The 65,040-nt window shown below is 40.4% G+C and overlaps 10 protein-coding genes across 10 annotated transcripts; 3 read left to right on the top strand and 7 right to left on the bottom strand.

Annotated features, from left to right (window-relative positions):
- Positions 1 to 16,618: 16,618 nt before the first annotated feature.
- LOC6652956 (RNA polymerase II subunit 5-mediating protein homolog) lies at positions 16,619 to 17,564 on the bottom strand. Its single transcript, XM_002075319.4, has 2 exons — positions 17,508 to 17,564; positions 16,619 to 17,444 (listed from the first exon to the last, which is right to left on the bottom strand). The coding sequence occupies exons 1-2, from the start codon at positions 17,554 to 17,556 to the stop codon at positions 16,867 to 16,869; spliced, it is 627 nt and encodes a 208-aa protein (XP_002075355.1). The 5' UTR covers positions 17,557 to 17,564; the 3' UTR covers positions 16,619 to 16,866.
- Positions 17,565 to 19,375: 1,811 nt separating this feature from the next.
- LOC6652955 (integumentary mucin C.1) lies at positions 19,376 to 21,370 on the bottom strand. Its single transcript, XM_047011575.1, has 3 exons — positions 21,162 to 21,370; positions 20,177 to 21,056; positions 19,376 to 20,145 (listed from the first exon to the last, which is right to left on the bottom strand). The coding sequence occupies exons 1-3, from the start codon at positions 21,238 to 21,240 to the stop codon at positions 19,467 to 19,469; spliced, it is 1,638 nt and encodes a 545-aa protein (XP_046867531.1). The 5' UTR covers positions 21,241 to 21,370; the 3' UTR covers positions 19,376 to 19,466.
- Positions 21,371 to 22,342: 972 nt separating this feature from the next.
- Positions 22,343 to 22,848, top strand: LOC6652954. The gene is made up of 2 exons (XM_002075317.4): positions 22,343 to 22,423; positions 22,496 to 22,848. Exons 1-2 carry the CDS (start codon positions 22,384 to 22,386, stop codon positions 22,714 to 22,716), a joined length of 261 nt encoding a protein of 86 aa, XP_002075353.1. The 5' UTR covers positions 22,343 to 22,383; the 3' UTR covers positions 22,717 to 22,848.
- Positions 22,849 to 24,762: 1,914 nt separating this feature from the next.
- Positions 24,763 to 27,684, bottom strand: LOC6652953 (DEAD-box ATP-dependent RNA helicase 20). The gene is made up of 4 exons (XM_002075316.3): positions 26,431 to 27,684; positions 25,709 to 26,359; positions 25,032 to 25,648; positions 24,763 to 24,977 (listed from the first exon to the last, which is right to left on the bottom strand). Exons 1-3 carry the CDS (start codon positions 27,540 to 27,542, stop codon positions 25,363 to 25,365), a joined length of 2,049 nt encoding a protein of 682 aa, XP_002075352.1. The 5' UTR covers positions 27,543 to 27,684; the 3' UTR covers positions 24,763 to 24,977; positions 25,032 to 25,362.
- A 1,989-nt stretch (positions 27,685 to 29,673) lies between these two features.
- On the bottom strand, positions 29,674 to 30,839 carry LOC6652952 (putative mediator of RNA polymerase II transcription subunit 26). Its single transcript, XM_023181410.2, has one exon. The coding sequence runs from the start codon at positions 30,717 to 30,719 to the stop codon at positions 29,844 to 29,846; it is 876 nt and encodes a 291-aa protein (XP_023037178.2). The 5' UTR covers positions 30,720 to 30,839; the 3' UTR covers positions 29,674 to 29,843.
- Positions 30,840 to 34,384: 3,545 nt separating this feature from the next.
- Positions 34,385 to 36,855, bottom strand: LOC6652951 (LIM domain-containing protein A). Its single transcript, XM_023181385.2, has one exon. The coding sequence runs from the start codon at positions 36,672 to 36,674 to the stop codon at positions 35,199 to 35,201; it is 1,476 nt and encodes a 491-aa protein (XP_023037153.1). The 5' UTR covers positions 36,675 to 36,855; the 3' UTR covers positions 34,385 to 35,198.
- Positions 36,856 to 39,131: 2,276 nt separating this feature from the next.
- Positions 39,132 to 39,871, bottom strand: LOC6652950. Its single transcript, XM_002075313.3, has one exon. It carries the CDS (start codon positions 39,782 to 39,784, stop codon positions 39,191 to 39,193), a length of 594 nt encoding a protein of 197 aa, XP_002075349.1. The 5' UTR covers positions 39,785 to 39,871; the 3' UTR covers positions 39,132 to 39,190.
- Positions 39,872 to 46,238: 6,367 nt separating this feature from the next.
- LOC111519645 lies at positions 46,239 to 46,988 on the top strand. Its single transcript, XM_023181427.2, has 2 exons — positions 46,239 to 46,603; positions 46,663 to 46,988. Exons 1-2 carry the CDS (start codon positions 46,546 to 46,548, stop codon positions 46,962 to 46,964), a joined length of 360 nt encoding a protein of 119 aa, XP_023037195.1. The 5' UTR covers positions 46,239 to 46,545; the 3' UTR covers positions 46,965 to 46,988.
- An 853-nt stretch (positions 46,989 to 47,841) lies between these two features.
- Positions 47,842 to 49,136, top strand: LOC111519641. The gene is made up of 2 exons (XM_023181414.2): positions 47,842 to 48,173; positions 48,235 to 49,136. Exons 1-2 carry the CDS (start codon positions 47,966 to 47,968, stop codon positions 48,924 to 48,926), a joined length of 900 nt encoding a protein of 299 aa, XP_023037182.1. The 5' UTR covers positions 47,842 to 47,965; the 3' UTR covers positions 48,927 to 49,136.
- Positions 49,137 to 61,790: 12,654 nt separating this feature from the next.
- Positions 61,791 to 62,416, bottom strand: LOC6652948. The gene is made up of 2 exons (XM_002075311.4): positions 62,316 to 62,416; positions 61,791 to 62,246 (listed from the first exon to the last, which is right to left on the bottom strand). The coding sequence occupies exon 2, from the start codon at positions 62,174 to 62,176 to the stop codon at positions 61,877 to 61,879; it is 300 nt and encodes a 99-aa protein (XP_002075347.1). The 5' UTR covers positions 62,177 to 62,246; positions 62,316 to 62,416; the 3' UTR covers positions 61,791 to 61,876.
- Positions 62,417 to 65,040: the final 2,624 nt, after the last annotated feature.

Here is a 65,040-nt window from a genome sequence, read left to right as displayed (position 1 = left end):
AGAGCAACTGATTGAAACATTGAAACATGTTAAACTAATACACATATCACTTTGGACCGGGTTTAATTTTTTTCTTTTTGGTATAAAGTCGAAAACTGTTGTCAGATATATTGATAATTTAACTTACATTGGGGATATATGTATGTAGAATCATTAATTTTAAAAATGTTTTACATGTTTTTTAGACACTTCTCTTTCTCAAAATTCACTCAACTTTTGTTTTATCAACACGAGACATCTTAATCATTGTCGACAAAATGGAAAATAATGGTCAATATATTTCAAATATATTCATATTTAAATATTTTCAATCATTTAATCAATGTTGTAGTTGTAAATTGTTCTTGATGTAATGGCTTATTCAAGAAAAACTTTACTGAAAGTCTTTGTATTGTCAATTTGGTTCAAAAAGTAAATATGAAAATATCGTCTCTAGACTGCTCTAAAATGGATTATAATGGATGCCAAAAATTGTTAGCTCTAAAAAGTCTGTTATTGACATTTTATGTCAAATTTTGCACATTCTTTTCATATTTCGTAATTTACTTCAAATTTCAGGCAAGAAATTCTTTTAAAGTCGATAAAAATCGAAATGACAAACCATTTTTTGTCTTTTCGGTAGTTAAATTGAAATTATTTGGTTTTAAAGCTAACTTTTAAGCTAAAATAACCAAGAAATTATGAATTTTACATATTTATATTCAAGAGAAAGTATTAAATAAATTTTAAAAGAAAAAAAAATGAATCCTAAAAGTATACAAAAAAGCTTTAGCAAAATTTTATAGCTATTCTTAAAGCCGTGAACCACAACAAAACAAAATTCTACATTATTCCTACTAATATATGTATGTACATAATTGCAAAATTTCATAAATATCTTGCATTTATAATGGATGCCAAAAATTGTTAGTCTTCTGACCACTCTTAATCCCAACAACCTTATATGACAACACAGCGTATACGTAATCACAACAAACAAAGTTGAATAAAGCATTAAGTCCAAAAATTTAGTTAGGATGTGATTAAACAGAAAATAAAATCGCACCTTTTCGTTGTTTTAGTTTTCTTGATTGATCCCGAATCTGCACTTAGGTTATTATAGTTCATAAGATATGTATATGTATGTATGTAGGTAGGATCTTGAGTTTTGATAAGTAGATACTAACACGAAATCCTTAAAGCCGATTTTAATTATTATTTTGGATTGGATGAAGAAAAGATTGGTTTACGATTCTTTGCTTATTCTTTTAAAACCTAAACAAATTTTTCGATTTTATAAATTTTGTATTACCCACCTAATTTGGTGGCACTGCCTAAGAAAGTATGGATCATTATCCGTCAAATGAGATACTTTGAGTAAATATTAGACACAAAATGGCCAACCTAAATACGATTTTACTAATTCTTAAACTTTTTTTATTTTTGTATTTTTGGCCTACTTTTGAGGATTTTCTTTTATGTTTATAAATATACAAATTAATTGTTAAATTCTGAAAGAGTAATTTATGAATTTGAATTAGTGCCACTTATTTGACGATTCAGTCAAGCATACAATAGATTTGTAATTTGTACTTTTATTCATTCTTTGATTTGCTTGCCCTTCTAGAGGGTATTATAAACATAGTCAGACGTCTGTAACGAAGAGAAGGAGACCTTTCCGACCCCATGAAGTGAACATTTCATTGATCTTCATTGGAATAAAATTTCGTATCTAAGCATTTTGGTTGGTCAATTTCAAATTGAAATTTAATTTACTTCATTTACTTTTTGTGTTGGCTTTTGTTAATTGCTGACGTGGCCTAAGAGTATCTACAATTCGTTGTTGCTTTGAGTGTTGGTTTTGCTGTATGTCTCCTTTTTATAGATAAATAAACCGATATCCTTGTTGTTATTGTTGTATCCGTATTCGGGGAGCAAACTTGGCAATTTTATGCTTCAATTTCCGCTTCCTGTAAGGAGTAAGCAAAATAAGTATCTATGTATGTACCTTTTGTATGTCTGTGCATACTTTTGTGCAATCATCATGGCGTGGCGTCATTGGCAATTGAGTTACACACACACACACACACAAACACAATGAGAATGAGATAGAAGGAGACTGGCAATGCGATACTAATGCGGCCCGTGTATCTGTTCCTTCTTCTTGTTTCCTTTATTTTTATTTTTTTTATTGTCAAAATGGGGGAGTGGTTCACCTGTGTGTATTTGTGTGTGTGTGTGCGCCACATAAACTTCCCCTACTTTTGCGACCATCTTTTTCCTTTTCTTTATTTTCCTTTCTTTACTTTTTTTTTGTGTGTTGTTGTGTTTAGTTTTTACAACTGACTTGGCCGTCGACTTTAGTGACATTTGACATTTGATATGCCTTAATCAACTATAAAAGCTTGTCGTAGACAAAGACGTTTCGGTGGGGCACCACCAATTTAGACGACCGCACATAAAATTGCTGCTTTTGCTGTTGCTCTTGCTGCTGTTGCAACAGCAACATGCAGCAACATGTGGCCATAAAAGAGTCGTTCTCTGTGTTGTACATACAAATAAATGTGGTGGGGGATGGGGGAGGTGGGGGCGGGTACGTATCTAGCTGATCCGCCGCAAATGCTTCTAAATAAATAATACCCACTATATTCCGCTTGAAGCTTTCAGCTTGTAGAGGACGATGCCAAGCGACGAAGGGTAGGTGAATGCTAACCCAATCAACCAGCAAGCCAGCCAGTAGTCTAGCCATCAATTTGCCAAAAAGAAAGGGAGAGTCAGGGTGGGAGAGGGAGAGGGAGAGGAAGGCAGTGGGCAGCAGTTTAACTATGAGCAACAATCATCATTTGAACAATGTTGCTTATTGTCAATACATGAATTATTTTCAACATATTGTACGAATATGAGTATGCTAGGGCTCCACCCACATTTGCCCATTAGTTCGGGCATATATATGTACATATGTGTAGGGAGGCGAAATGGTTAAAGAACGCTGCAAAATTCAATGGAATTTAATTCTTAGGTCCACACAGAGCGATAGTTTTGCTAATTCTTTCTGACTTTGACTAAGTTTAACATTTCCGTTTGCTTTCATTTCGCTTTTTGGAGGCCATTGGCCTCTTTCTTTTTGATTAGTTCTAGAACTAGGTGAATTATCAATTAAAAATGTCGTTATATAATGAATGTTTTTCCTAACAGATGATGGAGAGTAAATTATTTGCTTCATTTGCATTTGTCGAGTTGGCGACGACCGTGACAGTGGCCAATGTTTTGGTTATTTTGGGTTTGGGGTTTGGGGTTTGGGTCTGGGCTTGAGTTGAGGTTTTCCTGTTTTTTTTTTCGGTGGGTGGTGGCTGGTGGGTGGTCGGTGGGTGTTTGGTGTTGGCTTCATTGAGTTCTGGTGGTGACTTTTACAAACGATAATTAATGAAATGTGACATGCATGGATGGGGCCCTTTCAGACTGAGGAGGACTGACTTCTGGCCGCTTGGACATGTGTGTGTGTGTGTGTGTGTGTGTGTGTGTGTGTGGATATTGAGAGTGTATTGATGAGTGGCAGCAGCGACTCTGTCTCTCTCACTCTATCTCTTTTTATCGAAGTGAATGCTCTTAATAAGAAATCGTTTTAATTGAGTTTGCATGTTTATGGCTTGAGTTGTACACTTTTTCTCCCTTTCTCTCTCTGTGAGAGTGTGTGTGTGTGTGCTTGTGTACAGCTTCAGGATACCCTGCAATTACTTTAAAAGCTTCATGGATAAATGCCCATTGAAGCTTCTGCCTGGGGCAATGATGTTGGCCACATATTGTCATGTACAATGGCATCATTTGTGGGTTGGGTTTTGACAACGACAACAACATCAAATGTAACCGCATGCTGCTTCGGTTACCGCCGCCTGATGAGGGTCAATTGTCCATTACTCTATGTCTGTGTGTGTGCGTCTGTGTCTGTGTGAGTGTGTGTTTATGGGGGGCTTCCTTCATCGTTCAGCCCGGCCAAAACGGTAGGTGACTGCACACATGTGGCGCCCCAATCTCTTCCTCTGGTTTTGGCTGTCTAGCAACTTTTGACATGCCATTCCATATACAAGTTTATAGGTGGCCTTCCCTGGGATTGAAGTATCCATTAAGAGAACCTTCCGTATAACTTCTGTTGCTGCTGCTGCTGCTGCTGTGCATCTGTGGCATAATTATTTCTTGATTATGTAAATCATGTATAAAGACCGTATACCTAAATCCATCCTCCCTGCATCTGCCGCCTCAGATTCCTTTCTTCTTGGCAAAAAGTCTATGAAAATGGTGGGAGGAGTGATATTTAGTGGAATGTTATAAACCAACAATTGCTGAGACAATTAGTTAAAACTTGGTAAAGCAATTTATAACTTGATAATGAGAAAACCCTAAAAAGGGTCGGGACTGACACACACACACACACAAGAGATAGACAAACACTTGAAAACGATTTCGAATGTTCGAAAATACTCTCTTCTTCTTCTTTTTAGAGGGTAAAAGAAGATGGAACGCAAAGGAAAGAGTTTAGCGCAGACTTTTGGTGTCAGCATTTATATTTATCCATTGAGACAAGGACACAAGGCAAGCAAAAGGAGCAACACTGGGTTCCGCTTCTACTTTCTTTTTCTGCCTCCAGTGCAGCTTCTGCTCCTGTTTGTGCAACAAAGCAAATTGCTGTAATCCATTTTCCCCAGGCTACATCATCTGCTGTTGCTGCTCTTGCTGCTCTTGCTGCTTGCCAAGTTGTTGCTACCGCCTTGCAATGTTTTGTTTGTTATCAAATGAAATGGATTTTTATTAGATTTATGCTTGTAAAGAAGATTTAAATTTATTTCGCTCTTGTTTTTTCTCAACTTCTTTTTTATGTCTCCATGTTAAAGATTAATGAGCATTTTGCCCCAAAGAAATAAGAACAAAGACTCTAAATATGTAAGCAAAAGATACGATAAAAAGATAATAAATGCATTTGGGTTTCTGTCATAAGTGCCCAAGCAATGTGATTTAAACCCTTCTAAGCACTCGATTCTTAAAGTCAATCTTCGTTTAATGTACATCTATATTTATGTCAGACACAGCCACAGTAACAAGGTTGTAAAGCAAACATTTTCAATTCGTATTCAGAATGGACTTTCGAGTAAAAGTTTCTACCAATTTTTGTTTCTCCCTCTTCTTTTGGGCTTGCAGACATGGCAAGAAACTGGCACAATGGGTGGGGCGAGGGGATGCCATGTCAAAGCTATAAAATGTGCAACTAATACGATTACAAGAGCTGAGGCCATCTCCATGACTAGGTGGACTGTTGACAGAAGGACACACATGTTAAGCAAGTTAAAGTTTGCTGTTCACCAGTCACATGCCATTCCTCAACCAAGACCATGGATAACTCCCTCTCTCTCTCTCTCCTTCTCTCTCTTTCTCATGTTTTTTGGTGTGTTTTGTTTTTTTTTTATTCTTTAAAGCCAAGTCAAATATATTTTAAATTATGATAAATTGACTTTCGGGTAAGAAACTTAACTTGAGTCAACGACAACGACGCAAGTAGAACCAGAAGGCAGACGCTTTGGAACTTCACTCAAAGTTCAAATTGTTGCTGAGTCCGGGTGTCCGGGTGTTCGGGTGTTCAGTGGGTCTATGTGGGTGGGTGGGGCATTCGGTTCGTTGTCATCTTATTATGCAGAGACGGGCAAAGCGTGACAATGAGACAATGTCGTCGTCCTCATTGCTAGGCAAGAGTGCATTACAGTGCGGCAAGCGTGTGGTAGTTGAATTTATTGTACTCCACTCGACGCCGACGACGACGCGACGCCGACGACAACGACTCTGGATCCTTCCTCTGTCCAAGAGCAATTTGCAGTTTTACGCTTACTTAAATTGTGTCTAAAATGACAAGGGGCATTCGGGGGTTGTTTCGTTTGTTCGCTATACATATATATATTTTTTTGTTTTATTTTTTTTCTTCTGTTTTTAAGGATGAGCCTAAAAGGGTTACAAGTACTAACAGAGAGATAGAGAGTCCACCCCATAGAGCCGTGCCATGGTGTCGATGGGAAAGGGCAACTTCCGCGTGTCGGCGTAAAATTTTTTATTGTTATGGAGTTCGGTTGAGTTAAGTTGGAAGCGTTCTGTTCGGTTATGCCATGTTTATGTTATCTCCTTCATCTGTGGGACACAATCGATATTAATATTGGGCATACAAATTGAAAATTATGGCCGCAAGGGTTCAAGGAGAATGTAGACAAACGGGGAGAACGAAGTGGATTACGAGCAATCAGTAAAACGAAACAAAAACGAAACGTGATCGTGCAACGTGATCCAAAAAATTCGCGTACATTTGCCATAATTCAGCTTATTAGACAGCCAAGGCCAAAAACCCTTCTAATACCATAAATTGGATGCTGGGAAAATGTACCACGCAAGATTTTCAAGTATTTTTTACTAGCACACTCATTTGAATAGAGTTTTGAAAGTGACAAAACGAAAAATTCAAACTCAAAATGCTCAAACCTGGAATTTTGGGGCAAAATTCAAGCTTTGCATCACTCACACTCTGCTCGAGCACACTTTGATGTCCCATTCATTTGCATTTGGCAATCATTTTCGAAATTAAACTGAATGCATTAACTAAAAAGGGAAATAACCACAGATCCAAGATTCTATCTCCTATCATGCAGAGACCGAAGAGGCAGAAAGAGAAAAAAGAAAACAACACCACACATATCCAATGTATGCCCAAAAACAATCGGAAGTCCTCATTCCATTCTAACCATCCCTATAGGAAGCCAACCCCCATATGTGGCCAAACCATATGAGCCTTGTGGTGGGCAACCACCCAACTTGAATGTGTGTGCGAGTGTGTGTGTGTGTGGGGGTTATTTGAGACCAAGTCTGCGGCCTGTTACGTAATGTGATAAGAATGTGTGCCATCCCCAATTTACCATCCCAACGTCCCATTTCCACTCCCATTCCTCCAGTCAATGACCCATTCCTCTTGCATTAGTTTGCTTTTACTTTCTGAAAGCATTTGCATAATTTTATTTGTTTTTATTTTACCAATTTTCAATTGAATTTTGACATTAGTTGCTCTTGTTTTGGACCCAAAGACCAACGACCTTATGAAATTTGTCATGCCTTTGCCCTCCCCCCCCTAACGAAAGAAAAATCCCAAAAGCAGAAAATATCTAACAAATTGCCGAGATTTGCTTTTAGCTTTTTGGCTTTATGGTTTTACCTGACCAGACCGACCGACCGACCGACCGACTGACTGACTGACCAGCCGAGGAAATGGAATGCGAGCAAAATGAATCATTTCATGCGTAGATTAAGAGTCTCAGTCCTCTTCGTTCTTCTAGTCTTTGTTGGACTGCCTTTTGTGGGATTCTGCTAATTGCAGGAACTTTGCTGTCATCTCCTTGCCGGGCATTAAAAAATAAAATGGAATCCTCTGCCAAGAAAGCGAAGGAGCGGAATGGAAGGCAAAGATTGTGCGGCATCGTGTAATGTATATAAAATGCGCAACATTGAAGCGACGCCCAAAGGAATTTCCTGACATTTTTTAATTTTACACTTGACTGAATGGTCGACGGGAGCCAAACAGCTCCTTCCGCCCTGCGCCGTAGCCATCAAACTCACAGGATTACATCAGATTATGCGAGTGTGCGCTGTAGGTGTATCACATCAACAAAAAAGTAAGGAAAAAACATTTGACATGCACATGTAGAAAACGTTATATTTCATATATATCAAATACAATTTGTTGGATTTTTTCTCCTCCTGTTTCCGCTTTTTTTATATGTTTCGTCCTGTGCAACGATGACAACGAAAATCAAAGAAAACTAACGAGTTCAAGGATCGATATTCCATCGATTTCATGTACATATATAAGATAGATAAAACCATTACAAATCCAACTTTTGTCGAAAATGCATTTCAATTGCATCCATCTAGCGGCTCGTTGAGGTGTGAGACGATTTTCAGAAATCTCTTGACCAATTTAATAACAACCTCTAAACACTAATATAAGTTTTTTAACTCAGATATATGACAAAGCGCTCGACAGTTCAACACTTTCAATTCAATCAATTCGATTAATTGATAACAATCTTACTGTTCGTTAGCCTTGGTAATACTTATATCAAAATTCTGCTTAATAGTTTGACCAACCGAGAAGAGTCTTTCTGATGACGCTCAGATCGCTGGAACAACAAATAATTTACAAGCAACCCTAAAGAGTAGGGGAAATTGTGGTTTGAAGTTCGTCCACTAACTCAGAACATTAAAATCTGCACTATATGGAATATTAATACCCTTGCAAAAAGGGTATATTAATTTTGGTCGGAAGTGTGCAACGCATAGAAGGAAGCATCTCCGACCATATAAAGTATAGATATTCTTGATCATCTCGACAAGACGAGCTCATATAGCCATGTCCGTCCGTCTGTCCGTCCATCCATCCGTCTGGATCAACGCAAACTCCTCCTAGACCGTTGGAGCTATAGAGCTAAAATTTTGCATCTAGGCTTGTATATACTGCAGGGGTTGTATATCTCGGATTCAGCCGGATCGGACCACTATATAATTTAGCTCCCATACAAACGGCAATGTCACGAACAGTGACTTTTATCAATACCTTCGTTATTTTCTGAGCTATTGTTGATAGAAATTTAATATTAAAGAGATTATTATGCCTATAAACGACTATGCAAATTTGATAAAGATCAAGTAACTATATCATATAGCTCCCATAGGAACGATCGGTGGAAAACAGTGACTTTGATTAATATCTTCGTTATTTCCTATGCTAAGATTGTAGGCCGTTCTTTTGCAAACATAAGCCTTTTTAGATAAAACGTTTTTACACTTCGATGACTATAGGTAAGGAAAAAGTTACCAAAAAAGTTGCAAGGGTATACAAACTTTGACGCGGTCGAAGTTAGCCCCGGCCCTCTGGTTTTCTTACAAATTCGATAGCATTTAGTGTTTCGGGCATGTGTTACCGGGTCTGCGACTAAAATAGTCAAACTTTTTACCCCTTTATTACCATTAAGCGCCGATTGTAGGCGTCTCAGTCCCCACAAAAATAATTAAATAGATTAAAATCACATGTCCACTTCCAGGACCATTTCTTGAGATTTATTGAGATTATGCGCACCGTAGAATGACTGAAGAACTCTACAAGTTTCGCAAACAGAGCTAAAGTTTTGGAAGTTTTTCGATTTGAAAACGTTTTTCAGACGTAAGTCTGATCATGATGATGCTTTTTAATGGTTAAATTAGACAGCTTGAACTTACATACTTATGATAGCGAATGCAAAACTCGTCAACGCTTATAGAAGAAAATAGGGAAATTTCATCAAGAGAAGACTGCATTAAAATCCAATCACTTCTGTAATTTCACTTGTCATTTCTGATATTTGAGGATATAGTCAAGTATGCATAGTTCACATCAAAGTTGACAGACAAGAGAGTGGTTTTCAAAAATGTTAATTTTTTTTCTTTTTTATTGATTTGAATTTGTTTTGTATTTAAAAAAAACGTCTTTTAAACATGTTCATAGTGCACAAAAAATGTTTTTAATGTTTTTAAGTTCCGTGCGAGCTTGACCGTGGTCGAACCAGGGTTTCACCAATTTCAGGCAGGACCTCAACCCGCTAATGCGCCAAGCTGCTTGAAGTTCTCTCAGCATTTTACTTATAAGTCCCCGAAGCTATAGTTTTAGACGCGATTTTTAAGGAAGATATAGAATAGTGCGCTGAATTGTTTCACACAGTCTCAAATGACTACAACATATCTAAAATTCATCAAATTCTGTGATTCGCATACCTGATGGCAGGTGGTTTCACAGTTATCCCTGGTAAACCTCTGAAAGAAACACTCGTTTCATACATACAATATGGTTAACTTGTTTGTTTTAGATTTTTCAAGTGCTTACTGTTGTGTTTTTCACTCATCTTGCTGGACTCGAGTTTGTATAAGCCAAGCCATATGCTAATTGAACTCAAGTGTATCCCTCTGATTCGACAACTAACTAATTATGCAGTTATCCTGGCAACCCTGATATCTCTATTTACATAACCCAGATCCCAACCCACATCCAGAGAGACACAGCTAGTCCCAGACCTGGACCTGACGATGATGGCTTTGCGTGCAAGCGACACGTGGCCCTTGTACAATACATTTTGCCTGCGTTTCAAAAGTGAAGTAAGTGTATTAAGTCATTTGCATATATTTGTTGTTTATATTGGCAAACAACAACAGCAGCAGCAGCAACAACAACAACAGCAAGAGGATATTTGCTATTAACTTTCTTTAATTTGTTTGTTTTGGCGGTTATGTCGGTTTCCAAAATCCAGCCTAGCATGGCAAATTTCTGTTGATCATAGCGGTTTTTCCGCATTTCATTTTCCCTTTTTTCTCTTCTTCTTCTTCTTGTTTTGCCTCTTAGGATTGGGATTTTCATTTTGCTATTTGTTTGTGCTTCTCGGGTCTAAAGGGTCTTATTAATTGCAATTCGCATCATTCATCCAGTGGAACTACTTGAGACAACGGCCAAAAAGGAAGCCATAAATAATGCCAAGGACTGGATTCTCTTCAGGCTTCTACTTCTGGTTCTGTTTCTGTTGGCTGCTGGTTTCTATCTGCTGCTGCCAACAAGAGGACAAGTACAAGAAATTTGTGTTCCATTTAATTGCTGGGGTGGTACGGTTAAGCAAGGATAAGCAATAGAATCTACCAGTACAGTGGAATGAAATGTTAAAGTGGAAATTTAGTTTGCATAAATTATGCGAGGAAGCCTTCAGCCCCCCATCCCCGCTCCATGCCCATGACATCCCCACCATCTTGCCCCATAGAAATGCCAAAAACTTTGCCATCATCGTGTACGTGCACAGACTGACCCCAAAGTAAGATATTCCCCGTTTACTTGATTTCTCTTTCTGTATCTGATTATCGCCATCTCGTCTGTCTGTCAGTCTGTCTGCCTGTCTGTCTGTCCCGCGTGTCGGTCTGTCGTCTGGCCGTCTCACTCTACTCCACCTTCTCCTTTCCCACATTTTCGTCTGTCTTCTGTCTGTGCGTTGTCTCGACGCCTGTCTGTTCCAATAGCCATTGAGTTGGGTTCTTCTGATGGCGCTGCTGCTGTTTGTCCAACTTTCCATTTTGCGTGGGGGCTTTTCCTTTTCGTTTGGTTTTGGTCCCTGCACATCCGCATAACGGAAGTCCCTTTCTATGCTGTACTAAATGGCATTTCCGTCGCAGTCACACACACACATAGCTCGTTTGTGATTTCACCTGCCCTTTCTACTTCCGGTTACTACTTGATATATGCATTGCTTGATTTGATTAGAATTGATTTCGTTGCTTATGAGATGGAAAAACCAGAGCAAAAGTAATTTTTATGCATTACCAGAGGACATGAGAAAATTCTTGCCGTCGCTTTATTTATCTCTTATTGCTATTCACAATCAAAATCAACTATGACATTCTCCTTTTTTTTCTCGCTGGCTCCACATCACGATTAAGACCATCATTGTAATCCTCCTCCAGTAGACGCCTCTTCAAACACATATGCTTAGCCTCGGCCAATGGTTCATCGGAGACCGGGAGTCCCTTCGTAACTTCCACACAGTCCGGACATATTATACTCTCGCAAAGTTTAGACCGCTCTAACTTCGATGTGGACCTCACTTTCGATGTGGACTTCCACTTCTCCGTGGGTCGTATTCGCTATCATTTACAATTTGGGTTTCTCGTTTGATTCCCTAGATACAACTAAAATAATTAAATAACTGAAGGCTTAGTTCAGGAGCATTGAAATGATTGATTTTGCTTATACTGCCTACTTTAACTTGTCGAAAGGAATCAATGATTCCATTTTATACCCTTGAGAAATATGTACAATTATCACTCAGTTTTGGAACTATTGGTATACAACTTTTGATATTAGCTTCTTTCTAAGATAACTACACACTATATTATATACGTGTGAGAGAGGTGGCCAGCGTGTGTTTTGTTTTTCTAAGAGAGATGGACTGACACTTATGGACCTTCAACTAAGACTGTGACAGAGTTAACCACCGACAAAGATATGTTACAGAAAGAGAGAATTTAAGTATAGTAATGTCCTTAATCAGTGTCCTTATAAGCTAAGTGGCAAGTCAGAAGTACAGTGTAAACGAGACAAAAAGAGTTTTTCCAAATTATTTCATGTATAATCCATTTGACCTGGCTGATATCTGATGTCCAATTTATAGAGAGACTATATAAACTTTGACATAGCTAAAGTTAAATTCTTTGATATTTACTTAATATGATTGTTGTAATTTTGTATTAAGCTTACGATTGCTTTTGCCATTTGGTTTTAAAATCTCTGCCACCTACTAACATATTTTCCATCTAAAGAGAGAGAGAGAGAGAGAGAGAAAGTTGTTAATTGCCAACTTTGTGCCTTCCCCCTATCCGAATCCCTTTATTTTTCTTCCACACACAGCAACATCATAAACAAAAACCAATTTCCGTCCATGGCCATGGCTTTAGGGCAAAGCAATAAAACTTTAGCTTCAACATCAGCTCCAACTTCAATGCTTCAACCTACACAACACAAGAAGTTGAGTTTTTGGCCTGTTTTTGCAGCGGCGGCAGCAAAGTATGCAATAACAAAAACGGCAAAAGAACTTTGCACAGAGAGCAGCAACAGCAACAGCAGCAGCAGCAAGAGCAACTTGGCAACCCTGGCCATTCTAAAAAGTAGGCAACACAAACCAGTACAAAAACCAAAACAATCTTGACCAGGCAAAGTTTTTTATATGTAGGTTTCATTTTTCTTATAGACATTTTCGTTTTGCTTAACCCTAAAGCAGACCGCATCCTGCATAGCAGCCACATCCACATCCACATCTACATCGGCATCCCCACAGTCTTTTTTGGCAATTGAACAGGACAACAAAACTCGAGAAGGACTTGGGGTAAAAACTAAGTCTCAGGCGAAAGTAAAAACACCGCATAGACTGACAGTCCACTGTCAAAACTTTTTTGATTATCTTAATTGCGATTACCAAACGAACTCTCATCCCCATTCTGCCACTTTCTTTCTAACCCCAATAGACAGACTCACACACACACACACACACACGTACACGTACACGTACACGTACACGTACACGTACACGTACACATACTTATATATACATTTATATCTGTATAATCGGAAACAAAAAGCGTCTGGCATTGGGCAGACGGTGGATGGTTTATCTTCCGTTGAAATTAACAAGATTGACCCCCAAATAAAAGAAATTGGGCTATCAAAGCAGAAAAAATAAGAAAAAAAATACAACGAAATAAAGAAAGTCGAAAACAAGTATCCAAAAACTTTTTTCGTCCCCCCCAACCTAAAAATCATCATCAACCACTGCCGTGTGTGTGTGTGTGAGTTTGTGTGTGTATCAGTTGAGTGCAATTACAATTCCATTTTGGAAACAAAAATAATAGTTTTGTGCAAATTTCTGATTATATTGGGGACCTGAAAATGCTCTCTAGGGTCAAGAGCCCAAAAAGAAAAGAATACATCACTTTAAAGACGCCTTAAAGTATGCTATCAAATATATAATTGCTGCTCATTGATTTCAATCCACAGAAACTGCAGAGCAAAAATTTTGCACAATTTATGTTCATTTTGTGCGTAATCAATTGCAACAACATTTTATGCAAACATTGAGTCAACACAATTTTCATTCGTTTCACTCACAGGTGAGTGAAAATGGCACGGCAACGATTACGGTTGCGGGGAGGGGTGCAAAGCGAGCGGGGGGAAATTTGCGTGGCATCAGCATAACATTTTTAGCGATTGCCAAATGAAAATAAACAAGCAAAAGAAATTATTATTATTACTCGTCCATATGGTGTATGTTTGTTTAACACGTGAATAAAGGTTTATCTCGGCTCATCTTCTTTTTGCTGGCTTAAATTTGATAAAATTTGATCCAAATTTGATTGCACTGTCATGGCAACCCATTTAAAAGGATTGTAACAATTAAAATAAAACTGTGTTTCAGTTTGACGTCAACAGAAAACACATTCACGGAAAATATAAACAAAAACTTTTCCATTAAAGTGCCAACGAAATTGCATTTAACTTATTAAACTTTTAAAGTCACAACTGAAGTAAGATAGACACTTTTCTTTGTTCTCCATCTGAATAAGTGTTTATTTGAATGTGCCAGTAGTAATTTTTCCATTATTACTCTACATTCTAAACCACGAATATTAATCATTATTTTTGACTCTCTGTAAGTTTATTCCTAAAAAAACATCTTACTTTTATTTTTGTCATTATCCAAAAAATAAGCAAAAATTAAATTACTTCTCATTTCTTTCATCGTAAATAAGATTATTTGTTGGATTAGAAACCTCAAAAGCGTTTTACTTAAAAATAATATATTTAGAAGGCTACAATTTTCATAAATAAAAATGAAATGAAGAAAATTTATAATAATATTTTGAAAACTGATAGAAATTAATATAAAATAAAAAGGCGGTTGTTTTTCGGACCCTTTTTAACTTCTAAAGCTAATCCAAAAAAGCAAAATCCTGTGAAATCAAAGTTTTAGCTGACGATAGATTCAGCAAAGAAGTAATTTTTGTCCTGATCACATTCAGAATTTTAGGATCACAAATTCTGAGTCGATATAGCCATGTTCCCCTGTCCACCTGTCCACCTGTCCACCTATGCGACTCAACGTCCCGCCGCTTCATTTGGAATTTGGTATTTAAGCTATTTTTTATTAATTTGTTGGATCGGGCCACTAAAAAACTTATAGTTTTGCTATGGAACCCATCGATGGAGAAGTTTATTGAAAAAAAAATATACTGTCATAATATATATATGGGAAGATTCAGTATCAATACTTTAGGGTGTAGGGTCGGACCATTCACACATCCTGACTTTAAACACATATCGTTTGAGATAGGCACTTAAATAAAGGGTTAATTCATTGTGTAACTATTTATTAATGGCTCATTAATATGTGATTTTTCTCTAGAAAGCCAATTAATAGAGCGCGTGTCGAGCTCAAAATGGCTAAGACCTTTTTTATTACCGTTAGTATAGAAGCAATATGATGTAGTATTATATTCGGTCTGATTGTGATTTACCTATCCGAAGTTCATATACCGATTTTCATTCAACAATAGTTATGATATTGATGCGCCATATTTAATATTTATCATTTCAAACTGCCAATGACACACGATAAGTTAAAGCATTTTAGATATTATGAGTAATACGCCTAAGTTTGTTATTAAACCAGAGGGCCGGGGCTAACTTCGACCGCGTCAAAGTATGTATACCCTTGCAACTTTTTTGGTAACTCTTTCCTTACCTATAGCCATCAAAGTCGAAAAACGTTTTATCTAAAAAGTGTAATGTTTCCAAAAGAACGGCCTACAATCTTGGCATAGCAAATAACGACGATATTGATTAAAGTCACTGTTTTCCACAGATCGTTCCTATGGGAGCTATATGATATAGTTACTCGATCTTTTTTAAATTCGGCAAAGTCATTAACAGATATATTAAACTAACCAATATTTAATTTGAAAGCAATTGCGCCAAAAGTAACGAAGTTATTGACCAAAGTCACTGTTTTCGACCGATCGGTCCTATGGGAGCTATATGATATAGTCACCCGATCTTGATCAAATTTGGCGCAGTCGTTTGTTATTGTAACAAATTCATAAATATTTAATTTCACGACAATAGCTCAGAAAATAAGAAAGTTATTGAGAAAAGTCACTGTTCGTGACCTTGACGTTTGTATGGGAGCTATACGATATAGTGATCCGATCCGGCTGATCGGCTGATCCTAGCTCTTACGGTCTAGGAGGAGATCGCGTCGATCCAGACGGACGGACGGACGGACGGACGGACGGACATGGCTATTTGAACTCGTCTCGTCGTGCTGATCCAGAATATATATGCTTTATATGGTCGGAGATGCTTCCATCTATGCGTTACACACCAAAATTAATATACCCTTTTTGCAAGGGTATAAAAATACGATCTCGACTGCGCTTGGTTGCCCCACCTTCCCCTACACGTGTTTGTACATGCCCAATTATGGCACTCCAAGTCAGTGTCTTATGTTTTCATCTCTGTCTACGAAAATGACAAGATAAACCACTTTGTAATGGTGACAAAAATATATGTACATATGTATATACATACGTATGTACCTATATAGATAGATAGACTGTTTACATATTTTTGCTATTCACTCTTTATGCAAATAATAGGCACAATGTGTCATTTGGATACTGTAACAACCTTTGCTTTTCCCCTGCCCCTTGTGGCTGTTCTCTTTGTAGATGACAGGATGATGCGCGGATGAGTCTCGTGTCCCACAGAAACCGCCATGTTGCGTACTTTTTGTTTTTGTCGTCCATTTCGTTAGTCTATGATGGATCACATGTATATATGTACATATGTATGTATGTATGTATATCGAAGGGGAGGGGTATAAAATATATATAAAATATTGGCTGTCTACGAGAAAGAGAACCAAAAACGAAAACCGTCACCGAAACCTGGGATTTCAATTTATATGCAAATGATATGCAGACGACAAGACAAAATGTTGCCACATTCTATGTAGAAGTAAGTTTAATATATAAGTACATACATATGAATACATTAGGTACATACATACATACATATGTATTGCTTTTGGTTTTAATCATATTTATTAAAAATGTAATTACATCAGATACTTTCCTATATATATATATTTATATATATATATGTACATGGCCAATTTCTTCTCAGTTTCCGTATCAGTTTCTTTTTCGGGGTTATTTTTTGTTTTTTCTTTTTTGGTTTCTTTTGGGGGAATTTCAGGTAAAGTAGCGTATACCCTCGGCATCGTCGTCTCGAACGTCATAACTGCTGCCATAATTGCCATAGCTCTTTGGACACGACTTCTGTGTGACCTCCTCCTGGTATTGCTCCACTTCATCTTCGTCCTCGGTGTCGTTGTCGTCTTCCTGCTCGGCTGAATAAGCAGCTGCTGTGGTCTGGTCCTTCTCATAGCCATAACAGCAACTTGTCGCCGTGGTTGACTTTTGTTTCTTAGTTTTTTTGTTCGTCTTTTTGCTTAGCTTTTCATCCAACAGCTCTAGCTCTTTGTCCTTTTTATCCTCAAAGAAATTGAGCTCTTTTTGCTTTTTCTCCTCCCACCACTGCTTGAACTTCTCCCACTCGTTCAGTTTCTTTTCCTCTTTGGCCTCCTCCTTGGCACCAAATAAATTGAGAAAATCCAGCTTCTTGAGCAGCTCCTTATCCTTTTTGGCCTCAAACCAGTTGAGCTCCTTCTCTTTCTTTGCATCAAAAGCCTCTTTCTCGGCCTCCAGTTTCTCCATCAGATTCTCCAGTTTGGGTAGTTTCACCAGCCAACCCTGGGCAAAGCTAATAGCTGCAAGGAAACCATCATTCAGCATAACTTTAACTAACTAGTTAGTCGTTGGCTTCAACTCACCCATACAGGCCAGCAGCAGCCACATCAATTGTTGTCCAAATCTTTGCATGTTCTCAATGTCTCTGACATTTTTGGACACTGCGTTGTGACTACTTATAACCCGAAATAAGACACTCTCGACTCTCTAGAGGGCACGTGCTAGATAAGCCACATGTGCAAGATGCGTCCAGACCCCAGCCCCCATACAAGTGTATGAACTTCCACAGATTGTGTGAATTTCAGATATTGCATTAATTTAGTATTTTATGAATGCAGCCATTATTGATAAGGCTGGGCAAAGTTTAAGAATGACAGAGACTGTATTGCGAACTGTTTGTAATTCAATCCTATTTCAAATGGAAAATTATAAATTCCTACCAAATCTAAAGACATTTCCATTATTACCTATTCTGAATCAGACTGATTTGTAGACAATTGGCATTTTGTTTTTGCAACTGTGACACGTTAACATGTCCATTGGATGCCATTGGTCTGCTTCTCGTCTAAAAGTAGACGCACACAGTTCAACGCCCTAGCCCTTTGCCACCTCCTCTTTCTGCTCCTGCTCCTTCTTGACCCAGTCCCCAGCTGTCACTTTGATTAGTAAGTGAATTATTTTTCCTAAGAGCAGCCAGTGAGGGTAATAATTTCTCCTCTGAGTGGGTGGGAGGGGGATGGAAAAGAAAGCGGCGAAAACTTTTGTCCGGCCGGCAGCATTTGTGCGGAGATTTTAATGACCAGAATGGGTGAATGGGTGGGTGGAAGGGTGTCTGAGGGGTCAGGATAGTTTCGGTGGTGGTTCAACTTTAATTGCATGCGTTGCAAGGCGGTGCTAATTGACTTGGCTGCTGGCCATTATCGGGTTCGGTCAATTGGCAAGGAGGGGAGAAATGTAGGACGATAGTGAGACGATGAGGTTGAAGGTGGTGGGGATGAGGGTGGGGGGTGGTAACAGCATGTTGTGATGTGTTGAAAGTGGAAGTTAAATTGTATTTGTTTAGTGCGCCTCATGGACATGTGGCCATATGGGTATGCGGCCATGTCTAGGCCAGTGAAATTCCCAAATCTTGGAATCAGAACTCACAGGCAAAATATGTATGTATGTTCTCTTTGAGTGAGTGTCTGTGTGTGTGTCTGTGTGTGCAGGTGTGGGTATGGGTGTGTGTATGTGTGTGTGTGTTTGGCTATTTGTGTTGAACAAACAGTTTGCTAAATTAATTGCACACCAAATTGTTTATTTGCCTGTTTGTATGTAGTTTTTGCCTTCTATTTAGTTTGTTCCGACGCCCGAAAGGAGTAAAGGTAAAAGGTTGTTATAAGGATACGGGTAAAGGTAGGTGGCCACAAATGTTGATTCGTCCTTTAATTGTGCTCCTTTCATTCAATCATTAAATCTTATCTCAATTACAAACAAAAATGAAAGTAATTGGTTTTATAATTGATTTGGCTCAATTTATACTAAAATAAATTGATTGTCCTTAAATGGAAATTTTAAGAGAAAAACATTAACTTAATAAGACTTTTGTTATTTATTTTTTTGGGAGTGCTCCATAGAACATATTTTCTGTCATCTTAGTTAATTATGATTTGAATGAACCTAGTTACCTAACTCAGATCTGGCAAAGCTGGATTATAAAATATATCGATAACACTATTTTAATGAATTAAGATTTTTAAAATCTTTAGATAGATAAAGAGAATATTTTAAAGTTTCAGTTTTAAATTAATAACTGTTGATAGGTCCAAGGTAAACTCTTGATACTATTTTTTAGGGATTTCAAAACGATTCTCACTTTACCGATTACTTAAAATAATAAGTAAATATCGCTTACTTTATCGATTAAAATCGTTTAACCGATAGCTTGAGAAATTGCAAAAATTTTAAGTTCTGCTTTATATTGGGCACACCGCCTTTATTTTGCTTACATCTAAAACTAACTATAGAATATGTGTTTTTGATTTAGTCTTACGGTTTCCCTTCTACTGTGGTATCCGTTGATTATGAATGTTGCCTAGATTCAGGGGCAAGCCAGGCAGAGGTTCAAGAACGCCATTGGCGGCTAATTCAACAATTTGATCATACTCATCGCTTGAATCGAGAAAGTTAGATGTGGGCTCGGCCGTGGTGGTGCTGGTGGTGGTGGTGCTTGTTGTGGTACGACGGCGCCATTTTTTACCATTGCGCCCTTTGCGGCCTTTTCGGTGGCGACGATACGGCTTATTGGTCGTCGCTTTTTTGTTATAGGGATACGGTAACATCGTAGAGAGATAATACGCGTCGGTTGTTGTTGTCGGCGCCACTGTGCTGGTGGTTGTTGTTGTTGTGGTACTAGTTGACGAAGATGCTGCAGTGGTGCCAGTTGATGTTGTTGTTGGTGTTGTTGAGGTACTAGTTGATGTTGTTGCTGCTGCGGTTGTAGTGGATGTTGTTGCTGGTGTTGTTGTGGTACTAGTGGATGTTGTTGCGGGTGTTGTCGTGGTACTAGTTGATGTTGTTGCCGCTATGGTTGTAGTGGGTGTTGTTGATGTACTAGTTAATGTTGTTGCTGGTGTTGTTGAGGTAGTAGTTGGTGTGGTTGTCGCTATGGTTGCAGTTGAAGTTGTTGCGGGTGTTGTCGTGGTACTAGTTGATGTTGTTGCTGGTGTTGTTGTGGTGGTACTAGTTGATGTGTTGTTGTTGGCTTGTGTTGTTTGTGGTACTAGTGGATGTTGTTGCTGGTGTTGTTGACGTAGTAGTTGGTGTGGTTGCCGCTATGGTTGTAGTTGAAGTTGTTGCGGGTGTTGTCGTGGTACTAGTTGATGTTGTTGCGGATGTTGTCGTGGTACTAGTGGATGTTGTTGCTGGTGTTGTTGAGGTAGTAGTTGGTGTGGTTGCCGCTATGGTTGTAGTTGAAGTTGTTGCGGGTGTTGTCGTAGTACTTGTTGATGTTGTTGCGGGTGTTGTCGTGGTACTAGTCGATGTTGTTGCTGGTGTTGTCGTGGTACTAGTCGATGTTGTTGCTGGTGTTGTCGTGGTACTAGTGGATGTTGTTGCTGGTGTTGTTGAGGTAGTAGTTGGTGTGGTTGCCGCTATGGTTGTAGTTGAAGTTGTTGCGGGTGTTGTCGTGGTACTAGTTGATGTTGTTGCGGATGTTGTCGTGGTACTAGTGGATGTTGTTGCTGGTGTTGTTGAGGTAGTAGTTGGTGTGGTTGCCGCTATGGTTGTAGTTGAAGTTGTTGCGGGTGTAGTCGTAGTACTTGTTGATGTTGTTGCGGGTGTTGTCGTGGTACTAGTTGATGTTGTTGCAGGTGTTGTTGTGGTGGTTGTCGAAGTGGTGGTTGGTGCCGTGCTAGTGACTGCTGGTGTTGCTGTGGTTGTTGTTGCGTCTGTGGTGCTGGATGATGTAGTTTCCGATGTCGTTGTGTCTGTATCGGTGTCTGTTGCTGCCGCCGCAATTATCTCACTGATATTGATCGTTATTGTTTCATTTACACGCGTCGCTCCATTCGCCGACTGAAGCGTATTGTTCGAGCTGACAATTGTTGCCACAAATGTAGAGTTTTGAGCGGAACATGGTTGACAAATGGCTGCTGGGAACAAATCGAAATAGATAGATAATAATCAATTATAAATCAGACAGTTGCCACACACACACACACACGCATGCAGAGGCATGCATATATTATACTAATTACCTAATGTTGTCACCACAACTAGAGCAATTAAATAGCTACGTGACGGCATCATCATCCTTTCGGCTGGAATTTCTCGCATATTCTTAATTAGCTTTCGGTTTGCTTATTTGATGGGTTTTTGTATGGTTTTATTTTGTATGCTGCTGTTGCTGATGTTCTTTTTGTTGTCGTTGTCGTAGTTGCTGGCTCTGGGAGTTGCTGCTCTATAAATTTGGTTAATTAAACTGATTTTCAAAGTATTCATCTGGTTCATTTTTATATCGGACATGTGCGGAAACATCGAGTGAATTGTACGTGATATAGCTGAACTCGATTCGCTTATCAAATCAGCTTGTAGCACTTGTCTGCCGATAGACATCTTGATAACTGATTTGCGAAAATATATAGAACTCTTAGACATTCCCATTCGACCAATTTGACCACTCTTCAATTCTGTTCAACGATGCATTCCGGAAGCATTTGACAAATTTTCTTGATTCGGTCACGTAAACTTGGTCAGCAGGCAAAAGTGTGTAGTGGCCAATGAATTTATCAATTCAATCAGAGATGGCCATCAATCGGCCAGTCAAAATCAACTATTTAGCCAGGCAAATGAAGGTAGAAGGTAGAAGGGGAAAAAGAAAATACTCAACAACTAATTAGGTATTATGGGTAAAATAAAAGTTAAATAGACAATGTTTTATTAATGTTCGTGTGAAAAAATGCCAAACAATTTTAATTAAGTATTTACATGTGTTGTTTTTTTTTTTCGTTTTTGTTATTACGTTTTTACGTTTTTATTTTGCATTGGCATTACCCACAACATGCGAAATTTTAATTATTCAACATGAACGTGACGAAACGTAAATGTTTTAAAAATAAAAAACAATTTGTAATACTCAAACAAACTGAGCTCAGACCAAATTCAATGGCATGAGAACGAGAGGGTCTATAACCCAGAGAGCAAGTACCCAAAAAAAGGGAATATTAAGTCTTATTTAGTATCTACATGTAAATCCATCGATGTTATGGGACGATTAACTTTAGATATCTCATATATTCATACATATGCCTTTAAAATAAACGTCATGTGCTATAAACTGTCTAAACTGTCGATTGTCAGAGTTTAGAACGTGCTTTTAGAGCGTTTAACCGAATACTGTATAAGCCATATTTCGACTATATAAGCTAACATTGGATCCCATTTCGAAATCAGTTCGATTATTCAATTCGCTCTAACAACATGTTCAACAAAACCTTTTTCGTTGCTTTGCTTTTGTGCGGTTAGTAGTGCAAAGGATTTAATGAATTAATTAAAATTGATTGATTGATTTTGAAAATCTCTTCAATTACAGCCTGCTACCTGGGCACCATCTATGCTGCCCCTCAAGGCTCCTTACTTAGCGGCCTCCCCGTCGGCTCACTTACCAGTGGTCTAGCTAGTGGTTCTGGTTCGCCATTGAGCCCGGTTACTGGACTGGTCAGTGGACTGCCCGGTGCAGCTGCCGGCGGAGTAGTCAGTGGACTCACCAGTGGAGCGTTGAGTGGTGCCCTACCAGGTGGAGTACTTGGCTAAGAAAAAACAATTTCCAAACAAAAAAAAATCAAAATAGCTGAAATCATTTACTAAATTCAATTTTTGTTAACAATTTTGTAAAATGTATTAGATAGAGAGTAAAAAATAAATATTTTGGAATTACTGCATAAATATTAAAGCATTTTCTTTCCATTTCCGTATCTAATGTGGTGTACCGACTTTGAACAGATGGCAATGTCCTTTCCAGGATTCCATACCACTCTTTTTTTTGTTGTTTCATTTAATTAATCGAATATATTCTCTCTCAATGATAAAACTCTTTACTCTTTATGTGTATGCAGTTTTCTCATTCTCTTTCACTGGCTTAAATTCCCCCCCTCTTTGTTTCCATTCTCCTGTGCACATCATCCATCAATTAATTGACTGCATTACGACCCCAAACTTTTTCAGTTCCTTTCTCTCGCGCTGTTGTTCTCTTAATCAACAGATTGCTTATGCCGCTCACATATCGATTGCATCTTTGATTAGTGCACGGAGGAGAAACGAAGAGATGACAGAAGTTCATTAACTGTCACACACAAATATGTCAAATGAAGGTGGTCCATATGTCAGAACTCAGCACTCTGCAAAAACGGAGCCAGACCTAATTGAAATACAACATTGGAGTCAAGCCAAGCCAAGCCATCCAACCATTCAACCATCATCAGACCAAAACAAAAAGAACAAAAAAATGTTACATAAAAATTTCTAATCCATTTGCCCGATACTTATGCACGCCTGCACTCGAGGGATTAATAAGTGTAGCTGTTTGTATGTATGTATGGGGCACCGTCTCCAACTCCAACTCCATCACCATCACCAGCTCCTCAGCTCCTGAGCGCTCATGGAATTGTTTCAACCACCATTGAGAGTAGCAAAACGAAGGAAGGCACTGCGAAAGCCACGCGACAACACAGCCAAATCAATTTCGACTGTCAACTGTCAATCAGGCAGCAATTCAATCACGCAACGCACTGGGAGTCCTTGCCACAACCATCCTGTGCATACCGCACACAACAGCATCTTTAAGGTCGCTCACTCTTCTTCTGGCGTTGGCTTAAATTATTCAAAGTATCAACTTTGGCTACAGCCATTATTAATGCTTGGCCCTAAAGTCACAAACATTTGTACAAGAGATTTTTATGAATTACGCACGGGTTGCTGGTGTCGTTTATGAATCGGGCTGGAACCGGGTTGGGACCGTGTTGGGGGCTCAAGGGGTTGGCTTACCATATGTACATAAAGTTATTCCTACAGATTTTTATTGGCTAAGTATTATGATTACCATTTACAACTCGGCAAAGGTCTTGCATATGCATTACAACTGGTCACAGCTTGCCAAAAAAAAGGGAAAGGGGAAAGGTTCTTAGACTAGGTGTGGGAGGGTTGCGACCCCAACTCTTTGCCGAGTTTTCCGTACTGGTTTTCTTCATTCATTCTTGCTTGTTTTTTTCTTTCTTTTTCTCTCTCTCTCTCGTCGATGGCAAAATTTCGCAGTCAAAACACATGTCACGTATTTTGCTCGTAATTATGGCAAACGTGAGAAATTTCGTTAAGATTTTCTTAACACATTTTCTTGCATGTTTGTTGTAGTTATGTTTCTTGGCTGTTTTCATACCCTAGCAAAAAGGTACATTTCATTTTCGAGTCGTTACTTTCAGCGACATTCTTAAACAATATTCGATATGAAATTCTTAAACAATTTCATATGAAAAAGTTAACAAAAACAATTCCTTAAGTTTTTCTCCGTGTGGTTCTAAATTTTGACTTCGTTCGGTTTTCTTGTGTAGTGAAAAGTGTTTCATTATTCAGCTTCTTTTTGTAATTCTCTACAATTTTAGTGTATAGTATTTCGGCAAACTTGGCAATGTCAACTTTCCTTATGTTTGGATATAATTTTTGGCATTTTCATTTTTGTTTAACACTCTGGTGTGACCCCTTTTTCTTCGATTTTGTGCCCCACAGGTAGTCACGTCACGTCAGGAATTATAGAAAATATTTCCCTCACACACACACAGACAGACACACACACAAACACAAGGTGAATCACACACATTTTGCCATTTATTTGACTTTGATTTCACATAACAAAATTTATTTCTCTTAAATTTTTTGCAAATCCTGCATAAGTTTGCCAATTAATTGCTGCACTTGGGCAACAAAATTTTTAATTATATTACGGCGAGTCGATGGCTCAGTCGTCGTCGCCGCCGTCGTCGTCGCCGTTGAAGTTGATGTTTCAGCCATTGCCCAAGCGGTGACTATATGAGTATAGAAATTAGATTTGTCCAATAGAAAATTGTGAAAATACTTACAGCAGATTACGGTAAGGCATATGATTTGTTTCACGTGCATTCTGCGTCAAATTGGCAACTGAAGTGAGGCCATGGCCAACAGGGTTCATACATATATGAGGGCCAGAAAGGTTAAACGCCACGTTTTTTCTGAAGGCTCACGTAATTGAGATATAGACTCTCGCTTTCTTTTGGAATGCTGCAAAATGAACTAGAGTATATACACTAGTTTTGAATTGGTTTGTACTTGAAAAGACGATTTAGAATACGGTTAGAGGGTTGAAGGGGACTGACAAGAAATTTAGCAGACAAACTACACGAAACTTATTTTAAATTTATCCAATTGGTTGAACTACTCTCCCGTAGGGCAGGGACCACGACGCCTGACGGAACTAGAAGCACTCATTGTGCGCCGCTCCTGGCGATTCTGATTAACACGCTGGTCCATTTGGCGCAATTCTATGGGCACTTCATGCATACCAGCCTCCAAAATGGCAATCAATTGAGTGGCCAGGAAGCTGTCAGTAGTGCTAGTGATATAGCTAATGCAGTTGCCAAGGCGCCCCGATCGGGCAGTACGTTCGACTCGCAGCACATAGTCGGCTATGCCTGGCGGGAAATCGTAGTTGACCACATGACTGCAAATAAGAGCAAAGTGAGAGTGACTGCATCTGAACACTGAGTGAACAAGAACTCACTTGATATCTTCGATATCCAGGCCATGGGCGACCAGGTCGGTGGCAAGGAGTATGCGTACATAACCGCTACCTACGTCACTTAGAATCTGCGATCGCTCCTCGTGCCCGAGCAGGCTATGCAGACAGGCGTTCATCATGTTGTTGGTGCCCAGCTGTAGGGATAGCTCAGTGGCTCGTTCTTTGGTGCTGCAAAAGATTACGACCTTGTCGTACGGGGTCATTTGACACAGAAAACTCATCAATTTGCCGAACTTGTCGTGCTCATGGAGAACATAAACGAGTTGCCGCACCATTTTGGTAGACCTGGATCTGGCAATGCCTTTCGTTGGATCTGCGCGGGGGCTTATGCAGACCAAAACAGGTCGCAGAGTGAGTCTATTGGCCAAGCGATGTACCTGAGCATCCCACCTAATGGACATTATGACGGTCAGCCGATCCATCCTCATACTTTCGGCAATGCGATACAAATGCGGCTCGAGGCCCATTGCCAACAAGCGAAAGGCGCCGTCTATGATGAACAAACTTATGTCACTCAGATGAAGATCCTCGATATCGAGCAATTCGGCAATGCGGACAGGAGTTCCAATGATCCATTGCACACGTTGATCCAGTTGCGAATATGTATTCGTTGAGCCATCCACCAGAAGGAGACTAAGTAGAAAATAAACGAAAATTATGGAAAAATCTGGGCAATAGTGTGCCTCGATGCAATCTCAACTTACCAACTTGCCTGGCCATTGCTAAAGTTCTGCAACTCCTGCTCCACCTGCATGGCCGCATCTCGTGTGGGCACTAGGACTAGAACATCGGCTCCTAAACTAGATAGTCCTGGGCGTCGCCTTAGTCGGTCGCTGTGCAGCAATGAGGGCAAAAGGTAGGTCAATGTTTTGCCCATGCCAGAACGAGCTACGCCAATTAGGTCATGACCCTGTAGCAAAATTGGCCAACCTTGACCTTGAATGACCGTAGGTCGTCCATAGCGCTCCTTCAGCTCTTGGGCCCAGTTGTTTCCATACTGGACAAAGGCCTGCTCAAAAAGCCAAACTGGTCTCGGCCAGCAGAATTCGAAGCCCTCACAGTTATTGAACACCACCACAATGTGATTTGTATCGCGTAGAGCCAATACGCTGCCCTCACCAAGTGCGGTTACCTCCGGGGATTCGCGATAGTTGAATGTGAATTCCCTGGCTGGAAATGGGAACTTTTTGCGCGAGATCCCAGGAATCGATGTGCTGCGCCAGCTGTTATTGTTGTGGCCACCAGCCGATTGTCGGCCTGTTTGATGCATGGATGACCAATTACCCCGACATCGGTTCTCGGTGATAATCTTACAGATGTCGACCAGGGCGTCGTTCACCTGCACTTGCAGCCCTCCACGAACAATCAGCAGAAGGCGCTGGCGATCCAGATAGACAGCCACATTGTATTGACGTTCCACTCGCATCACAGTGCTCCCAGCCCTGCCCAGTATGGCGCCAATGTCCTGGCTGCAGATCTCAAGGAATTTGCGATAGGGTCGCTGCTCCGGGCCCGATGTTGAAGTCACCCTATATCGCTCCACTCCACTCATTTGGGATGATGCCATTGGAGGGATCATACCCACACCTAATGCCGCCGGTGGCGTGGGCAGAAGCGAACGCCGCGACGCACTCGACTGATGGTCCGACGTGGATGTGTCACGTGTGGACGTTGGTGATGTCGAATGAGTGGTCTTTTGTCGCGACTGCATAACATTGCGGAATCGGCTATTATAGAAAGAGCGGCTCTTGATTGGCTTTTGCGTCCAGTCAATGCCCAACTCGGTATCCGATTCGGAATTGCAAGCAGAAGACATCTCTGCCTTCAGGATAAAAAGTGATACTAAAACTTTTATTTAAAAAATGTTCATCTACAAAATAAACCGTTAAAATAGAATTAAATAGAAAAACTCCTTCACGTGAGAAATTTTAGTTGTGTACAAAGCAACGAATGGAAAACTATGAGCACTTCATATTCTTCAAACTGACTGTAATGAAATGGCATACTAGCATGGCATACTAGATGATATGGGATTTCCCTCTCCTTCATCTGGTCTAAGGTTACAGACAACTTTCTCCTCAATTTGCGAACAGACAATTACATGACATCGTCCTCTTCGAGCCAATCTCGGCTCGTGCACACAAAGGAACCAATCGAAAGTTATATCAACATATATCCCACGGTATTGATTGCTTTGACAAATCTCTGAGAAGGCTCTGGTAATTTTATTACAAAAAAACGAACCCAAACTCGAGTTCTTGGGTCTCAACAAAACCACAAAAAGCATTATTCAGCAGGATAAAGCGGCCAGAAGTACAACAAATGCAGCTTCTATTCCCCAATGCGAAAGTAATAGACCATCAAGAAGAACAGGAGAAACAGGATGGGGTGGGGTGGGTGGGGGAAGGTTTTAAGATGCTTTGTGAGTGTGCGTGTGTGTGTGTGTGTGTGTGTGTGTGTGTACGGAAAATTAAATTCAATTGTGTGACAAGTTAATCCTATTTCTCATCTTCCAACTTTTATTTAAGCTTCATTCTTTATGCATTACATGTGAACGAGTGTGAGTCAACAGACAGTCCTAGTCAGGAGTTGTCTGGGTTGGATGGTAGGCAGTCGTCAATCAATCAGTCTGTCAGTCAGTTACGCAGTCAGCCAGTCAGTCAGTCAGTCAGTCAGTCAGCCAGTCATCCAGTCAGCCAGTCATACGCTGTCACAAATGTTTGATATGTGGATGCTGTGAAAGCGAGCCCAAAAAGTGAAAGCGAAGGGTTGCACGTTCTGACCGTGCCCGTCTCAGTCTCAGTCTCAGTTGTAGTCCCAGACCCAATTCCCAGGGGTTCTTCTCATCTCTTTCTCTCCCGCTTTCTGCCTCTCTCAGCAACACTTCATTAAACGCATAAAGCAATAAAATGTGCTCTTGATGAAGAAAACAAAGGATAACCCCGCACCCAAGCACTGCAAGCAACCTTCAAACCCCAAGCCCCAGAACGAACTTGAAAATGCTTCCACTGTCTGACAGCTGCTCAATGTTGCTGGTTGCCATTGCCATTGCCTGTTAATGGCGGCAGACAAACCCGGAATTTCAAGTCGAATCCCCGTACGAGTGACTTCTATTGAAGCTAATGGTAACTGTCTGTCTGTTGCTGTCTCTGTTTCTGTGTCGGTGTCTATGTCTCTCATTCTTTGATTGATGCACGCGCTTCGAAATGTGTATTAAGGTTTCGCCCTTGTTTGCCTTAGAAAGTTAAAAGATTTTCAAGTTCATTTTGTTGAAATTTAAAGTTCGATATTTAAAGCATATTCAATTTATGAGTAATACAAGCAACAGCAATGCAATTGTTGTGAACAATGGAATATAGCATTATTATAACTTTCAATGACTCCGACTCCGAGGACGACGACGACGAGGACTATGTGACGCAGATTGAATCGCTCTTCCAGCTCCCAGGTTAGGCAAACATCAATAATCCTATAAAACAAAAACAAATTTCCATCTCTTTGTCACGCCTATCTCAATCTCATTCCAGTAATTTTAGCTCTTGTAGTCATAGTCATAATCATCGTCATCATCATTGTCATCTTCATCATCATCAGCAGCCGCAGAGTCATTGCCATTGTCATCGGGGGTCCTGCAGGGTTATTTTTGGTACGATGGTAGGCAGGAGATGATTTCCGCATCTACGATGCTTATAATAGAGTAGCCGAGATGTATCTTTATTACGGTAATTGCTCATTGAACAGGAAATTATTATATGCGTGCGTGTCCTATAGTCATCGAGTCTACGTTTTGCCATCGTCTGCCTGTCAGCCATATAAACAAGCTAAAAGGGATAATAATAATGATAATAATAATAGCACAATATGTGATTGATGTGAGCTGGTGATGTGGCCACTGCCGAGATGGTGTATCCGCATACCTATTCGTCTAGGAATTGCATCATGACCAATTAACCAAATCACAATAGTAATTTATTATCAAGCATACAAAATACAAAATACTGAAAAGCGACCACACACACATTCGCACGCTTCGTCCTTCCAATTCAAGGCTGTTCCTCTTCGCTCTCTCTCTCTCTCTCTCTCCCCCTCTCTTTCTCTCTCCGTATTTGTGATCTGCTTATAATGTGGGCAACACCTGACGCTGAGCAATACGTTCCGGGCTATCGCCATCGCCTTGGCCCAGCTGCCCAGTGGGCGGACTTGGACGTCGCCAGCTCCACACAAGGATGCCATCTCCTCCGCCAATATCGAAATGGACAGTCTGGCGTTGCAGAATGATGCGCACACTCAACATGAAACGTTCCATATTAATTTGAAACGGGCGAGGCACACGTACGGCCATGTTGCCGGCTTGGCCCTGTGCCGGAAATGGCTCCCGCTCTCGATCTGGGTTCTGTTCCTGTTCCACATTGTCATCCTGTTGCTGTTCCCGCTGCTCATTTAATGGTTGTTGATTGTCCTGTTGTCGCAAAGGCTGTTGGAACTGTTGCTCCCGCTGTTGCTGCAGCTGCGCTTGCTGTTCCTCTTCGAGCTCTTCTTGCTGAAGCTGGAGGTGTTCTTGATGTAGTTCTCCCTGCTGGAGCTCTACCTGTTGGAGCTGTTCCTCCTGGCGCTCTTCTTCCTGAAACTGTTGCAGCTGTTGTAACAGATCTTGATGCAGTTGCCGGTGCAGTTCTCGCTCCAGTTGTCGCTGCAGTTGTCGCTGCAGTTGTTGCTGCAAAATCTGCTGGAGCAGCTCCCGTTGAAGCCCTTCCTGCTGGCGCTGTTGCTGCTGGAGCTCTTCTTGATGAAGCTCTTCCTGCTGGAGCAATTCCTCCTGGAGCTCTTCGTGCTGGAGCAGTTCCTCCTGGAGCTCTTCCTGCTGAAGCTGTTGCAACTGATCTTGCGGCGGTTGTTGCTGCTGCTGCTCCTGCTGCTCCTGCTGCTGCTGCTGCTCCTGCTGATCCTCTAAATTGTTTGCATGGTCAAACCGATGCTGTCGAAACGGATTCATTGTCTGTCAACACTTTTCCTTACTTCTGTATTTCTTTGTTTTATATATCTGGAATTTTGGATTAACTAAAGGCAAAGTACGAAATTATATGTACCCGATAGATTTACATACACACATACAAATGAGAGACAAACCAAGGGTAAATCAAATTTAAAAAAAAAACACACAACAACAACACAAAAAGTGTGATAAGAAGATGTATTGAAATCCCGACAGAAATCATGGATGGAAATATTTAATTGAAAAAAAGAAAGTTATTGAAAAGAAATGCAATCGAATGAATGTACTAGGACTAGGATAAAAGCATCAGGAGCAAGACAAGTCACACGCCAGGGAATCAAACTGCAGGCAAATGTCTATCCGCATAGTCCGGTGTATGTGTGTGTGCGTGTATAGATCGGAGTGGGGGTTGGAAGTGGGTTGATGGGTTGGTGGGTTGGGTGGTTGACTGGACAAAAGGCATACAATATGCCATGTTGATGACATGAACAACGATGAAAGAAGTATTATAGTAGCTACAGCTACAGCTACAGCAGCAGTTGCTGATGGTGGTGCTGCTCCAAAGCCTCAGGGGACAGTGACGACAGCAGCAGGACACTTTACTTGCCATCTTCAGTTTCTGTTGCTGTTTCTGTGTCTACTTTTCGCTACTGGATGGATCCGTTGTGCATGTTGGATGGCAAAACCTCAAAATGTGAAAACCAAAATTAAATTTACATCATACATGGCAAAAAAAATAGAGAAAATGGAAAAAGCAATATGGGGAAAGTATCTAGAAAGGGCAAACTGGAGCAACACGTGAGGGTGAACAGCATTAGAGACCAGCGAAAGCCATCAGGGGTGCGTTCCATTGTAATTTTATTAGGTGAGAAATGTGGGTGTTACACTCTCCCCGTGTCCGTGTTTATGTCGTGTGTGTGTGTGTGAGGGTTTATGGCGGTAGAACAAATAAATAAGCAAAATATGGTCGGTTAACTCGCTGGGGCTCATGCCACTCGGTGGCACAGTGCGTTTGCGTTTCCGTTTCCGTTGCGTTCCATTTCGTTTCGTTTCATTTCGTTTCGCCAGGCCCCCGGGTGGCACATTAAATTAGTTTTGACACGTAAATGCGTTTAGTAGCGCGCAGAGAGTTCTGTGCCCTTATTTCATCGCCCCAACTTCCCCTTCCATTCCCTCTTTCCCCCCTCCCAACAGGACAACCTCCACATTTCGATGCTTGGGCTGTGCTTTATAGGGTATTCCAAGCATTTTGTAGCATAATTTTAGGCTGTCACACTGAAATATGCGAATAAATTACAAACGGCAAGCAAAATGCAAGAAAATTTATGACCATGATGGAATAGGGGAACCCAAATCCGCCACCCCCGGTCAAATTCCAATTAACCTAAAATTAAATGAATACAATTACTAACCTATTATTTAGTGTAGTCAAGTCAAATTCAAGTTAAAAGATAATCATGATGAAAGTGTGTAGTAATTAATTAACCCAAAACTGAAAAATTAACAACTACTTTTTGTGGATGCAAATTAATTCCATTGGTAATAACTATCTGCACCTCGCTCTGCACTCCCTTCCTTTCCTACGTATGTATTTATGTTTGTGTGTACCACAGATTATCCTGGTATTCCTTTTACAGTAACACATTTCTATCTGTCTCTCTCTCTCTCTCTCTCTACGTGGCAATGCATCAAGTAAACTGTGAACTATTAACGTTTAAACTTGGCTTTGCTTGAATCGTGCACAAACTTCAATGGCCAAGGCATGCAGTCATTCTCCCAAACATTCCCATTCCCACAAGCTACAATGATAAATGACAATACACCTCAGTCTCGGACTGACCTTATCCCATATCCCAGACCTCTACTCCGGTCCAGTCCAGTCCGTTTTGAAACTCTCCATCTCTCGCCAACAGTTATGTTATGGCATGCGGTACAAAGTGAAGTTCCCTCTGTGTATGCATTCTGGCTACTGGTACTGGTTGTAAATGCCACACACACACAGAAACTGACGAGGGCTAGTTAAAAAGTAATTTCTTTAGTGTAGTTCTCTTAATTTCACAAAAGATGCTACCTGGACTTTTGCTGTGGTTAACCCTCGATCAAAAACGAATATGCTCACTCGAAGGTCTAAAGTCTAATGTCTGAGGTGCGAGGTCTCCTCTCTTAAGCCTTAAATCAGCCAACGTTGATGAGTGATATTTATGAATCACATGAGTACACTAAATCATCACTGGACATGGGACAAACTGCTCACTGGTCGCCATGCTCGCTGGGAATGAGCTTAAGCAGAAAGGAGCGTGAGATTCGCATGTTGTGCCGGATAATTGCTAAGTTGTTGTGGCCATTTTTGTTTACACACATACACACACACACATACACAACACAAACAAGTTCAATGGACTGCCATAAATGCAAGCAAACACCAGGAGATCGATATAGAAATAGAAATGGTAAAATGTAGCTGGTACTGGATCCTAGTCACAAATCCCAAGAACATGCAGGTAGAGGATGGCCAGAGAAACAGAGAGAGAGAGAGGGAGAGAGAGAGGGAGAGAGAGAGTGTGAGATTTTGCAAAGTCCTCAGTCCAGCAACAACTTGCCACGTTAATTGCTAAGGTCCAACATAAAACGCAATTATAATGCATTATAAAAGGGAGACCAAAACGAGAGAGAGGGTGAGAGAGAGGGAAAATACAAAAATAAAGAAAACATAAGCGAATATGGCCATGACACAAGAGCGTGTCCATCAGTTCTTGACAAAGGGAAGCTCCCTTTTAGCTGACGCCAGTCTCGATTCCAATTCCACTTCTCGACCATTCGAGGCCGTGCCACGTCATTCAGTCGTTGACTCGCCATGTTAAGGCATTTGTTGGGCTTAAAGGAGGAGCCTGGAGCCGGGAGCAGAAGTTGAGTTGCGTTGCCATGCTGATTATCAACCGAATACTTTTGCCCTGGCCCTGTCCAACCATTCAGTGTTTACCCATTTCATCAACATTCACAACAGCAGAAGCAACAGCATCTCATGCCCCATTCCTCCTTTCACCCACCACACCACACCACTCAATGCACTCACATTCACCGCCCGCCGTTTCGTTGGCGCCACTTTGTCGCGACGCTTTTTATAATTGAAGCAAATTGTTAGTCGAGTTGGCATTCACTCGTCGACGACGACATCAACAACAACAGCAACGACGCCGTCGCCGTCCATCGACCATCCTCTCCTCATCCTTTCACTGTACCACTCCATACACCATTCACCATCCGCCATCCGCCTTTCTTTTGCATTCTGTCAGGCGCCTTCATTTCCTGCCTTTCCCGCCCCATTCACCACCATTGCACCCACTGTTTGCTGGGGCTTTTGTAGCATTCCAATTACAAAACAATCATGATGAGCTCTATATATTTTGTAAGAACAACAGCAACAAATGGCAACAACTGGCATTGCATCAACAATAGTTAGTTAGCTGAACAAGTGGATGGATGAAATGGTGATGGGGTGGGATAGTGTGGCGATGCGACGGAGGAACATGGACATGGAGAGCAAACTACATACACATAACACTTTGTAGTTAGATAACTAGAAAACAGCGAGTTAACAACTTCTTCACTTGATCATTAGACTATCATATGCCACAAATGATGGGATGGAATAATAATTCGCGTGCTTTGGCTTCCCACTCACGCGACACTTTTTATTAAACTACAATTTTTTATTTTACCCGAATCGTTTGCAAATAAATATAAATCATTTGGAACCCATAACAACTCAAATTTGAGATTAACACATTTTAGAAAAGGCAAAAAAAAAACTTAAATTAAATTAATCAATAATAACGTGGCAGGAATCGCTCGAAATTTACCAAAATAAATATATGTAGGTACGCGTAAATATCCGATACACATCATCTCCTTTTTCTAGAGGCAGCCCAACGAGTCAAGCGGTCGGCGAATCGAAGGACCATTTCGGTTATTTGGCTTGGTTGATGGATCGGCAGCGATACGGGAAACCGGAATATGCAAAACGGGCCACCTTTATATATATATATATATATATTTATATATATATACAAGTATATATATACTTATATCTATCGATCAATCAGAGCAAAGTCGAGCGATTGCGTTTTCAAAATTTGGTAAATATGCATATTGATATAGAAGCAGATGTGGATGCGGATACATGTGTGTAATTGGTTCCAGGCCCGCATCACACACGAAAAAACACAGTAAATCCAAAATTGGGGGGGTGGGGAGGGTGGACCACAGTATTGGCATCGGGTAGACCTCCTGCCCATTGTTAAAAGGTTCAGTTTGCTTTGGTTTTTTCTCTTTTTTGTTGGGTTTGATCGTCGTCCTCGTCCTCGTCATCATCGTTCATAATCATAATCGTTGTCATCGTTGTCGTAATCGTTAATCGGTCATCGGTCATCGTCAATATCAATTAGAATTATGCGACTGTGGGGGGGATGATAGTGGGGCCTAACGCTTGCGCCAGGACAGCGGCTCCTTCTCCAGCTCCTTGGCCCGCTGTGCTGCCTCCTGATTGCGTCGCATTATCTCCACCTGCTCCAGCTCGGATAGCAATGTATATCTATTGCCATCCTTGCGTAAATACCCGTTAGTAACGGCCGAGTGCAATGTGTGCGGCACATGACGCTTCAGATCCGCCTCCGTCCGTTGCAAGCGAATCGACAGTGTGCTAATGATCTCCGGATAGCTAACTGAGCGATTCAGCTCACGCATCAGACCCAACACCGCATTGAAGAGATCCGGCAGGGGCTGGCGACGCCAACGCGTATTCTGGCCATGTCCATGCCCATTTCCATGTCCACTTCCATTTGCACTTCCATTTCCATTTCCATTTCCATTTCCATGTCCATTTCCATGTCCAGATTTTTGCACCAAGACCTGCGACGAGCTCACGTGCGGTGTCTGCAGCAGCGGCTGAGATTGACTGGATATCGGCAGTCCCAACAATCCCTGTGAACGTGATGGCGTGAAACTGGCTGCGGCCACATTCAGCTGGAAATCGCACGGTTCGGACGGTGTGTTCAATACATGAGACGATCCGAACTGCGATGGGGCGCTGTAGGTGGGCTTGGGCAGGAGTCCCAAATGTGTTTGCTGTTGCTGATGATGTTGCTGTTGCTGATGATGTTGCTGTTGCTGATGATGTTGATGTTGATGTTGATGTTGATGTTGCGGCGTCTGCAACAAATGCTGATATTGCTGCTGCTGCTGCGAGTTGGATCCCAATCCATAATGTTGTTGCATAGCCGCAACGGAGCCGCCATTGTGGAGTTTATATGCTGAGGCTGAGGCATTCAGCGTGGAATTTGCTGCCAGTTCGACCTGAGGATTGTATAAATAGGACGAACTTGCTCCCGCTGCTGCTGAAACAGAATCCAGAGCTGTTCCCGATGGACTTGTTGAGTGATGATAACTCGATTGAGTGCGGCCCTTCATCTCACGCATGCTGGACACCACAGCCAGAGAATCACCATTATCCATACCATGGGCATACGTCTGGCCATGTGTATAGTTAAAATGATGTCCCTGCCCCTGACCCCCACCACCACCACCAGCGTTGGATCCACTGCTGCTGCTATCATAATGATGCCCCAAACTCAGACTGTTGTCACCATTGAGGGCACGTTCCATTTGGATGTGCATCTGCTGCATCTGGATTTGGTGACTGTGACTGTGACTGTGACTGTGACTGTGACTGTGAGTGTGGCTGCGATTGTGATTGTGATGATGCTCATGATCTCCGGGTACCTTGGAATGGTGGTTGCTGCTACCATTATGATTATTATTATTGTGGTTGTTGCTGTTGTGATTCATCTTGTGGGCATGACCAAATTTCTGGCCATAGCTCTGGCTCAATATGATGCCATTTTTAGCAACAATCGTATGTTTGGGAGTATCACCTAAATTTAAATGCAGATTCTCCATCTTCTACTCCCCAGCGCTCCTTCTTCTGCTTTGTCTTCTTCCCGTTATCCTTTTTGCTCTGATGAACAGCGACGGCGGGGGCGACGGCGGCGGAGTGATTCGTTCGGGACTCTTGGTATATCTGCTTAGCTCTTTTTGGTTCTTTCTTGCCTTTTTTTGGTTGTTGTTCTTATTATTCTTTTTTTTTCCTGTTTTTTGTTTTTGTTGGTTTAAATCTTTATTTTTTTTTACTATTAGAATTATTTTGTTGTATGTATGTGTGTGTGGTAAAAAGATAACGGATAGCGAAAGCGAACGCAGGCAGGCAAAATTATCGTCGTGACTTTTAGCGAGTCTTGAGAAGGCCCAAAATTACCCAACAGTTAAACACGGTACGGTTACGTTAATTTATAACAGTTTTTTGTGTGCTGCCGAAAGAGAAATTTTGCCGATCGAATTAAAGGGGTGTATGTGTATGTATCTAATACCAGAGCTAAGTGAAGTCTACAGGGCGACTGCTAAGTTATCCGTCGATTTCAATGTTTGCCCGCCCTCTTATCCGGAAAAAATAAAAACAAAAATATTTCGATATATCAACTGTGACACACACACACACACTCACACTCTCACACACACTCGAAAAGGCACAAACGAAATTGACTAAATCAAAATACACAAATTTCTATGTCAAAATTTCCTTACTTGCCCAAAGGGGGCTAAAACAACAACACTCACAAATTCAACCGATTTACAAAGTTATGCCCTAAATAAATAAGAGAACGGGCGGCCAACTTGATGCGATGAGGTGAGAAAGTCATTGGAATCTCAAGAGAGAGGGAGAGAGGCTGCCCAAGGGCACCAGAGTAAGAGTTGCTCCAAAAAGGGCGTCTGGCTAATTTGCCTAACAAGAAAAATGACTTACCAGCTGAAATCAAAACAAAACCGTCTTAACCCAACAAATGGATTCAGAAAAAAACACGCATTATTGGTTACCCAACACTGGAATCGTTGGGGTCACCTTTCACGAACAAGCGATAGCAGAGTGAAGTTAAAGCGCTAAAGCGGATGAAAATCGATAGTTAGCTATAATTATAGCTACTTTCAGCTATAGTTATGTTAAGCGAATAAGACAAGAACCTCGTAAAGAAAACCCTCCGAATTATTAAAAGGAATATTCCAATTGGTTTTCAGTTAATGAAATTGCTGTTTACAAAACTCACCTTTTAATGTAAGGGAAAGGTCGTTTGTGTCTGGAATTAGAACGCATAATTTATTTATTTATGCTTGCTACAACACTGGATCAAATTTAACTAACGATTTTCTCCTGTTCAACACTAAATTCGTTGTGTTGACCAACCCAAGAGAAATGAACACATCAAAAACATTCCAATTTAGTGAATTTTGTGTGGTTCATTTCGGATCAGTCTCCTCTAATTTCACAATTTTCAAATTACGCACCGCAAAATCTCATTTAAGTGAGCAAAGTCAAGTCACTGGCCTGTATTCACACGCACACACACACATTACTAAATGAACTGGCCCCGAGAGTAGTGGGCGTATGGTGAGGGCGTGGGTGTGGGTGTGGGCAATGGTAATGCACTTGCCATGCTCGCTTGGCCCGGCCAACGGGCGTGAAAATAACCAGACACAGAACACATGCCAGGACAAGTGCCAAGATAGCAAGCAGGTTGCCATTTGACGAGGAGACAGTGGTAAAGATGGGGCAAGAGGAGGTTTGAGAAGAGGGAGTTGTTGCAACAGTCTAAACAGGTATTATCACATATGATGCTGGGTCCAGAGCCAAGCATCGTGGCCAAACGAAGAAATGTGTGTGCCGGAATGCGTGTGTGAGAGTGTGTGTATAAGTGTTTGCAGGTGCCAGGTCAACGGTTTGTACGGCGCTTGACTAAGGACATCATAAGCGTGACTAAACCTCAAATGTAGTGACCTACGGGGGCGGCGAAAGAGAGTGCCTGTGTCCTGCATCCTGTTTTGAGCCTTTAAATACCAGTTGCTATCACGACAATCAGAGCCCTCCCTCATGTGTGCCCTGACAAATGACACCAATAATAACACTCAGTTCGACTAAGGCAAAGCAAGGGAGAAGGACTGCTGCGGTTCGCCAGCTTGCCAGCAAATCAAACATATGCGATACGCGATTGGGGTCAAACCACTAACATCTTAGTTTCCATTTCGCAATGTTGATATAACCATACAAGCTTAGTCAGACTCAAAGTCCTCATAACAAGGAGGGGGTGGGAGAAGAGTAAAGGGACATATTTAACGCCGTGTTATGCTAACTGCATGAACCTTCGGACTTAAGTCGCATAAGCTCATAGACAAATGGACCAGAAGCAACTTGAGAGTACCTTGACAACTAAATCGAATACAAAGACAATTGTAAATCCGAGTAGCGGCGAAATTGACAGAGACTATAACCACGAAAGACTCTTCTCCACCATTCAACAACTCTTAGGCTTTAAATTAAATCGATTTTTAATGATTCATCTACACATTCTGGTTGAGCTTTTCATGGGTCACTCCATTTTCCGTTGTAGTCTTCTGGGTCTCAGATCAGTTTTAGTCGCACTTGTTTCTTCTTCGGTTTCAGTGCCTGGTTGAGTGTTACTTGGCTGTATGCTATCCCTTGCCAGAGAGACCACCTCTGGCTTACTATGCCGAACGCTCTCTGAAGTCTCAGCTTGATCATCAGCCTTCTCGGGATGTGTATGCAGATCCTGTGCTCCAGCTCCTTTCGATGTGCTCTGCTCATCTCTTGAACTTTGTTTCAACTTTAATGCACTAGGTTTTGTTTCGGCAACTGCAACTGCAACTGTCAATTTATTAAATGTTTTCATATCGCGCGGCTCATTGGGATCCAAACGATTTTGTACTATGGAATAGCGAAAGTTTTTCACTCGCAAATAACCATAGATTAGGGCATCTTGAAGGCTGACGGTTATTTGTCGCTTCAGTTCCTCATCACAACGATCCATGCGCTCGGAAACAGCTTCGACAATCTCATGATGGGTCAATGGGTGATCTGCCTCGGCAATGACTTTGAGAATATTGCTAAACAGATTCGGTATAAGTTGACGGCGCGGAGCACTATTAAATCCTCTATGTATCATTTCGTATTTGAGATGAAGACTACAACAAATTTTGTACAATACTTATCAGAAAAACAAAACACTGAATGAAATCTCAAGGCAAATGTGTTTAGGGAAAATTCCAAAAATATTTAAATCAAATTTAAGTTAAGCAGATTGCGAATGCGTTTTCATTTGCCTTTTCTTTCAATACAGACCAGATTCGGAGACAGAAATATCGATTTGCAGTTAAAGTTGCTCTGCATAAGTACGGGTGTGCGTGTGTGTGTGTGTGTGTGTGTGTGTGAGGGTAATCAAGTACAAATGCGTCAAAAACATTCAGAAAAAAAACCAACTTAACTGCCAAAAACTCCCAAAAAACCCCAAATGAATGGCTACGAAAATTTGCATAAAACCAACAACGACAACCAAATAGCCGGAGCGAGAGAGTACGAAAAGTTAGGGCGAATGAGAGGGCATGATGTCGCGACATCTCATCATTGTCCTTAGTCCTTCTCTCCGTGCTCTTATTCCTTCGTATCGTTGTTTTAGTTGTTATTGTTTGAGGGTCCTGTTATGTCTGGCACGTGTCGCAATGAAAAATTTTGTGCTTGCTGGAAATTTCATTCGACAATAAACCGCAATTCTGATTGAAATCTACTTCAAGGATTTCCGCATTCAATGGACCTCAAACGGAAGCCAAAATACGCCCAAAAAATGTTTCAGGTAAATTGTTCTTCTCTCGTGCTCTCAATCTCTTTTTCTCAGCCGATTCTTTCGATTAAAGGCAACTGTCAGACCCGATTACCAACTAGATTGCTAAAAGTGAAACTTTTGTTTCATTTCCATTTCGTTTTCGTGGGTTGATAGTGTTGGAAAACTCATTCGCAAGCATATTTAATTTAATTCTCTAAATTAAAATAAAAATTTAAATGAAATGAACTCGATTGATTACGCTTGAAAAAATTGGACCGTGGAAACGAGTTGTCACAACACAACCTTTTGTGCCATTTGTGTGTGCGGAAATTTTATAATTTTTCAAATGTTATCTATAGAGAAGATACATTTAAATACTTAGTTTGTCTAATGTATAGTTGAATTACTCATTTTTGTGAAGACTTGCACACGTCGTATGAGCTATTTGATATTTTTATGACATGTTGGAGTTCTCTTGCAATGAAAAACTAGTTAGTTAGTGGTGACGTTCATGTAGTTATTTATGTATGTGCCAAACATACTTACTTTTGTGAGTGTAACTTTTACTAATCTGACGCAAGTGATTCGGCTAAGCTCCAAATGTGACTAGTAACAATTAAAACCAGCCAAAGTTGGCCTGACCAACGTAGTCCGCAAAAGCCCCGTTTTCCGTCCATGCAATTAACTTAAGCCATACTCCTTCCCTCGAGCCATCCCGAGCTCATTTATCCATTTGGGGGAGTGATGTAAGAGTTAGGACTTACAAGCAGGCAAGCAGGCAGAAGGAAAAGAAAATAATTTATTTTACGATTAGTGAGTGGACATCATTTCAGAGAGCGAAAGACAGCCGGTGGGTCGCCATTGATGCGTGTAAATACTGTAAGAAGGGTCGGTCCGGTCAGGTCTGGTCTGCTTTGTCCCGTTCATATCCGGTGTGGTCGAGTGAGTGAGTGACCAACCGAAAGTGATTCTTGTCTGGGACTGAATGGCGACGCTGGCGTCAGCATTACCGATGCAAAAACTATTTTTCAGAGCGGTGAGCTAGGTGAGAATATGGAAAAATCGATAAAAATTCAATAAAATGTAATTTTACAATTTCTTTTACCATTCATTATGATTCTTTTCTGCTCGGCCACACTTAAAGGAAAAAGAAGGGTATGGGGGTCTACAGAGCCTAGAACCATTCTCATTTAGATATTATCACTATGCGTTTTGCAACTCGAATACGAAAAAGTTTTCTATTACTTTCATTAGTTCGCAGCTGTGTGGGATGCCCACACCCCTCCTCCCCAAGCTCCATAGACACAATGGTTGTGGATGTGTATATGTATATATTGGCATCCTGGGATTGCAGTTTGAGTGTCGATTTGTTTTCCGTTGTTGTTGAGATTTATTAAATGCCACACGCAATGATGATGAAAGTTGGAAGTTTCGTGCACTCGACCACATAGTTGTCGGACACAGGCACATCCAACGAATCATTCCCCATTACCCCCATCCCTTCGTTCCCGCATCCCCGCATCCTAGACATCGTCTCACTAATCTAATTTGCAGTTATTGGCTGCCAGATTAGCACGCCACACCATGCCATACCATGCCACACCATGCCACATATGTGTGTAATGCGAATCGCGTGCGTCACAGAGGAAACAAAAAATGTATTGCCTATAATTTGGGGCACAGTATGAGAGGAAGATGAAGCTGGAAATGGAGTTGAAGTTTGTGCTGGGGATTGGTCAGTAGCGGATTTGCTCTAAAACCCTGTACAGCTGGGCCTAGGGCGGCAAATCTACGTATTCTCTGTCTGCCCAGAAAATCGAATCATTTTATTTCGTTCACTTTAGGTCTGCTGCCTGTTAGTTTCTCTTTTCCTCTTGTCATTCATATTCGAATGAACGTATGATTAAGTACAAAGCTATGACAACATTATTCCTTATTGATTCCAATATTGTGTGTGGCGCTTTTTCTATTCATTTCAATACACCCAATATCGACCTTTAATTATTGAAAGATTCTTTTATTTATTCTTCTTTATTCCGCCACTGGCCAGGATAAGTGGGAGTTGGCAGATCTTAAGATTTGGCTTTGGTTTAAAGGCTCAGTTTCAGCCTGGCTAACATTAGTCTAAGCTGTGCAAGTACAAAACATAATGAAAATGATGTCAGTTTCATAAGATTTTGCCAAGTTCTCTGTGCATATGAGTATTTGAATGTGTGTGTGTGTGTGTTCGATTCCATTGTTGTCTATACAGACATAGTACATACATGTGTGTGTTATGGGAAAAGTTTTGCCCACTCAGAGAAGGCAATTTCAGATGGCAACAGCAGCACATGGTCTTGAAAACTTGAAGAAAGGCATATTTATTATACTTTAAGAGGAATTCATTCAATGTATTACAGTGTATAGAGAGTGTGTGTGTGTGTGCGTGTGTGTAGCTGTTGAAAAAGTAGTTTGCTCTGACAATAAGACATTAAGGGAATTGTTTCGATATTTTGTTGATACATACTTTTGTTTATTGCCCACTCCTTCGAGTAAAAATGGAAATATTGTGACAACGTTTAGTAATAAAATGCCAAAACACTTATTGGATGATATCACTTTGTATAACAGTTGAAGGAGTTCAATCAATTTATGAATCACGCCATATAAACTACCTCAGTATGAGTCAGACACAGATAATGTGCTTATAAAATTCAACTTCCAACACATATTTTCCATTAAAAACATTCTGTTTGGTCCACGATGGCAATTCAATAGCAATTCCAGTTAAGTCAATTTAGTGTGAACAATACCTATTTGTGGCTCGAGATTATTTGTATCTGTGTATATGCGTTTTTCTGCACATGCATGTGATAATAGTGCTCAGCCAACTTCCACCCAACAGTTCGGTTCAATTCACTTCAGTTCAGTTCACTGTCATTTACTGGAACGAGCTTCCATTGTCAGACTGTCAGCTCAGCAACTAGCAAACAACTGACAACGCCTATCAAATTAAGCAAGACAAAATTGCATTATGGCAAAAAGTTGCAACCAGTGCACAAACGGGGGGGGGGGTTGGAGAGAAGGAGGCGTGTCATGACGACGGCACCACCAAAATTATTCATTGCACACTATGCGGTCCAGACAATTTATGCTAATCAACATCAATCGATTTGCATGCCATGCATGGCCAAAGGATAAACGTTGTCCCTTCTGCCCAACCATCGTTAGTTCCCGTCCCCATCCCTACACACTCCTCCAATCAACCAACCAAGCAACCAACCGACCCACGTTTGTCCAGCTTACTACTGTTTATTAGGCGGTTCCGATGGCTGTGGTTCAATGGCTGCCACAAGTGTATGAGGAACTCCTATTGTCTGCATGGCAGAGTCGTTCGGTTCGGTTTTGCGTTGGTGTTTTCGGAGGTTGCCCCAAAGTGGACAATCACGGCATATGGGTAATGGGTAATTGCATATGGGGTGAGGGTGGTGGGTGACTGCGACAGCAATAATTTCATTTCTGTTTATAAAAGAAATGCAAAAAAAAGAGTTAATATGTGAGGAAGTGTGAGTGTGTGGTGAAAAGGACATTTTCAAAGAACAAATGGAAATGCACCACGACTTAAGTTTGCCCTTTCTTTAAATATGTTCAACTTAATAACTAATTGTAAAACTGAATACACTCTTTTATTTTAGACAAATTGTACAGATTGAATCAAAATGAAGTAAGTAAGTCGTCTCGCCGACTTAGGTATACCATACACCAGTAAAGCAAATATTTCAACTGTATTAAACAAATGCATTTTCACATGCTTCTTACAAGCATATCTCAGTATCTCGCTCACTCAATCATACGAGCACCCTAGCGCCCCCACCAGCCAACGGCCAACTCCGGCCTTATGGAAAAACGTTTATATGCATAACTCGACTGTTTTTTATCCGATTTTTCTAATTTGGTATTTTGCTAGATATCAGTATTAAATTTAAGTGTGCCAAATTTGATTGCATAAGGTAAAAAAATACGGGAGATAATCAAGTTTTTCAAATTACGGGGGCGGAAAAGGGCGTGGCAAAATTTTTATACATACAAAATGTGTGCATTTACTAAGCGAATATACATACCAAATATGGTGTCCCTAGCTGGAATAGTTTTTGAGATAAACGCTTTTTTTAAATTGCGGGGGCGGAAAGGGGCGTGGCAAAAATTTGAAATAAACTTGATCACTCTACATACTACACGAGTCTACATACCAAATTTGGCGGCTCTAGCTCTTGCAGTCTCTGAGATCTATGTGATCATACGTACAGACGGACGGACAGACGGACATGGCTAGATCGACTCGGTTGTTGATCCTGATCAAGAATATATATACTTTGTGGGGTCGGAGATGCTTCCTTCTGCCTGTTACATACATTGTGGCGACTTTAATATACCATTTCACCCTATGGGTGTATGGTATAATAATAAACTTATCGATGGGTCCTTCCAATAATCTATAAAAGGTTTGGATTCATCCAGATGGAAAGGCAGACGGCCGGACGTGGCTATTAACAACAAAATCGTTTCGCTGATCAAGAATATATAGTTGTATTATATACATACTTCCCTTTTTGCCTTGCAGATTCCTGGCCAAAATAAATGTACACTTTTTGCCACGGTTTAAAAATGTTGAAAAATTCATTTGGTCTACCCATATTATGGTTAATCCAATTTCCCATTTACTTATTTTTAATTGAAACTCATTATGTCTGTTCATTTCAGACAAAATGTGATTAATTGTGGCTTCAAGGAAACATTTTCTTCTTTTACTTACATATGACAAATGCAATTTCAGTTGTTTCTACGAAACGTTTATGAATAATTTCATCCAAAATACGGTAAGGTGCTATTGGCAATAGAATAAGCTTAATGGAATAACTTGAAAACAAATGTACTTATTAATAAAGAATATTAAGAAATCAAACTAGACACCATGAAAGCACTTAATTAATAATTTAAAAGCTCATCTCAATTCTGAATATTCTTATAATTAAATTCAAATGTAGAATCCTAAGTCTAATCAGAATTATTACAACTAACCGACTCTCAAATATACGCTTTGATTTTTCAACACATTGCAGCTGAATATGGAGAAGACTGCCACCCCAGCTTCTTCTCATCTTTACGTAAGCCTCTCGACCTTTACAAATACCCATGCTACTCCACTTATCCACGTGGCCGTCGCTTTGCAGTTTATAGACGAAGCTTAGGCACACATGTTGTCATCAGTGCCAACATCATCATAATGATCATTATCATCATCATCATCATCATCGTTGTCGTTGTCGTCGCACTACCATCATATAGTCATGTTCGCCCAGAGACCCCATCGAGTGTGCTCATGAATTTTCGCCAGTGCAGCAAATGAAGCTCTTCTTCCACAGCCCCCCGAAACAGGGCCGAAACAGAGCAGCAACAGATGCAACATTCACAGTATTTTAGATAAAACAAAGAACATTGCATCTACATATGTACGTAGATTCTTGATTCTTGTATCTTTTTGACGTATTCGTAGTTGGAATAAATGAGACGCTTCTGACCCCATAAAGAGTAGGCAAATGTACTTGTTTAAAAGCCGAGTTAATAGGTTTATCTAACAGCTAAAGTTTGATATTTATATGAAATTCGAATACTTCAGGTCTTGTAAAAACACTCAAAATACCTATTTCAGACTCAATCTGTCGATGGATGAAGCAAAAGGGGAGCGGATAGATATGTATGCAATGGGCAGGCGATTTATTAGAATTTCTCTGAGATTTACTAGTAGGTTGAGATCTATTATTCAACTTCTCTCAAATGCCGACACGACATTGAATAGGAACACAACAGAATTAATGTACATAAGCTTAGAAATAAATAGGAATATATAATTTAAATTTCACCAAAATTCCTAAGGAAACTTGAAAGTTAAGTGCGGTTTTTTTCTTCTCTTTTTGTTTTTGTTTTCTTTTTGTTTTTCTTTTCGGGCCACAAGAATAATGCATTTCTGTTTAGTTTGATAATCTTAGCTATAATACAAATAAACAAATACAAATATATATTTTGTATATACATAGGATATTTGACGGACAGTTGATCAATAGGGTAACATGAACATGCTGAGAGATCCACCCACATTCAAGGAGGTGGCCAAAATTTTCATTGTTGGTATGCATTGAGAAGAAAACTGTTTGCTGATTACAATTTTCACGACACTTTCCACAAAGGAATCACACTTCGATCGTATCTTGCGGACAATGCCAGTTGTAGCGATGAGGAACAGCGGACGACCTGCTTGGGCCATGAGATATCCCGTTGTATTTCCGTGGCTTTTTGTGGACTGGCGGATCGTCATCTTTTAGCCAGACGTTCGGCCGCCACGCGACGACGCATTTGGCAGATGTCGCCGGAACGCATAAAGGACTATGATGTTCAGAACAAAAAGCGGGCAGCGGAAAGGAAGTTGCAACTCAATCAGAGTGTAAATCAGTTTGCTGTAAAAGCGGCTCCAGCGAGTGTTAGGCAATAAATCGAGCATATTAATCTAGGCTAAGCATTTTAACACTTTACTTATTGGGAAAATCATCATCCGTTCTTTCTCTCACTCCCTCTCTCTCTCTCTCTAATTTGCCACATTTTGACCAGCCTTTGGAATTCTGACACTATTCGCAAATTACGTTCATGGATATGGCATTATGCTAGCTCCTTTTCTAGTCTATTGGATCCATTCAATTTTTGGCAATGAACTTCAGTAAGGTGCAGACCAGGGCGGGGGGTACATCCTGGCACATCCTGCATGTGTAGAAAGCAACAGGATTGAGTCAGGTGTGTGTGTGGGAGTATGTAAAGATTTCTAAAGCCTGTGACTGGCTTTGTCCTTGCTTAATTGTCTGCAAGGACAACTGGCTGGCTTCCTCTAGAGCTCGAGCTCGAGCTCTCAGCTCTCTCTCCCTCTCCATCTGTCTTCCAACCACAAGAGTTGCATAATTTTTGCAATTGTCCCTAGAGAGCAGCCGCATGACATAACTTGAAACCAGCATCCTTCTGCTTTTCCTGCTCCTCTTCTGCTTGGGTAACTTCATTTGCGAGAGAAAACTTTTTTGAGTGTAAATAATTGTCCAAGTCGAAAAAAGAAGAAAACCACAAAAAATCGTTCCATTTCCCATTTCCAAATGTACACATGTATGTACGTTTCACCACACTGGGGGCACAGTTTTCTTTTGACTTTTGAGTGTTTCTCTGTCCAACTGTTTTGTATTATGTATTTCTAGTGCCTCGTTTTTTTTTCAAGTGTACCAATTAGTTGCATAGTCATTGCTAGACTGAATCAAGAAGGCCTTGCATATTAATGTCAACATTTTTGACAACTGTCAGTAGGTGCCAAAGCAAGTAAAGTCAAATTAATTCTCTCTCTACTGTGAACTGTTCAGTTGAATTGTATATCTCTCCGTTCAAACATCTATACATTCATATTTTTGGATTTTTCTTTTAAATAAAAATTGTTAAATTTATTTATCTCAGAGGAGAAAAATGGCTTATGTGAATCAAAATTTACGCATGGTCCGCTCTAACCTTAATCCGGCTGCAAAAGCCTTCGAGTACAAGCCAAAGGCCAAAGCTGATCCGCTCAAGAAAGTGGCCAATGTGCCGCCGAATATACGTGACCTGGCTCTCAACCCATTGGCCAAGGTATTTGTGTACAAGTTTGCCGAGGAGGGCGCCTCCGCTGCATGTCCAGGTAAGTGATGATTCGTTTTGACTGAGGAATCTCACCCTTTAATTTACTTTCATTGCCACAGCTAACTATAACAGTCGTGGCCAACGTGGCGACAAGGAATCGATGTTGGTTTACTATCAGCCAGCTCCGCATATCTATCCGATAATCAATGGGCACATCGTTAAGCTGATTCATAGCCAGACTGGTGCTCCCTTGGTGGGCACAGATGATGATGCGTCGACACCCTTGCTCGTCTATCCGCAGGATTCGGACTATCAATATGATGAGAATGTGCAAACGTTGGAGCAGTATGCCTTTGAAACCATACCATATAAGCCACCTCCCTATATTCCGACGCTTACTCCTGAGCAGCAGCAGCAGCAACAACAGCAGCAACAACAACAACAGCCACAGCCTCAGGCTCAGGCTCAGCAAAAGAAGCCACAACCACCAAAGGGTCCTGCATGGCGTCGTGCAGCTAATTACCGCAAAAAGAATAAGTATGCAACCAATCAACTAGAGAAAGAGATGACGCTGGCTTTCCAAAATAATTCACGGGGACCCAGTGTTTATCAGTCTCTTTTGAGACTGATTGCGGACATCAAGAGACCAATTTCATATACAGAGATCATAGACGCCCTTGCCGAACGTCTTCAGCGTACCGAGGTTGAGTTGAAACGCATGCTGCCTGCAGCCCTTCATCAGGCTATTTTAATGGGCTATCTACGTAAAGTGGACAATACTGTAACCGAAGATGTGCAGCAGCCCCAATAGGATGCTGGGAGAGGGATTGGGAGAGGGGGAGTCCAGGATGAAACATATTTGGTAGATCTTTTCTACTTTCACACTTGAATTGTCAATCGCATTGCTCGTATCTCTGACGTGTCTCAATAAATGCCATCAAGAGTGACGTAACGTAATGAAGTGACATGACGTTACGTAACAAATGGCATACAAATCCACTTAACTAGTGCATAGTTTAAATGCTGGAAGTTCTTTTTTTTTTATTTTTTGGTTCACCCATTCCTTTCAGCTTCATCATGATGATTGCAATCACCGCTCGTCCGCATTGCGATTCGATCCTTTTTTGCTCGATTTCTTTTTGCATTGACGAATTTATGGGGTTTTCTCTCGTACCTGGTTCCCGCATTTTTAATGCATTTGACACCCAGGACACACGATGGCAAAACAAAAACCCTCATCAAAGTGTCGTTTGTGATTTGCCCTCGGGGAGCAATGGTGGATAGATGTATTTGTGTGTGTGTGTGTGTGTGTGTGGGAGGAGAGGCGGAAGAAGATGAAGGCGTCACCTGGAAAACTGGCAAACCGGTAGACTGTTTTTTTTTTTTTAGAAAAGTTCTTTCGTTGGAAAAATAAGAAAAGTGCTTTAAGGGAGCCCCGCCCCCTCCCCATCCATTAAACACTTTGATCAGAGCAAGCGATTTAATAGGATTTTGGAGCGCATTTATGAAAACAAAAGATGTAGATGCCCGCCGGCGAGGTAGGTGAGAAATGGGCAAAGAAACGAACATAAGTTCGTTGCGGGGAAGGTCTAATTTTATTAATGTTGCCAATTTTCAATGGCTGGCAGAATCATTTAAGTACAAGTACACCACCAGCAGGTAAGTCCATCTATATACCCCCTCTGCAAGGAAAATGGGTGGGGGTGTTTCGGGCGGTTTGGGGGATTCTCGACTTGAAAGACGAGGGGTAAAACGTGGCAATAAATGTGCTGCTTACGCGTGAAATTAAATATGAAATATTTAAGAGCTGCCTCCTCCGACTTGCTTTCAGTCTGTCTGCCGCTAGAATGGGGCAACCCACACAATGAGAGAGATGCCGAGAACCAAGGATAACGGACGGAGGATGGAAGGCGTCGCAGCTAATTAATAATTTTTAGGCAATTCAGCAATATGCCGGTAAAAGCAGGTGCTGCCAGTTTAGCCACCCAAACCAAACCCACCCATCCACCCGCTCACTCAGTCGCTTAACCGTCTTCCACCACTCTTTTTCTCTTTTGTTGGCTGGGCAAAGTTTCACTTGACTTGATTAAGTTGCTTTTTAATGAAGTTCAAAGTGATTTCAGTTGCAATTAATGCCCAGCACAAGGAACTAACTTCAACAAAAGAGCCAACCATCCCCCTCCCACACACACACACACACACACAGACAACCCCTGAAAAGGTGGCCCATGATTGATGGTTAATGTAGATGAGATATGAAGAGTGTGTCCCACAGCCAAGAAGTCAATTTAATAAAAACTATTTCCTTCTACAGAGGAAGCTCTGTTACAGTCCCTTCGGTATGTCAATCACAACCTATGTTCAGCAATTGAAACGATGTCAAGCTAATTTACGAATATTATACACATTTGATTAATTGATATCCATATATGATTCTAGTTTGAAATGTTTTCCACTACAAAAATGGTGTTGAAGAAAAATTTTACGACTCTATCTTAGAGTTATGCTTCATTATACCAACTTCATTACAAATTATACAAATTCTGCCTGGTTACGGTCTGGGATGTCAATGTTAACTTTTACCTTCTTTTTATTGATAAAAAATACAAAAACAGGATTGAATTTTAGAACCTCTGCAGGATTTTCACGTTGAAAGTTGAAACTGGAGAAAGAAGCGAACTTTGGCTACGCCGAAGTTCATATACCCTTGCTGTGCGAGTCATATTAAAATTGGAACCAACGATTCAAATATATAGGATTTAAAATGAAAAAAATAAAAAAAAAATAAAAAATAAAAAAATTAATTTTTAATTTTTTTGCATACACATTCTAAATTATGAGAAATTTCTCGCTACTTTTAGAAGATATAAATTACCTTTTTCGATCACTGGTTCCAATGACAGATATATATTTTGTGGTTAGATCTAACAAATTGTCAAACTTCGCTAAATACCAACTTTCATTGAAGTTAATACGAACAGTCAGTCAGAAAGATGTACGGATTAGGCCATATCGATTCGTCTCCTCACGCTGATTAAAAATATAAACCTATAGCTTATTGTCGGGAACGACCTCTTTCTGCGTAACAAGGTTATAAAGATAGAAAAATAAAGAAGTTGCAGAAAAGGTGACGTTTTCGACCCCATAAAGTATATAGTTTCTTGATCAGCATGCTAAGCCGAGTCGTTATAGCCCATGTCTTTGCTTCGGTCTCCACGAATCAACTTTACGCGTTCAATTAGATTTTAGTTCTTTCACGTATTTAAGCCATTTGTTATCTAATTGAGATCAAACTTGACAATCTGTCGGATCGAACTACTTTAACATATATAAAGCTCCTATCGAAATGTCTATTTTATTAAGAATTATCTTCCATCGAAATGTCTATTTTATTAAGAATTATCTTATAATGTAGAAGTATAACAAAATCTAAAGTAGATAATTTTAAAATGGCTCACACTACAGGAATTCATGAACTTCGACGCAGCGAAAATTAATTTCTTTGATATATGTATATACCCTTTTAAGAAGGGTATAGAGCAAGGGTGGCCACGGAAATTTAACTTGGGAGCCGGCTCTTTACCGGCAGAGGCTGGGCAGAGAAAAAGGTCACTTTTGCGAGTCGACGCACACAAAAATTTGTGTGCCTCGAGTTTTATGACGGGTCATAAAACGACCTTTTTTGGGTCGAGCGAGCGATCGTCGTCGAACTTGTGGGCAGAGAGACGGACAAGTCCCGAATTTTACGGGGAGGGGGAAAAAGGTCGCGATCTCGAGCACTCATCGAAAACAACCCTTATTTTTACTTGTCCCTCATTCCCTCTGCCCACAAGTTGCGAGCTCGAGATCGCGACCTTTTTCCCCCTCCCCGTAAAATTCGGGACTTGTCCGTCTCTCTGCCCACAAGTTCGACGACGATCGCTCGCTCGACCCAAAAAAGGTCGTTTTATGACCCGTCATAAAACTCGAGGCACACAAATTTTTGTGTGCGTCGACTCGCAAAAGTGACCTTTTTCTCTGCCCAGCCTCTGCCGGTAAGGAGCCACGGGAGCCAAAAGAGCCACTACGTGGCCATCCTTGGTATAGAGCCATGTCTGATTGTTCGTCTGCCCGTTTGAACCTCTTAGAACTTTGGAAGCTAGAATGTTAAAATTTTACATGTTAACTTCTATATAATTCAGTGAATGTATTACTCGGATTCAGCTGGATCGGACTCCTTTATCATATGGTGCCAAGTGGCATTTCTCAATAATTTTGTTATTTTTCAAGCTAATAACTGTGCCAAAGTTGATCAGTTGACTATAACATACAGCTCACATAGAAAAAGTTGGACGAAAAATAGTTTTGGTCACAAAAATTTTGTTGGCATTAACACCCAAACAGAGCATAATAATATTCTATAATTCCGACAATTTTAATCAAATCGTATAACTTTATTTCATAGCTGAAATATAATAATACGATGAAATATACTTTCTACCTACGCAAATGAAACTTTTTTAATGAAACTCTTCTTCGTTTCGACTCCCGTAAGTAAGCTTGCAAGGGTATACAAACTTCGGCGCGACTGAAGTTACTCCGGCCGTCTGGTTTAAGTGAAAATTGATTAATTTCGAGTTTCCACTAAACGAACTAGCGAATTTATAATCGAGTTCCATATCTCTTCTCTGGGTACATGATCTGATGAACATACTTTGAAAGTAAATGCAATGTTAATTATTCCGTGGGATGACCCCACCCGACTTGCCACACCCTTTACACATAAACCCGCAGCACAAGGTTAGCTTGGCTAGCCGCGAGGAACAGGAGTATGTAGGGGGCTATTGGCAGCCCATGGAAGGGATCCAGCAATGTCTGGTCTCTGTCACAGCATGTCAATTTCAATTTGACATTCATTTTACTGTGCGTAGGCGGGGGGTGGCAGGGTGTCGGATGGGTGTGGGTGTGGGTATGATTGTGGACGTGGGTGTGTGTATGCGTAATAAGCCACATTCGTTTATTTTAAAACCGCTCCAATTGTTACACACTTGCGTTTGCAATTGAATATCCATTCAGGCAAGCTTTAGCTGCTTCTTCTTCACTCTCCCTTTTTGCACACTTTCTGTGTGTGGTCAGCAATTTGATGTTGCGTATGCACACCACGTGCCCCTCATGCCCCATCCATCGCTGAGCCCGTACCCTGTCTTGCATGCATCCACCCCTTCGGGCAACATTTTGTGGTTTTCATTGCTGTTTTCGTTGTGGCAGAAATCCTTTTCCGTTGGACACGCCGGCAACACTGTATGTATGGGGGTCGGGATGTGGGTTGGATGCGGATTCGGTATTCGGCACCGGGAACCACGCACGACTACATTGTCAAACTTTTGTGTGTCATTATTGTGGCTGTTGGCGGTTGCTCTGCGTTACTGTTACTGTTGCTGTTGCTGTTCCTGCTGTCCTTCATTGTCCTTGGCCATGTTTGTTGTTGCGGGTTATTAAAAACTTTTACCGCTCTCTCTCCCACACAGTCAGTCAGACAGTCAAGGCCCCTCCCCCCACTCGCCCCGCACACCTTAAAACAAAAAAGACCATTGAACATCAGGCATCTGGCAACCGCCAGAGTTACTCGGTTTTCGTTTTCATTGTGAATGTTAATTACTACAGCGACAACCAACTGAAGGAACTGAAGTCCCTGGCTTCTTGTTGTCTACCATTTGCCGCATTCCCCATTGGAAAACCTTTTCTGCTGCTGCTGCTGCTGCTGCTCCTGATGATGATAATGACGACGCCAGACGACGATGATGAGCTTTTTTCTTTTTTTGGCGCCACAACCACAATAATCAAACTTATTTACTTTATGTGAATTAAATTCGAGGATGCCATCATTATGAAATGTGTCAAACAAAGTGGGCAATTTTCTTATTAAATAACCCACAACAAGTCCACACAAACACATCCACGAATTCTGTTAACAACAGTGTTGGTAAACGTTACTAGACCTAGTGTTGATCCTGTCTGTCTGGTGACAACTCTACTAAAGTTTAGGTTCAACAATTCCATAATCCAATCTGTATTCTCAAGTCTGAATGTAATTGAATTTAAACTTTTCCAAGTAAAATTCTGGCAGCACCAATTTATTAATAAGCACCCATTTATGTAGGGTGTTACTTTGTTTCTTTTCTGTTTTTTGTTGGCCAAAGTATAAGCTTAAAATTCTAATTACCATGCCAGAGGGCACAGGTGAGGCCTCTCTCATTTGCCGCCACCTCTTGTCGCAACATATCCACAGCTGGAGAACTGCAACAGCCCTAAGCCATACAACTGCAATTGCAATTTTGTTCGTATGCAGAAAAAAAGGAAACGAAAGGAAGATGAGAAAAAACAGGACCAGTTTTTGCACGTCGCAGGACGCAGCTGTTTCGCGGCAAATCTTTTGTCATGTTTCTGTGGTGGAAGACGGAAGAAAAACGACGACATGGAGAAACGACAAGCAGGCGGAAACGAGGGAGAGTCGGAGAGGAAAGGCGAATCTCTGGCATAAGCTTCGCTTGTAAATATTTTGATATGTGCTGTCGTGGGACCGACTGGCTGGCAGGTAACTACACCCAACACCCACGTGTTGACTGTCCTCCATGCAGGAACAGAAAGGATAAAAATGATTACTGTAAAATGTACAACGATTGCATTTCACACATGGACGTAGTAGAAACCCCCAGGAGAAGAGCACGTTAGAGGAGAATGAAACGGAGGGATCGCTCCTGTCAGAGGGAGTCTAAAATGTTTGGCTGATGTGATGAAAAGGATGCATAGTAATGTGATCCTTCATTTTCAACCATCTCTACGTTCATGATAATGTTGCAAGTGTGCATTGCCTGCCCCTAAGCTGTCTGTCTCTTACCTTGCTCTTTTTTTTTGTTTTCCTTTCGCTATAGAGGAACATTTGTTTGTCTGTCTCTCTCTCTCTCTCTCTCGCTCTCTCTCTCTCTCTCTCTCTCTCTCTGTGAAACTTGCCAAACATTTTGGCTAGTTTGTCAACAGACTAATTCAAGTTCCATTTCCCATCCACAAAAGAGAAAAGCTGACTTTTGCTTCTTAAATCTTATGGTTGCCTTGATCTACAGAATGTATGTACATATGTATATGTACATCTTTATATGTGTATATATAAGTATATTGTTTGCTAAGCCGAGGTTAAGGCCTTCTCCTTTGCAAGAAGCTCTCCGCTCATTGTCTTTTTCCGTTTGGGGTCTCACGTATTCACGTACAAAATAATTATAGCGCAAGTACGTGTTTCGCATATCCAACCAAACTAACACAATGATGATGGTCCAGACGACGACGACGAGGAAGAATAAACTTCAGCTCCAACTTCCCCGTCTACATTCTCATCTTCCCCCCATCGTTCGTTAGGCTGACTGGCTCAAGCCCTTTTTGCCATTTTGTTGCCATATTTATTTTGTGTGCGGGAAGCTATTTTTAGGCATATGAAGATGGCGACAAAGTTGCAAGCAAAAAAACAGTAAGGAAAATGGGGAAAAGCAAACGAAAACTTGTTTAGTTTTTTTCCCCCCATTCTTGTGTCCCCCTTTTTGCTTGTTTTTTTCTCACTACTTCATTTGCCACATGTCAACAATTTTATTTTGGACAAGAAAAGTACCCAAGGCTTGTATCTGTTTAGTTAAAAATGGTTCAAAACGTGGTAAAACTCTTTCTCTACAGAGAGAGGGAGAGAGAGAGAGAGAGAGAGAGAGAGAGAGAGAACAAAGCTTTACACTCAATTGAGAGCCAAGTGCGTGATCGGTATGGGTCAAATGATCATAAAAGGCTGTCGTGAATGAATAGAGATCCGAAATTAAATCCAAAATTTTAAGCAATATAAAGAAAAATAAACCCCAACTATAAGCCATCATCCACATCACAAACCGCAAATCAGTTAACGACAGCAACGGCTGGGCTATATTAATGAAGCTCTATAAATAATTCTACTACATAAATTTTCTTAGTTAATACTTTCAAGAATATTCTATATATACATATGTACATATATATGGATATATACTTATTTCAGGTGTGAATCTCCTATACTTTTGGAAGCCATCAAAAGAGTTTTCTGAAGATGATTAGATTTCAAAAACAGAATTTTTATACCCATAGGGTGAAATGGTATACCAAAGTCGGCTAGACGACTTACTTAAGCAAAAACGTTTCCTTTTACTAGCACGATTTAAGTTTAATTTATTATTTTCCAAATAACTTCAAATTTATTTATAATCGAATATGTACTGATAATGTTTTACTTAGTACAGTAGAATCCGATTATAACGGTGCTCGAGGGACCGACGGTTTTACCTCGTTTTACCCGGAAGCTGCAGATCGATTCAGAATTTCTGCATCTTTAAGTGACTTCAAAAACTTGGTGCTGACAGCTCTTCACCACTGTCATCGCTGTCTTGACCGTCATCAAGTATAGTTTTAGCATTAATACCATCGGAAGGTTCCCCACAAATCGCCACACCATTGCCAATAAGAACATGTTCATCCAGTTCTTTTTACGAACATGTTGAATTTTAAAAAATATTATCGCTAAACGTAATACAGTAGAATCCGTCCGGTTATAGCGAGTAAAGTTCGATGAGTGATTGGTTGGTCCCAATACAAACATACATATACATATGTATGAAAGGGCTTCCGATTAATACGCGTTTCGGGTATAACTACTCAAATCGTCGGTCTCTTGAACGTCGTTATAACCGGATTCGGTATTTCGTATATGTTGTAATGCGTCTTAATTAACTCATCGAATTTTCGTCGCTACAACCGGACGGACAGTAAAGGAAAACTAATGAAAAGGCAAAACTATGAACCAGAAAACAATTCCCATTTCAATTGTCAACTCTTGTATTTCAATTAAATTCTCTGTTCATTTCTTTAAATTTGTTTTCTTACAATTTGGATATTTACCTAGCTTTTGAATATCTTGAGTTTCTGTAAATATTTGCAGTGTGGGATTTTCATACTCATATTTCCCCCATTGCTGGTGGGGACTAAGCAATGAGGTTGACTTTCTATTTTTTTGTGTTCTTTTGGCTAGATGAGTCCACGTGTCTTTGATTTAAAGTTGGCATTGCCATTATCCCTACTCTTGATCTGCTGCTCATCTTTCGAAAAATGCTTAAAAGCAAAAGCAAGCCATGACAGGCTTTAATTAAATCAGTTTTAATTAATGCAAAATGGAAATTTCAAAAGACATCGTCTACAACGGCTAGACATGAAAAACAGAGAAAGGACTTCCGGGACCTTTCCCTCTCTCCGACTTCAAAAAACGACAACAAGGATAACAACAACAACAACAACAACAACAACAATAACATCAGCAACAACAGCGTTTTGTTCTCGCATAATTACAACTCAATTGTAATCCAATTTTAGCTAGGCATATAAATCGGATTTCATTTGTGTGACACGCCTATGTTTTTGGGGTTGAGTTTGGTCTGATGCTCGGTGGTGAATGGATTGGGGTTTTGGTTAAGGTTCGGGTTTGGGTTCGGGTTCGGGCTCGAGTTGGGTGTGGCCTCCACCAGATTGACTGGTGTCTGTGTCAACTTTTTCAGTGTCAAATAAATAAACTTTTGACAGTTGGCAGACAGGCAACGGAGGGACGGCAAGGGTTGGGGGGGTTAGAGAGTCCAAACCACAACATTTATCTGAAATACGTAAATTAGTCCAAAATAAACCATTTAAACATTAAAGGTTTTAATTTGGTAAAATAAATACTAAAACGAAAAAGTAGTTACCAATATTTCACAATATTTACCTGAAAGAATAAATCAACATATGTAAAAAAACTATTATTTCAACTAAAACTATTGCTAACTAAAGCAAGTTAGCTCAAATATACAAAAAGTTATTTCAATTTTTCCTATTATTATTTTATAAGTTTTTATAAGTTTTATAAGTTATTACTGAAAACTTCTGAAGTTCTCAATTGGAGGAAAAAGTGCATCAACTTAATCAAAAATCCCCAATTTTTAGGATATTTTTTTAATCAATTTCATTGAATATTATTGTTAGCTTTCTTGCGAGTGAGCGAACAAAATCAAACATCAATCATTGAATGAGTGACCATCCACAGTAAACTTGTTACTTTTTTACTCACTCGCTTGTTGGCTCCAGTGACTTCCCTGTTCTCAGATTCACTTTTCACTAATTCACTTGTTCACTAACTTACTTGTTCACTTGTTCACTTATTCACTGACTCATTTGCAGTTACTGAAAACTTTGAAAAATTTGTATTTCATTGTATATTTTTAATACAAAAAAACATCGTACAGTTGGAGATGCCTTAATCTTTACAAACTTTTCACTACTGATAGTATATCCTGATCAGAGAGCTCAGAAAACAAAGACATGAACAAGATAGTCACTGAATCAACTAATAAAGTGAGTAAGCAACTGAGTAAAAGTATTAGTGAGTGAGTCATTGAACTCGTTAATCAAATCGTGTTCTGTTTGTCCATTATGCTGATACTTAGTGATGGACCTAGGGCTGTGAAATGAGCGAATTATTCCCCCTAATGTATGCAATAGGCAGGTCAAGAATTAAATTATTTTTTTCGAAGCAACTGCATACATTAAGGCAAAAGTGGCCGGTTTCACAGCCGCCTATGCATACATCTACTCAATTTTTGTTAGATTGCCCAAACGATGTGATATTTTCTTTATGTTTAAGATATCAGGAGCATTACAAAGTAAAATGATTTGGCTCTTTAAGCTTTAGTTGACCCATTAACAGAAATATATTCCCCTATATGGCCATTCTTAAGGCTTAATCATTAGACCCTTGTAGCTATTCGTTTTTTTTTTTTTCGTTCTCCCTCTTGCTCGTTTGTTGTATTTGGTCACAACTCTTGATAACTGGAAATTAGTTGCACATGTTTCGCCCACAACTCAAAAACAAGACGTGTTTCTACCAATTTGGCCAAAATCAACAGCTGTGTGTACATGTACATGAGATCGCCCAGCTGTGCGGGGAGTATCTGTGTGTGTGTGTGTGTGTGTAAAGAAAACTCATCATAACTTTCTTATCAAAAACTTATTTCATGCTGCCGAGAGTTATCCAACAGCCAAAACCCAACAACAACCAACAGAAAAAATAGAGAAAAAAAAAGGAAAATAAAATAAGAAGGGGAGAAAAGCAGAAAAATTGCCTAGAAAACTTGTTTTAATTACAAGTGTGAGTGTGTCTGTGTGAGCGTGAGTATGTGTGCGTGGGTGTGTGGCAGCTGAACTAACTTGGCACTCTGAGTGACTGACTAGCAGTAGTAACAGCAGCAGTAGAGCTCAGGGTTTAGATAAAGACTGGCAGCAGTATAACATGCATGAACAGTAACATATGTTTGGACTTTGCAAGCAAAACTTTCGAGAGTTTTTTGGCGCATCCCCCACATTCCTTATGCGACCCTTTCCCCAACTATCCATCTATCTATCCATCTATCTACATGCCCAGTTTCCCCAGTTGAACCAAAGAGAAACGTGTGCGTTTTGCGGTTGAGTAAACGCCTAGTTTAGGCGCAAAAATGCAACAGCTGTGACACATGAGAGACTCAGCCTCGTTCCCTACGCGAGATGGAAAAGTTAAGCCACCATTTGGTTAGCCAAGTTTCTATGAATACTTATAGCCCTGGTGAAATATGTTAACGAATACCAAGAAACTGTCGTATTAAACCCATCAACGGCTGAAGTATAACTTTTACCTACGTATTGAAATAGAATCTATACATCTATCTAATATTCCAAATATTATATTTAGTTTTTGTGGAAAAACATATTAGACTAAAGATAAAGCTTATTGATCAGATCTATCCGTCCGTGTTACTAAACACCGTTGTGCCAAAACCTGTAGAGTTTTTTTTTAAACAAAATGTAGTGCATCGTTAATATATAATAGAATAATTTCAATGGGTTTGAACGAAAGATAGGCGTATTTAAATTGATCTTCTTGGGAATTACGAATAGTATATTAATGTATCTACAATTTACCTGCATGCATGTTGCGCCATTGCGGCTATGGCACGGCGGAAGTTTACTCTGTGGAGGCATGTCTTTGTGAATGTTTTCACTGTAAGGTGACTTTCAGGTTCATTGACCATTGCCGGAAATGGCTCACATATATATTCACATCCTTTTCCTTAGCGCTGAGAGCCAAGCAGAGGAACAAAGACGAACAAAGGCAAAGAACGTACGAAAGAGAGACAGAGCAAAACCGAAGAAAGAGACAGACACAGCGAAAGAGAAAGGGAGAAGTTTGTAGACAAGCAAGAACACTTGACATAAAGCTTAATTGCTGAGTCTGAGTCCTGATACAGTGAAAAAGTGGCGAGTGCACTTAAGGTAATTTGATTTAATTGTGCGTGCTGCATGCAGACCAAGAACAACAAAAACTCTGCCTACAAAAGCAACACCAACAGCAACAGCAACCCTCGAAATCTTAAAGAACTTGACAACTTTCAGCAGCCCACATGGTTGGCGAATAGTGTGTGTACACATGTTTTTTTGAAGCCCATAAGAAATTTACAAGTGAACCGAGCTTTCAGATTTTTATTCTTTCCTCTTCTCGTCTTTCGTTTCTTCTTTTTGTTTTTGCACCAGTCCAAGTGTACAGCTCTTGTGGAAGTTTTCGTTTTGGCCAACTTAACACCAACAGAGACCCTGGCCTGACACTTGAACTTGCTCACAAAGTCACTCATTGTGGTTGAACTTGTCCGACTAGAGCGCAACTGTACTCTTTTAATTTAACGGCGCCCAAAAGTATGCCACAAATGAATAAATTAGAAGATCTGCAACAAAAAAGGATCACCTAAAAACCTTTCGCTATACAACATATAGTTTTAAATAACTGCATGGTGTGTCCGCAATTATATTTGATTTTTAACATTTAATTTATGTTATAATTGAACACATGGATATTTACATATAAACTTTATATGTATATGTATATTTTGCGGTGTAAATGCAAAATAGGCAACGCGTTTATGTCAGGTGGTAGTTGATTTGAATTTATGGGCCAGGCCAAAACAAAGCAAAAACAAAAAACGCTATGCCAAAACAAAGTGCTATGCAGAAAAACGAAAGTATGCATTGCAATGCATTTCATTTAGATAACCGCAAATATTTACCACAAAACGCATTCGCTAACATTTCCAACGTGACGTGACAAAAATCCCCTCGAAAAGTGCCGTGCCTGAGGACGAGTTAGTCGCTTAGCGTAAATTATATGTATCTGCACCTGGTTTGGGGCTGCGCCCCTCAATTTATATATGCACACCCAATTGCGCCGCAATTTATGTTCGGCAATTGCAATTGCAATTTACTTGCATAATTTTACAATGTTTAATCGCCCTCCCACAGACTATCTATGCCCCCCTCTTCACCGTATATTGTTTGCTATGAAACCAGCTGATTAACTAAATCAAATTGATAAATATGCCAAACATGCACTAAAATTTTGCTTAATTCTTTTGGTGACCCCGACGAGTAAATGTTTCTCTTTCTAAAATTGTTGAATATGCTTTGAAAATTAGCTAATTCTCTGGGTTAGCCAAATGATTGAGATATTTGTTTCGCAAATATGCAAAACGAACGTAAAATTGCTACCAAATTCTTGTGGTGACCCCGACGAGTGAGTAGTGAAATATTATTTGGTTTTTGTTGGTGCCCCCGACGAATCAGATATTTTATTCCCAAACATTTTGATGTCTTTTTTATAACTTTGAATTTTGTTTTTCAATTTTTCCTCTTTGGAGCTAGCCAAGATGTAAGCATGGCCAGCTGTTTGGCACGAACGGAATAAACATCGAGCTGACGCCTCAGTATGCCATAAGCGACGCCATCCCGCAAATTGATGCGCACTTGCCTCTGAAATTCCGGATCGATGCGGCGATAGTTTACGGCTAATGCCGACACAATCTCCGCATCACTCATGGGACGCTGCGACTCTCTTAGCACAAGCAAAATGTTGCGAAAGAGATTAGGGACGAGTCGCCGCTGACGAGGCAAGGCACGTGGATTGTAGCTGACCGGCATGGCTTAGTTTTCGTTTCAGTTTCTCTCAGTCAGTGTCGTTCTATTATTATCTCTGGCATCTCGATGGCAACTGGAAATTATGAAAACATTGGCAAGTTGATATCGTAACTAACATCCCCTAGATTGATAGTTGTCTTACATGTCTTTTGTTTATTGATTTTTTGGGAATGGATGCATTTGAATTTTCGATGAACAATATTCCAAATGTGTGTGTGTGTGTGACAGTTTGAGCAAAGCCCTCTTCCTGCTTCTCATGGCCAATTAATCAGGAGACAACTTTGCTGCAGGTTTTGAACTTGAATAACCTCGAGGCATAAAAACGAAACGGAACGACGAGCACAAAGGAATGGAAACGACACGAACGGAAAGGAAAGGAAAGGACGCCGCAGCATCAAGTGACATTTGAGCGAAAGACAAAAAGTCATTATCACGGCGACGCAATGCCGGGACGTACATATGTATGAATGAATGTATATACTTACTACTACTTCGTGGTTGTTGGTTGGCGCTAAGTATTCGTATCATGCACCGCATATGGAGCACGTGGTCGCCTCCATACTGTTCTCCCTGTCGCCCCGTCACTTCGTCGCCCTGACGCCCTGTGTCGGCGCTGTCGTCGTTGTCGCCATTGCCATATTTTTTCGCCTTTTCCGGCATTTTGTTTACGATTTTCATTTTTTCTTGCTTCGCGCGGATTTCCTTTGAGATGCCAGTTGGCAGACACTGTAGTCAGCCGACAGCCGGCAGCAGGCATTTTTCCCTGAACGATTTTCACTTCGTTCCTTTTGTTTTCTGCTCTTGTTCCTGTTTCTGTGTACCCGTTGCCGGGGTCGTTCTATACCGCCAAGTGCAATTGTCATAAAGTGTCATTGGCTGCTGACGTTGGCTCCTGGGCCCCCCTCCACCCAACCACCCATATACTCTATATTATACTCCCTATGTCCTTTGTGTATACATAGTTCAGTTGCCTTCCATTCAGCACTGCTTCGCGCTCTGCTCTGTTCTGTTCTATTCTGTTTTGCTCTGTTTTGTTGGTGCGGTGAATCAACTTAAATGAGTATCCGCTTTTTGTAACTTATAAGTGGGTTGCAGTCACCTTCGGGCTGCCTAGAGCTTAAGCCGAGAGCCCGAAGGCAATTGGCTTTGTTTCTTCACTTGGATGTCAGGGCTAAGTTATGCTCTTGCACTTGGGCAATGTGCGGGCTATGAGGCGAATAAAGGATTCTTTTTTCTTTCTTTCTTATTCTTTGCCACACATCCATGCATGAAATGCATGTCGAAAGCGATTAGATTAAGACTAAACCCAGCTTAATGTGCCATAAGAATGTTGCCAAACCAGCTCCAATGTCATGCCCCAAGATTTTCTCTTACAAGTACACAAAGAAAAGTCTTTACAAGACCAAGGAAACTTACAAGTATATTCCAACAGTTGAATACTTTTTTATAAGAGTGCAAGAAAACTTAAATCAATGACAAATTCACTGCTCTAAGTTGTTTAAAGAGTTACTCATTTCTAAATTCAAATGTAAGACAACCGTAAAAAAAATTATTATTAGTCATTTCAAAAGAAAAACACAAAATTTCAATTCAAAACAATATGTATATCAATCAGGACTTTTCTGCTTTCCGATTTCGAATGATTTTGCCGCAATCGGATTCGATAAATGTTCTCGCTTTCGATTCCGAGCCAAATTATTTGGTTTCAATTCGTTTGCCTTTAAGTCAGTCGTAGAGATGGCAAACTATCGATAGCGGTCCCGTTCCTTATTCTCGATAGTTCAAGGAGCAAAATTTGATGGCATCGATACTAAAGCTGACAAAAAACAAAAATTCAAATAATTTAACCATGTCTGTTTTTATAATTTAAGGCAAACAAAATATTTATTGATCAACATTTTATTCATTCGTTGAATTATTATATCAAAGAAAATAAACAGAACTTTAACTTTAATGGTACGCTAAAATCTAACAAACTTACATAGTTTCTTAAAAACTCCAAACAATTCTTTATTTTAATTAATTGGGATAAAACTGATTTATGCTTATTTTGTACCCGAATTTCTGCCTCGAGTTAATGATGGTGGTAAATGTGGCTACAGTATTCAAAACGACCATAACTATTGATAGTCGAAAAAAAAACTATCGATGGTGCCACAAAACAGCATAAATTCGATAACTCGATAATGACATCGATAGTTTGCCACCTTTAGTCAGTAGAACAAAGAATAACGGCTCTTAAATATTTAAAATATTTCTGTATTTCAGAACAATTCTAAGTATAAGGATAGTTTCGTTCTAACCATTAATTTAGAAGAATTATTCCTAGCAGTCAGCCAATAAATTGAATGCGAAAAGGTTATGACAGCAGTCAAATGGTTGCAGAATTGAAATCGAAATCGACTTGGAAAGGAGAACAGGTCCTTAGATAAAAGCACTTGCAATTAAGTGACTGATATATGTTGCACAATATTTGGACATCGTCTTTGATCTTGGTCTTGAAAAAGAGATGCCGCATCATATTCAGATTAAATTTGCAACGAAATGTCACTGGTTCGGTTATAATCGTTGCCAATAGGCTCACAACTGTGTCTTCTCTGGGAAAAGTGAACTCTGGCATAAAGCGGAGAAAAACAAGCAACGAAAGCAAGTTATTTATGCACCTGTACAGAACGTTTTTGGTTTTGCCTTTAAGCGGCTTAAAAACTGCAAACTACTCCCGCTTCGCCTAAACGAATTATGCTGCATAGCCAGCAGGCATCCTGCTGCAATATGGCAACCGGCCAGCCATCCAGTCAGCCAGCCAGCCAGCCAGCCATCCAGCCAGCGACATACCGACACGAAACGAGAATTTGTGGATGTAGGGG

The sequence above is a fragment of the Drosophila willistoni genome (genome assembly GCF_018902025.1).
Source record: "Drosophila willistoni isolate 14030-0811.24 chromosome XL unlocalized genomic scaffold, UCI_dwil_1.1 Seg142, whole genome shotgun sequence".
Taxonomy (NCBI): domain Eukaryota; kingdom Metazoa; phylum Arthropoda; class Insecta; order Diptera; family Drosophilidae; genus Drosophila; species Drosophila willistoni.
Note: the sequence above shows the minus strand (reverse complement) of the source record. Positions and strands in the feature narration are given on the sequence as shown.

What these genes read in the sequence shown, in the direction of transcription:
- LOC6652951 (XM_023181385.2), bottom strand. Translation starts at nt 36,674, where the DNA reads ATGGAGAATCTGCATTTAAATTTAGGTGATACTCCCAAACATACGATT.
- LOC6652952 (XM_023181410.2), bottom strand. Translation starts at nt 30,719, where the DNA reads ATGAATCCGTTTCGACAGCATCGGTTTGACCATGCAAACAATTTAGAG.
- LOC6652955 (XM_047011575.1), bottom strand. Translation starts at nt 21,240, where the DNA reads ATGCGAGAAATTCCAGCCGAAAGGATGATGATGCCGTCACGTAGCTAT. An exon ending in AGTTGTGGTGACAACATTAG is followed by an intron (nt 21,057 to 21,161) that starts GTAATTAGTATA and finishes ATTTGTTCCCAG; the next exon opens with CAGCCATTTGTCAACCATGT. An exon ending in ACATCCACTAGTACCACAAA is followed by an intron (nt 20,146 to 20,176) that starts CAACACAAGCCA and finishes CACATCAACTAG; the next exon opens with TACCACCACAACAACACCAG.
- LOC6652948 (XM_002075311.4), bottom strand. Translation starts at nt 62,176, where the DNA reads ATGCCGGTCAGCTACAATCCACGTGCCTTGCCTCGTCAGCGGCGACTC.
- LOC111519641 (XM_023181414.2), top strand. Translation starts at nt 47,966, where the DNA reads ATGGCTTATGTGAATCAAAATTTACGCATGGTCCGCTCTAACCTTAAT. An exon ending in CGCCTCCGCTGCATGTCCAG is followed by an intron (nt 48,174 to 48,234) that starts GTAAGTGATGAT and finishes TCATTGCCACAG; the next exon opens with CTAACTATAACAGTCGTGGC.
- LOC6652953 (XM_002075316.3), bottom strand. Translation starts at nt 27,542, where the DNA reads ATGTCTTCTGCTTGCAATTCCGAATCGGATACCGAGTTGGGCATTGAC. An exon ending in AGCAATGGCCAGGCAAGTTG is followed by an intron (nt 26,360 to 26,430) that starts GTAAGTTGAGAT and finishes TTTTCTACTTAG; the next exon opens with TCTCCTTCTGGTGGATGGCT. An exon ending in CTGGATATCGAAGATATCAA is followed by an intron (nt 25,649 to 25,708) that starts GTGAGTTCTTGT and finishes TCTTATTTGCAG; the next exon opens with TCATGTGGTCAACTACGATT.
- LOC111519645 (XM_023181427.2), top strand. Translation starts at nt 46,546, where the DNA reads ATGAACATGCTGAGAGATCCACCCACATTCAAGGAGGTGGCCAAAATT. An exon ending in GGCCAAAATTTTCATTGTTG is followed by an intron (nt 46,604 to 46,662) that starts GTATGCATTGAG and finishes CTTTCCACAAAG; the next exon opens with GAATCACACTTCGATCGTAT.
- LOC6652954 (XM_002075317.4), top strand. Translation starts at nt 22,384, where the DNA reads ATGTTCAACAAAACCTTTTTCGTTGCTTTGCTTTTGTGCG. An exon ending in CGTTGCTTTGCTTTTGTGCG is followed by an intron (nt 22,424 to 22,495) that starts GTTAGTAGTGCA and finishes CTTCAATTACAG; the next exon opens with CCTGCTACCTGGGCACCATC.
- LOC6652956 (XM_002075319.4), bottom strand. Translation starts at nt 17,556, where the DNA reads ATGCAAAGATTTGGACAACAATTGATGTGGCTGCTGCTGGCCTGTATG. An exon ending in GCTGCTGCTGGCCTGTATGG is followed by an intron (nt 17,445 to 17,507) that starts GTGAGTTGAAGC and finishes GTTTCCTTGCAG; the next exon opens with CTATTAGCTTTGCCCAGGGT.
- LOC6652950 (XM_002075313.3), bottom strand. Translation starts at nt 39,784, where the DNA reads ATGATACATAGAGGATTTAATAGTGCTCCGCGCCGTCAACTTATACCG.